Below are 72,089 nucleotides of genomic sequence, written 5' to 3'. Positions count from 1 at the left end.
TGGTTTTCAAACTATGTCCGTGCCGACTCTTAAAGAGAGAAGTACACATTGTGGAGATTACGCTCACCGGTCCACCCGTTGTAACGAGCAGCACGCTAGAAGTATGTCCCAAGCCAGTCATCGGTGTTTTCGAACACGCCGCCATAAAAATACGGAGGTGTTCGCTGCTGATGACAAAGGGTGTACGTGGGAAGCTTGCTCTCAGGTGTCGTAGCATGTTCTACGGTCGTCTGAGGCTGCGACGTCCTGGTAGCGGCAGGAAGGGGATCAAATTACGGTGGCTCTCTCCACGTAAGCGGTGGCTGAGGCGCTGATGTACCGGGATAAGCTCCATAGAGATAGGTTGGTTAATCAGGACTGGAATCGTACCCGGCCCAACCTCCACCATATTGTAACGTAACGTTACACAGAAGGCATTCTGGCACCGAGAAAAACCAGCAAAAAGTCAGGTCAGCACGAGACGTAGTGCAGTTTCACTTCGTCGTCTTTTGCCAATCGCCCCAATCATTCTCCGTCGACTTGTATGAATGACATGTGTAGTATCACGAAGGCTAATGAGAAAGGTGTGACAAAAAATCGGGCACTTGGTCACAAAGGAAAGAAAAAAAATGCGCACACCGGCGGCGTCTTTCTCCTCTAGAACAACACCCGTGAGAACAACACAAAGGGACTTGTGGATGGCTACACACAAGTACGCAGAAAAAATACACTTAAAGCCGGCGCGGAATTTCTGTACATCAGCCTTGAAAAGCGGGTTGTTCCAAAATATAAGCACAACATAATAAATACAGAATGGTATCACAATAGTATGATCGCGATCAAAACTACTCGCGACCAATGTGACAGAATTATTACAGGGAGCCTACTGTACATGACTAAAAGCAGTAGATGGCCTCAGAACTTTAGGTCACGAACAGGCGGCAGCGCTTTTTCGACCACAACGAGAACGTTTTAGCCATGACAATAACGCGGCATGTTAAAATATTGCTTAGAAACAGTCATTGTGCATATACAGTGAGGTAAACATAATTCACAGAGCGATTCTAAATCCGCAATAAACTGTTCTTGTCGTGCCAAATAAATGATCGGGTTATGGTACGGATGAGCGACTGATAAATGTTGTGTTTTAAACTGTACGTGTTGAGAGTTATATTTAGAAAATTGTTATCCAGAAAAACACGACCCAGAAACAAACAGTGGCTGCACGGCAAAAGTGCATCACATCTCATATTTTATGTTATCAAAATAATTATTATACTTTATTAGAGAGTTTTAACCAGCATTACATCATGGTCTGCCAAAGCCGCAGCGGGCTTGAAGGGCGGGCCGACAGGCAGTGGTAGCAAACTCTAATGTCTGACAACCACAGTATACGTTGAAATATATTTAGCAGACACATGCAAGAAAAAAACTGACAGCAATGTGCGAAAAAATAAAAACAAGCCACGTAATTTGAGCTGATATGAATTGTGAGGTAGGACTTCCAGTACATAGCAACCAAGGCAAAAAATACCGAATTGGTACTGTAGCATTATCTCAGAATGAAACAGTAAAAGGAACATGAATATTCACACAGCAGAGTACAGGACACCAAATCAAAGAGAATTACATTCTTCGTGCTTACTTCTATACGCCAGTAGTTGTGAATTTCTGCAGTTATGTATGATAGAGATGAAGTTTAAAACAAGGTCGGAAACTAAAGTATTAAAGGGTAATACGATGAAGGGTTTGTTTTAATTTAAACTTTGTTTTTACGCAAAAGGCAGTTGCTTGAATTCCTTGAGACAAGATGGTATGTAGAAACTGCGGGTGCGCTGACCGAGTCTGGTGGAGCTGCTAGGACCCCGGTAACGTATTTTAACCGAGGCAACGCGAAGAAACATATTCGCCTTTATTCTTTTGTGACTAGAAACGTCTGCGGATAACCGTTTCTATAGCAAGGGAGCGAAAATTTATGCACCTTCATCTTTTGAAAACGTCAGATCCGGCAGGTAATCATAAATCATAGCCAAAAATTTTCAAAATACTTAAAAGGATACAATTTATTCTATTTTCCCATCGAAACGCATAGTGACCAAACACCGTCATTCCATAACGTAGTATGCTATAACCCAGGGCATGTAAAATCATTTTACGAATGCTAAGCGGCATGTAATATCTAATATTGTACAAGGTTCCTGAAACTGCACGAAACCTTGAGCATAGATAAGCTAATTGGGAATTCCAGGCGAAGTCACTGTCAAAATAGACAATCAGGTATTTTACACAAGAAACATAAGAAACAGGAGAACAGCTACAAGAAGAGTCAGAATAAAGGTGAACCAGTAGCGGAAGGTTTAAGCTGCTTTTCTTCAAGGGATTGTGAAAACAGATAAGCTTCGTTTTGGAGACATTTACTTTACTTGCATATTTATCGAACTAGTTCATGACACTAATTGTTGCATCTTTCAAACGGGAGATTGCATCTGAAAAACGGGAATCTTGAGACAGAATAACTGTGTTGTCAACATACTTTTCTCAAAAGCACAGGTAGGAATAGCAGCGGCAAGGTCATTGACATATAGATTAAAGAGGATTGGGTTTAATTAGATTCCCTAGAGTACTCCGGCTTTAATTTAGGTTATATTAGTCATACTGCCCATAGGAGACGTACCGAGTTCTGTTCTATAAGAAGTTTCTGAGAAGTTTTAGAAAAGGTACGCGAAACCCTATCAAAGAGAGCTTAGTGAATAAAAGGCTGTGGCATACACTGAAGAAAGCTTTGCTAACATCAAGAAAGAGAACGCATACAACCTGGTTAGCGTCAAAAGCTGAATTTATAAGGTATGAAATATCCTCCCGGATAACCTGTGTGCTTTTGCCTGGTATAATGCCGTACTGCGCACTTGAAATAATGTTATTAGTATCGAGACACTTGAACATGACTACCAGCAGATATTTTCTAGTAATTGAGAGATATACGGCTAAACTTAAATTGGACAATAACTTTCGCGTTTGTTTTGTACACCTACTTTGAAGAGAGGAATTACAATGCCTTTTTTTCATTTCGGAAGTCATAACACCACTGATGTTAAAAGCATGCACCTAACAGTATCAAACTTTATGCGTAACTCGTCAACAGAAATTCCTTTTACGCCATGTGATTTAGTAGATTTTAAATAAAAAGGGACTGAATTGAGGTCATATTCTGAGAATAGTGAGAGATGCGCAAATTTGCATGGGCTGTTTCTTAAAGTGCAAAAATCGGGGTGCGGTTTAGCAGTGCCAAAGATGCGTGAAAAAAATGTGTTAAATTCATTTGAGACAGTTGCGCCATTTGCAAAAAAAAAAAAAAAACTGGGAAATAAATATTTGCTGATGGCCACCAAATTTTGGTACACCGCTTAATTCATTTGCGAGAGACCATGTCTTTTTCATGTCTGAACGTGCCTCATTCAGGTTGGCACGCATGTGATTGCGCTTTGCCAACCGAATAAGAGAAATGACTATTTCTATGTGTCTTAAACTTCAGCAGCAGCAGCAACAGCAGCATGCAGCGCAGCAGCAGCGTAGCAGCATCAGCAGCATGCAGCAGCAAATGCGTTCACGTTGCGCAAAAACGACTTGCTTAGGTTGTTCTTAGCTCACGAAACACCACAATTAATTCTACAGACAAAAGAAACGTTACCGGCAAAACGAGGTGACGTGTTCAAAAACGCGGGGAGGTGGGCGTACTCGGCGGCACATGACCGGCGCCGTATCAACGTTGATATGAAACCGGGACACTTTAGATGCAACCTGGTCGACGTGTGATAAGATACCTTTGAAGTAGAGTGGAAAAAAACGTCATTACGCCACCTGGCGGGTAGTCAGACCCTTACTTGCTCGGCAGCGAAACGGCTGGAGTGTCCGCGCTTTACGTATATCTGTTTCTGAAAGGTATATGTGGCAGTGAAAGAAACAGGCGAAGCTATGCAATTTCGGCGTGCTTCAAGAATTCATGATAAGAGATAAGGTAGTTTTTGCTACTAATAATTCGAAGATAAGGAGAAACCGCTGCGAGAAAAGGATCTAACCTTACAGAAGGTGGAACAAATGGGCAAAGCGGCCAAGATCGCAGCGTATGATGGAATGCTACTTGGTGAAATGACACCCTGCAAGTGCACTACGCTCACAAACTTGAGCATGACAGGAAAACGTTTCGATGTTGACAATGCAACAGGACTCATACGCAAACAGACTGCCCGAATAATGTGTATGTTATGCTAGCAAGAAGCCGAATCCTTTTATCATATGCTGCAAGCGCCGCCAGAGCTGACAGGTAGATGAAGTAAACGAACACAAAGCCGAGGACGGGTTCAACGTTTTAGATATCGGTGTGTGGAGCATCAGTGACGGGACCGGTGCCGACTGAACTGTCAGCGGAAACATACACGAACAGGACATTATGTTCACAGTGGACATGGATTTGCGACGCACTCGCGACTTTTGATGAAGCGAAGGAAACAAAGATTGCTGCGGAAGCTTCGTTGGCTGGGTTAGGCGCTGCATTACTGCAAATATATGGAGGTGAGGGCGCATAGTGACGTACGCATGAATGACCCTACCAGATTCCTAACCCCGGTGTACGCAAATTTAAAAGGAAAAGCTTCCGGTAGCGTTCGCATGCGAAACGTACAATCATTTGGTTTTTGTCCGCAAGGTACTGATCAAAACTAACCATAGGACCTTGCTCGCAATCTACGAAAACAACAATGCAGACATATCTGTACGATTGCAGTGTTTTTTTTTTATTAGGCTGCTACAATGTGATATACATTGCAGTTCATTAATGGCAAGGACTTGCAGCTGGCGGTCATATCGCGTGAACCGGTGCCAACCCCGGTGTCTAGTGAGTCATTGGAAGTGGACAGCGGCGCCCATGCCGTACAGATACTCTCCAGCATCATAAACATGCCAATGAAAGAGCGTCTGGAAAAGGAAAGCAGGACTACCTGTACTTAAACGACGTGAGACAGTTTGAAGAGGGGCTATCCTCGACGGTAAATTGAAGCATTTTGCCAGAAAGCTGTATTTAGTATGAATACTACTCAAGGGCAGTATTCATGGCATACCTAAAGCTATGAGAGCAGAAATTGTTTAACGAATTTTACGATGGGCACCTCGGCCTGAATAAATGCAAAGCCAGAGCGCGGAGTTAGGTATTCTGTCCTGGACCCCGGATAGGTTGTGGTACTATGTAGCAATTACTCTATTCCAGCTTGGTGGAGCCGCCTATGTCGTAGTGTAGGATGCCCACTTCAATTTCCCTGCAGTAGAGAAGCTAAGAGGCACAACAGCAAAAGAGTTCATAGCCACATAATTGGCTATTTTTTCACGGTATCGCATTCCGGCGCAAGTATGTACCAACAAATCGCACAATTTTCATTGTGAGTTTTGTTTAGTTGTGCAGAAGTACGACTTGCAGCACATACCATCGAGTTAAAAACTCCCAAGTTTAAACAGGCGGGCATATAAGGGAGCTCAATAGTTAAGCGCATCCTCAAGAAGACGAATGAGCCACGCGGTGACATTTGGTTGGGTTTCAACCTATCGTTCTTCTTCCTTAGAAGACGGCCGCTCTCCAGACGAACAGCTGCAAGGCCGACCCTCCGCACTTCCCTAACGGAATACAGCGACGATCCAGAAGTCCCAGTGGGAGAGCAGTGCCAGTCTTCGATGGGAAATTCAAAGAGGGCAGTTCAGTTCGTGTTCAAGGAGGCAATTGGTCACGGATAGCGACAGTAATCAAGAAAGCAGCACCGAGGTCGTACGTAATAGAGACAAAACCAGTGGCTCTTGGGCGAAACAGGCAACACTTGCTGCACATTCACGAAAGTGATGAAAGTATTCACAAAAAAAAGGACGGCGACAGCCTTGGAGAGCAGTCTCACAGTAGCCAAGACAAGGATAGGGACAGCATACAGAGACCGACGGAACATATGGTGCATCCGACGCCCGCAGCCCATGGGACAAGCCGGGACGTCGATATTACGCAAGAACAATCGCCAAGGCACAGAAAAACCATTGAAGAACCCGAAACAGCCACGCATGAAACAAATGTCACATCGTCAGGCTTACAAAAATCAACCAAGCAACGTGTGGACAGTTGAGTACTAAACTAACACTGCAGTTTTTGCAAAATATTCTAGTTTTATTTTTCTTTTGTCCGGAAGAGATATATCAAACAGCAGCTTACCTGCCCGAGAACGGCGGGCCTCATCTTTCCTTCCTTGGTTCCCTTTCACCTTTCAGTTCGTAGCCTTTAAGAGGCGATAAATAAACCGCCGTCAATGGCTGCTTTTCGCCGGCGCCGCACCTTGTTGCAATGCGTGCGTATTCCTTTTAGCCGCTCGTTTCATGCACAATAATAGACTGGAATAACCTGCCATAACACATCGGTACTCGAGAAGACTTCAAAATGCTTTGGAACAGAAGGCTTTGCAATCGCAAATTTAATATTACTTATGTTACATTCTGTGCTTTTGCTAATATTTGTTATCAACTGTATTCTGTGAGTTTTAATTGATAAAGCGTTACTGCTGTATTTTTGTTTTATACGTTTCTGTGCCCGTCTATATTAGTCTCACAAGAGGGCCTTAGAGTTATTTTAAATAAAATAATAAATAAGCAGGAAATCACAGCGATGCTTTGCCTATATTGACTCGGTGTATTCCTCGACTTCGCTGCCCACTTATCCAGAGCATATGCTTCCTCAACCCGAGGAAACCGAGCTCTGATGTTGGCCCTACCTAGCTCGCCGCGCTGTGTGATCCTCAGTGAGGTTTGTCGAGACCTTGCTCCGTGGCAATATCACACAATTTCTTCTTGTGTTTATATCCTGCTAATCATATTTTGTGCCATTTTATTATACTGTTTGTTGTCTATTACCTTCTTTTGTGTAATATATAAGCTCTTTTAAAATCTGCTGTCCTCAATTTAGTCGTTTCGTCGTATTCATTTCCTTTGTAAAGATACTGTGGTATCATATAGACAAGACTTTCAGTCAACAAATCGGTTACTACATACCTTTAATGAGGATGCCAAAAACGCTTGTTTTCTGCAGAATGTTTCGACTTATTCTCTAAATACTTACTTAACTAGGTGCCCCGATCAATCGCATAGCTGTTTTGACAGCGCTTGTACATATGGCGTAATAGTGCAGGTTCTCTGCTTGAACGTCATTTTATTACAGATACGTGGAACTAATGAAAACAGTCCTGGCACCAGGATACTTACACGTCCTTACAACCTTTAGGCACGAAAACTACAGCCACGCAGGTGAGTCGGTCCATCATTCGTGCCATGTAGGCCATGCTGGAAGAGAGTGAGCTTACATTACAGATGTCAGCCTTAGTCCCGATGCTTTCATGGGCGCAGTCTACAGAGGTGAGTACTAGCGAAGCCGGCCGTGCATGGTAATCTCAATGACGAACTGCGGCTAGCGGCTCGCATGCTCACGGCGGCAGAAAGTAACTCAGCGGTGGTAAAACAATGCTTGGCCATCATCTATACACTCCGATGATTGAAAGCCTACCTGCGTACACCTGTATCTTTGGAGGGACAAGGATCCTATTAGATGAAGACCACATGACCTTAAGCTGACATAGAAGTTTATGTAAAAAAAACACAACATGATATGCTACTAATGTGTTCAAATGAATTGTTTAGCGAGAGCTATTTTGCTAGATTTAGTTGTTTTGTGCCATTATGGCTAAGCTAAGGCATTTGTCCTGATAAAATTGGGTTGTGCAAAAATTTGAAATCTCTTGCCACCATCTATGTAGAATGGTTAAAATAAAACAGAAGCTTGGGCATGTTGGTAATTCATTGTGTAGAACAGCGCGAAAAACACGACAGGGACGAACGAAGACAACAAGACGAGCGCTGTCTTGTTGTCTTCGTTCGTCTTGTTGTCTTCGTTCGTCCCTGTCGTGTTTTTCGCGCTGTTCTACACAATGGTTAAAATAGCATGGTTAAAATCTCGTATGTCGAAACAATCACCCTCATAAACCTAGGTGAATTGTTAAGTATGCAGTACTATTATTGACGCATCTATGCATGTTTCAGGCAATTACATGTTTCAAGTTTCTGTCAAAGATGGGAGACAGCCATACACATCGGTAAAAGACACGCTGTTTTTACGCTACGCTCACAGAGCTACGTGAAGGCTGTGCTTCGGAGAAGGCTCAGATTCTGCAGCTTTCGCTCTAAAAGGGGAGAATGAGGCATCGCCCACGCGGCGTTTTGATCGTGACTCAAAGACTGTATCTCTGTACTTCCAAAGCCAAGCAAAAAAGGATTTATAGGCGTGCATGGCCATTTTACAGCATAGTCATTTACCAGAGGTTTACGACACAATGCTGATTTTTGCAGTGAGAGGCCAGACGTCTAGCTAAGAGACGAAATGTAATGAATTTGACAAAAAATAATCATATTTGCGACTAAAAAAACACCAGTGACCAGTGGCATGTTTGATCCCCGTATATTTATCTAGCCGAGTTACCTGAATCAGACTGAGTTTCAAGCTTTTAAAAGCGCATTTTCACTAGAGATGGTTTAAGTCTGACGCATTCGGGCTTGAGTGAAAAATAAACCATGCTGAATTTCCCCTGTAAGAAGCTGCGATATAGTGTTTATATGTAACATAGGCTGACAGCAGCAATGAGACTACTACAGGCCTGTAGCATCTGAATATTCAGAGCCTCAAATTGCTTTTATTGCTTCTCACAATTTAACTGACGCGTTTTTCACGCCAAAACATCCGGCACTGGCCAGGCAATCTTGCTGAATATGAAGCAGCCTTTTTAAGGTTTTAAATGAGCTCCTAACGATATGACTAAAATAAAAGCGGTTCCTTTAAAACCGGGAAGAAATACACAACTTTCTCCAGTATGTAAATTTATTCCCTAACAACTGCCTATTGGCCAATATCATTTTTGTGGTTTTTGTGAGTTTTATTACCAAACCGACAACCACAGGCGTTAAACTTGATTCCCCATTTGAGCTCGGCCTTTGAAAGTGTTGTTCTTTTCCAGGACCTCCGTACAACGTAAGTGACTCCGACGTCATGGAGCTATTTGGTAAGGCTCCTCTGGAGATTTATAAGCTGGGATGGTTGGTTGACGATTTTTTCCGGGTTTCTTAGCGCAGTAACCGTGTTTGTATATCGATAAGGCTTCCGTCGCTATTACTCATAGCCAGAATTCGGAATACAATTCTTCTCAGGGTTGCTAAAGGCAATTGCCATTTTCAAGTGTCACAGAAAAATACAAAAAAAACGAACGCTTTAGCCCTAGTTTTCTAGAAAGAATTTCATTGCCATAAAGGAAAATTTGTGCATCAATTTTGAACTCACATTTTCGCTAGCATTTAAAGTCACGGCCCTTTGGAGCAGTCGAGAGGTACATGGGTGCCTCAAGCTATTTTACCAAATTCTGGTAAATGGTCCCACAATGACGCTTTTCCAGGGAATCAAGAAGGCAATATTCCCTCGTACATGTCTAAGTTTGAGTTGCAGTATGATATCCGTGGTCGCCCGAACTGCATTCCGCTTCGCATTCTAGAACTTGCGAAAATTAGCTTGTTAGTTTAGCAGGGGTGCACCTCAAATCTAACCTATGTGCACTCATTCGATTTCAGTGTCTCGTAAGCAGCTGCAACTACTTTGAGTACATGGTTCTTGTAAAAGCCTTACCGGTTGTTAGCAGTTCGTGCAGCCACACTTACGATTAGTTCGCTGTCTTGGTATAGGTAAGTTATCACAGTGTTATCAGCAGTGTGATGTGAAGACAAGCATTATCAAGTACGCTTAGACTGTCAACACGTCACAAAGGACACAGCTCGTCGTGGTGATCGCAACATGTATTACCGATGCTAAGCGCTGCAGCAAGAACACTGACAAACAAGCAGGAAATCTTTACTGATTGTGAGTTTGCATAACTGTGTAGAATGCCGAATTATTCAAATTGAACACAACTTGTATACCATTTGTAGCTTTTGCAAAGTGTTTTGGCGAGCTTGTTTTTACGTCCCTTACCGGTTACTGGGAGCTGTTCGTGCAAAATACGCAGGATGAGGGGAGGAGACCGACGCAGTAGAAATTCCATTCAAGTGCAAAAAAAGGAAGAAAGCAATCATGGGACCTTAGCTTCATCAAAATAAAATTGGGAAAGAAGACAACAATGTAGTACACCTCACAGATAACAGATTGAAAAATTACACCCTTTTAAGGTACCAGATGTGTAGTGAGCTCGGCCAAGCTGTACCCGGCGCTACATTTCCAATTTGAAGCATTTATTGTTATCAAAAAGAGGTCGCCCACTTGTTTTCGTCCTTTTGTACTACTTGAATGGAAAAGACCTGTCGGTAGATGTAGTGTAAAGGCTTGGATCTTCTTTTAACCTAATCCTGCAAAACTAAGCATCCCTTCCGTCCTTGTTGATACCAAATAAAGTACTTTCTGGTAAAATATAATTTGTTTCTATGGTATCTGAATGAGCTTTGAACTTCCTAAACTATCAGTGTCACAGAATTAAATTCTAAAAAAGGCCTTAATAATAGCATTTCCTTATATTGCAGATGATAATGCCACTATGACCAAAGTGTCCGAATTGGTGAATGACGTCAACCGTTGCCGGCATCGCAACACTGCATGAAGTCACATGGTGCATACAAGGATAGCCAAACAGTATCCCAGCGCTAATAAAACGATAGCATCCTTTCGTTCCACATGACACCATACTCTACACTTGATTGTATTGGCCATTAGTCGGACGCTTCGAAAGTTGAGATGTAGTTCACCTCTGGCCAGATGTGCCTCAGGGTCAGCTGGATTTCTGCGTAATAGATAACTTCACCGTGTTCATGACTGAGTTTCACGTATAGCAAAATCGGTTAACTTTAAATGCGTTCTCTTTCTGTACTGCTACAGTCCGTGACTGGCACATGTGTATTTGGTGTTTCTGAGCCTAGGTAGGATTGTTGTCAGAGTGAGTTTCACGTTTCGCGTTTTGCATGTTGACGTGAATGTTGTGTACGAGCATCTCTATGGCCTGAATCATGTGTTCTCCGATGCTGTGAATGATGCAGTGAATGATGATGGGGGTGATGTGCCGTGGTGGGGCTGCTATGCATTTCCTTATATCATCAGTCTTGACGCCAGTTTGAAACCTAATGTAAAGGTGCCTATTCTCCAGCAGGGAATTTTACTTGTACAGACTGTTACCGATAAGCGGTGCGTATGCCAGTAAAAGAAGAGGAGGCTTACCTTGATCTGTCGTCACCTTAACGATAGGAAGAACATGGTAACACATTATGAAAGAGCACTGAACAGGGGTAGATGGGAAGCCTCGGCTCGCAAGCCGAGCCAACGTTTCAACAAGTGGACTTGTTGCCCAGACGAAGACAAGTCCACTTGTCGAAATGTTAGCTCGGCTTGCAAACGAGCTCTCCCCCTTCTAACCCTTCCCTTATTCAGTGCTCTATCAGATAGCGTCATTCCTCACTTAAAGGATTGGCGCTACGACCTCGAAGACAAAAAATGTGCAAGAGCTTTTCAGGAAAAATACAACTATTAGGCATACTCAGGAACACTCTTGCGCTACGGATGAGCCCTGCATCTTTCTCGCAGAATGACATCACAGCGGGAAAAGTTGATTTGTTGATGTTCTCTGCTATCGCGTCAAATGTAAATTTTCAACTTCTTGGGGGTTCATGTTTGTACTCTTTCTGTCGTAGAAAAATCAGATATTTGCGTTTTCGTTCCGAGCACGTGTAATCAGGAAACAACAATGTATATTTAAGCAGGAGCTGCACTACAGCAGCCAACTCGAGTCTCCAGCGTTAGTGCCGGTTTGCCCTTGAGCACCTTGAAGGCCAAGCCCTAGAGTGAAGTCAAGTAGGCCATACATGCTACTATGGTAGATCACATGATATGTAAGAGGTCTACCGAAAGGTCAAAGGTCAAGTTAAAGGTCTATGGTCGTCTAGTCGGATTGCGGCGCCTGGGATTCTGGTCGGAACAATAGGCGCGTCTACGTAACAATTTGGTGGATCATGTCCTGGAGCAGTATATAAATGAGTAGGAAAAACTGCCGGGACAGAACCACGAGCATGGAGCTGGCAGGCGGTATTTGGCAGCTCACGCCGGGACAGAACCACGAGCATGGAGCTGGCAGGCGGTATTTGGCAGCTCACATGGCCGAGCACTAACTGGGCTTTGGGTTGTCACACATTACGTCTGGCAGGAGCTTCCACCTCGGACCTATATTCTTTCCCATTGAAAAGTGATATCAGAAACAGTCTGCCAGGACCCTTGCATTCACAATACTCCTATGCCACGCAGGCAAGTCCACACGGCTTGGTTATAGCAGAGCTTTACAGTGGGCTGGCAGCCTACGCTATAACGTCATATCCTTAAATGCGGAGCTTAAATCTCCCTCATAATTTTGAAGCGGAAGATTGACGAAAACACAAATTAAACTACTGCTTGACCCTGTGTCACAACTTCGACCACAGGCGTTGCCAAACAAAAGAAGCTTCCGCTTCCATCCAGGTTTAACCACAGGTAAAACACAGCTAATTTTTACATTGAATAGAAACGCTGGGTCCCACAGTAGGATGTGCTACTCAGAAACCTTAAATAAGACTGATGTAGGAGAACAATAAAGAATATATAAGATTTGTTCGTGAATATGCCTTGACAAGTAACTCAGGCAGTGAACTGCAAAGTATGAGAAAGATCTTAGACGCAGGAGAAAGACCAGTCAAAAATCTTTCCCGCAGAAAACAAATGATCGTCAACAAGTTTGGAATGTAATCATGTACGTTAGCTGCGATTCGCTATAAACAAATATAGGTAGCGTGGCAGGGCAGTGGAAATGAATAACCTGTTATGTTTAGAATTTCGTTACTCTGCGAATGTAAAGACAGTTCAAGAAGCAGGCTGCTGTACCCTCGGCTATGCAAAATTCAAACCTTCATATCAATGGTGCACACAATGTCTTTGTATATGGACCCTAACTTGCCATAATCATTGCAAAAGGCCCTAGTTCACAACCGACGTAGACGAATAAACTCTTGGCTTGTGCACATAGAATTTATGTTTTCACCATTCTACCTCCTTTCTATTCTGAAAACAAATTCGGCAGACCATGGGGCATGGATAATCACAAGCATTCTTTCCATATACGATCTTTTTCAAAGTAAGTAGTCACAATGGCTTTCTGGTAAGCATAGTACTGGCGCGCTCGTTGCATACGTTCCAGCGATAATTATCTCGCAGGTGATGCTAAATCTGCCGCACCTTTCTCGGATTTAGGTATTATGCTTCCAGGAGCCATTTTGAAGTGCCTACTAGCAGACCTATTAGCTGCATTTTTTGGCAAAGGCTGTGCATCACTGGGATCAAATTGAATCGGAGTGTGTTTCATGTTTTATCATATGCATGCCACGTCGCTAGATACCAAAGAATACCAAAACAGAACTTTGAGCTATTTGGTGAAGGTTCATAATAAGCAGCGCAAATATAAACACAAGACAGAGAAGGAAAGACCACAAGCGCTGTGGTGTTTTCTTCTCGTCTCTGTCTTGTGTGTAAATTTGAGCTTGTTTTGATTATATACCAAAGATTAGGCTGCAATTTATCCTCGCTCTTTATTTCCGGTTTCCTCGACATACCATCCATATACCTCCTCCTTTTCATACAACGGTGATACTTCGATCATTGATATGTTCGGTCATGCTGTAAACCTCGCATGAAGCCCATCTTTTAGCTGCCACGTCGCAAAAGAGCCCTAAACGTGCTACAGTGGCTACCCTGGTAAAGTTTCTTGCTTCCTGATTAGTGGGCCTGTGTGTAGCGTCATGCAAAGAAACATGGCCGAGTGCATAAAATACTCACGGCCTCCTGTGTTATTTTGGAAAATATTGTAGGGGGGAGTGCTCTTGAGTCGCACGCGTCACCAATAGACGACGCTCTGCAAGCGCTTATCTCCCTCATGTCGTGCTGCAAAAGCCTTGTCCCCTATGTCCACATTATGGACTGGCTGAGAGCACTTTGCCTGCCTCGAGGTAAGTGACTAATTTTGTGAAATCCTAACCACATCATTGACGAGATTGCGAGAAGGTGGAAGAACAGGCACCTTCAACTTCACTGGCAATGCCCGTATTGTGTCACTGGAGCTAATCAGTCGTACCGTCATGGCCGTGACAAAAATTCTAGGGGCGCACTCAAGTGGACTTACGTGCTGTAAAGCGCAAGCCTTGCTATTCTATTTGCGGCCTCCATCCCCACTTCATTTCGACCCCATTTAAGGCTACGCCTCTTCGACGTATATACGCGGCGTGCTTGCCTCTTTTAGTGCTTTGTGACTGTAGCTGTCGCCGCTTTTTCTTTTGACTGCTTGAGCATGGCGCAGCTCAATTTCTTTCTAGCGAATCGAACATCCCGACGCTGGCACCTGCGGAGAGCGATCTCTGCATTTTTTGAAGCTGCTTCAAGTCATATCCCTAACTCACCTCTATTTGGTGTTTTACCTATGACATTATGGTTATATAGGAACAACTGTGCCTTAGTTTACTTGATTATCGCTGGATCCGTCTGTCTCCAGATTTGAGGACTAGTGTCGAAATTTAAGGACATCTGTCCGTATTAATAACGTCACATAAGGCATGAAATCGTATGCATTCCGTAGCTTCCGTTCATGGGATCCTGTCACGACGCCGATTAGGCAGGAGAGGCTTTCGAAAGCCGTAATATTGAAGTGCTTAATAGCGCTTCGAAAGAGGCAAAACGAAAAAACTTCTGCCTGGTCTTAGGAAAATCGCTAAGCGTAGCAAACAACAAGCAGATTGAAGTTTCAGGACTCGCTCTGCACGTGGTAAACAACTGAATATTATTCTCTGCTGACGGCGTCCATTGCTTTGCTGACAGCGCCATCCACTCCTGACAACAATGAACTCTCATCGAAGGAACATGTGCAACAGCCGAGCTTGACAAGTGTCCACTACCATCCTACGAACATTGGGAACTTCCTTGACGTGTGTACAGCCTACAAAAGGATGGAACTTTCAGTGTCAACTTGGGGCATGTAACCGGCGCAGTAATGCCGTTGCGTTAAACAAAATTTCTTCTCATTGTGCAGGTTGGTGATTGTTTAAACAACTCCAGTCAACTTGATGTGCATGTTTTGCTCATTCCGCCCCAGATTGTTTGCTAGCGCCGAGCCGCGACGTGAATCTCATTCTGAGCAGTGACGCTTCGTTCTATTGCATAGTTATGCTTTATATTTTTTATTCTTACTATTGTGTGGGGACATTGAGTTGAATCTCGGACTCGATATTCAGGGCACATTAGACATACTTTTAGAGGAATAAAATAAAATTAAATCGAAGCTTGATTCTATTGAAACAAGACAGGAGGAAGGTATGACCACCATAAATGCCTAAGAAATCGAACTGAGAGCTTAGCGCTAACTATACAATAGTTTAACGGCATAAACTCGACCGTACAGAATGCACGAAGCAATGCGAAGAATGTTTTTGACAAAGTCGTGGTTAAAAACTTTCTTAAACTGGTCGACAACTTAGATAACAGAAGTCGACATTGCAATTTGCTATTCTATGGAGTATCGGATACTGAGACTCATGAATCTCCTGCAACGTGAGAAGATCATGTCATGATTATAGTGTGAGATCTTGATTAGGTACCATGCACATCGAAAGGGCACACAGACTAGGGAAGTACCAAGAAAGAAAAAACGACCCATTATCGCCAAATTTGCTCTTTTCAAAGAAAAGCAAAACGTGCTGGCTAACGCAAAAATGCTCATAGGCTATACGTCGGAAAAGAAAAGTCCTCTGGAATTTTTCGAATCCGCATAAGAGCGAGAATATCCGCGTGAAGATAAAACACGATGCACTGCACCTAAATGATACTAAATACTTGTACGACTAAGGATTAGGCCAAGTTGTTCAGTGTGCATGACACAAGGGGGGATCAGTATCTAACATATCCTTTTTGATTGTCAACTGCCAAAGCATCAGAAATAAAGCCGACAATTTGGTAAACCTATTCCGCATGACAGAGCCCTCCATGGTTCTGGGTACAGAATCATGGCTGGATCCTGATATCGATGATAACGAAGTTTTTCCAGATGTATACACGTGCTACAGAAAAGACAGGAATCGACTTGGAGGGGGCGTTTTTATATTAGTTCATCACAGTGTATCTTGCTGCCGTCTTGATATCCCAGTTGGCCCATGCGAAGCTGCAGAATTAAATTGCGAAATGGGAAATGTCTCTCTGCTTGTTCCTTCTATAGATCACCAGGTAGCTTGGTCGACATATTGACGCAATTATATAAAAGAATAGAAACCACGTGAACTGAATTTTTTGTCATAGGAGGAGATTTCAACTTGCCAGAACTTTGTTTTAATCAATCAGGTGCGTGCAGTGTCGTCTCCGGTGATGGGAAACAATTTTCATGCATTATGCGCGATTTTTCATTTACCCAAATGTTAACGCAGGCAACAAGGCTAACCATATACTAGATTTAGTGCTGACAAATCGGCTAGCATGGTTTATATCCACTTTGGTAGTGCCAGGAATCAGTGATTACGAAGCAGTTGTGTGCCAAATGCAGAGGTCGTACGAAAAGGTGCAATTGAGACCGGGAAAAAAGACTTATTATTACGTGAGAGCTAATACTACAGAAATAAATTTAGCGCTAGCAGCTTATTTTCCGCTTTACGAGATGTCAGAAACAAGCAGGGTTAATGGACTATGGCTCCTATTCAAAACAAAATGTTTGAATGGCAGGATAAGTTTGTGCCATCATGGGTGCAGTTACTGAGGCGCTGCAATAATAAGGCGTAGTTTTATGAAAATCTAAGACGTCTTCATAACAAACGGTAAAAAGCGTCTAAACATTTCAACAGACATCCAAATTTTTTGACAAAGGCAAATATAGAGGCTGCTAACTATGACATTCACATGGCCATTGAGCATACTAAAAACAACTTCCCCTTGACTCCTTTTTGTCAAGGTTCAAAACGACCCCAAAGGAATTTTAGCGATACGTTAAACGTAACGGTAAAGATAACGTAGGCATTCCAACTCTTGCGCATAATGGCCACCTGATCGATGAAAGTCTCGAAAAAGCAAACATTCTTAACAATTCTTTGTTTCGGTATTTTTGCCCAGCATACCTCGCAAAATTCCTTCCCAACCAGTTCAGCTTACTCATATTGCAGACATAGCAATAGATGAAACGGGAATTAGCGAACTTCTTCAGCTCTTAGACATGTACAAAGCCGGAGGCTCTGATGGTCTGTCCATTGATCTCTTAAATATATGTGCCCAATCTTCATCTCCATTTTTAACTTTCTTATTCAGAAAATCTTTACTTACCAGTTCCCTTCTGAGCCATTGGAAGCTTGCCTGCGTAGTCCCCATTCATAAGACTGCGCCTCGGGAATTCGTCCCGCATTACCGTCCTATTTCTTTAATACACAATGCCTGTCAATTTATGGAGCACATTTTATAGTTGCTGCGAACTGCTAAATGCTTCGTCAGCGCCACGTGTGCCCGCCTCCGCTCTGCTCGTCATCACCAAGCGTCACGGCAGCCTCTGCTTGCAGCTTTCCTTTCGTTCTTCTTTTTCTTTGGCTTGGTATAAAAACCCAAGCCACACAATAAACCCAGTTCTTTCTGGCCCAGCCATCAGTCTCGTTGGGCTCTAACGGGTTCGCCGCCGCCGACCCGTTGGCAGGCGAACGCCGGCCGCTGGCGTTTGCAACAGTGGCGACGAGGATTCCCATAACACAAGGGTCTGTCGACAGTATCCAGGCCTCGGACCTTCCTACAGCCATGGGCCACCACCTGCCTGAGTTCGACGACGTGAAAGATAAGTGGCAATCGTACCTCGTCAAAGCTGAAGCCTATTTCGAAGCTAACCAAGTAACTGACGATGCCAAGAAAAGAGCCTTGCTAGTCGCCGCGCTTGGGTCAAAAACCATTGATATTCTTTGCGGACAAGTCGCCCCACAGAAGCCAAACTCTTTGAGCTATCAGTCAGTAGTAGACGAGTTAAGCAAGTACTACGACCCTACGCCGAACGAGATTTCCGAAAGCTTCAAGTTCTTTCACCGGCAACAGCAAGAAGGGGAGTCAGTACAAGATTTTATTGTCGAATTACGACGAATTGCTCAGAACTGCAACTTTGCAACAATGCTCGACAGGATGTTGAGAGACCGCATCGTAGGTGGCGTCCGTTCGAAGAACTTGCAAAAACAATTGCTAGCAAAAAAAAGATCTTACCTTAGCTGAAGCGACAGCACTTGCGATAGCATCCGAGCATGCAGAGCTTGATTCGCAGAAGATAAGCCACCAAGAAGCCTCCTCTGACTTGCTAGCATTAAAGATGCCGCGGCGTTGGCGCGCGAAGCGGAACGCGAGTGACAAGCAGTGCGAGCGTTGTGGAAACAGCGGTCATGATAATGCCGCCTGCTCGATGCGTCACCGACGCTGTTACAGTTGTGGCACACAAGGCCACTTGGCTTGAATGTGCCGAAAGGAAAGAAACCGTTCGGTGAACGTCACAGCGCATACAGAGAGCGATAGCGAAACTAGTGCAGCCCAGCTATCGTCAGTGACTACAAACGAACTGTTCGTGCCACCAATTAGAAAAATTTTCAGCTGGAATGGCATCAAGCTGTTAATGGATGTAGATACCGGATCGCCAGTGTTGTCATTCCTAGGACAACCTACGAAGCACACAGTAATCAATGGCCAGAGTTGCAGAAACCGACGATTAAATTGTCTTGCTATCTGGGGAGACTGCCGGTACTCGGAGTGTTGCCTATGCGGGTGCGCTATAAGACTGCAGCTGTCGATTGCAACCTCATCGTCTTAGATTGCGAAGGACCCCTACTTTGTGGCCGGGATTTGCTGCAGAAACTCGAAACCAAAGAAGCAGCTGTGCTACATGTTATGCGTTCGCCACAGGACCGCAGCTTGACCCCTGCTGTACAGACTGCCGTTCTGGAAGACTACGCAGACTTATTCACGGAGGCCCTGGGAAGCAAGACAGGTCCACCAGTGCACCTGCAGGTCAAGCCACAAGCACAGCCGATGTTCTGCAAGGCAAGAAAAGTACCTTACGCTCTACGCGATAAAGTTTCAGAGGAATTGGACAGGCTTGTGGCAGCTGGCATAATATCACCGGTCACTCACGCAGAATGGGCCACACCTATTGTACCAGTTCTCAAGAAAGATGGGCGAGTGCGCATATGTGGAGATTTTAAGGTTACGCTTAACTTAGTGTGTGAAATGGACCAGTACCCGCTGCCAGTTATAGATGATATTTTTGCTCAGTTGGGAGGAGGGCAGCGATTCAGCGTATTGGACTTGAGGGATGCCTACAATCAGATTGAGCTAGACGAAGAATCCCGCCAGTTGGCCGTAATCAACACCCACAAAGGGTTGTTTTGTTTCAATCGCTTGCCTTTTGGAATTGCTTCTGCACCGGCCATATTCCAGAGGCGTATCGAAACTGTTCTGCAAGGCTTGCCCGGGGCACAAGCATACCTCGATGACGTTCTGATTGCGGAAAGCCACGATGGCGAAAGCAATCACCTCAGGGCGGTTCTTCAGCGCTTTCGTGAGCATCGCATCAAGCTGCGTGCTGACAAGTGTCGATTTCACGAGACGTCTGTCACTTATCTCGGTCACCGTATTGATGCGGACGGACTGCATCCGACTGAAAAAAGCTGTTGATGCCATCAAATCAGCCCCCTCCCCCCAAAATGTGAGCGAGCTGCGCTCGTTTCTGGGCATGGTAACGTTCTACAACAAGTTTTTGCCTGACATGGCTACGTTGCTAGCCCCCCTGTACCGGTTGCTCGAAAAGGGTGTTAAGTGGGTGTGGAGTTCTAAGGAAGAAGATGCATTTTCCTTAGCGAAGGAGGCGCTGTCCACGGCCCCGGTGCTCACGCACTTCGACCCGAAACAAGAGCTATTTTTAGAATGCGATGCATCACCCTATGGTGTTGGGGCCACGCTTTCCATCGCATAGATGGCGAACGTCGTCCGATCGGATTTCGCTCGCGCTCGTTAAACGCCGCTGAAAGGAATTATTCTCACATTGAGCGGGAGGCCCTGGCTTTAGTTTTCGGTGTGCAGCATTTTCGAGACTATCTACTCGGGCGGGAGTTCACGCTCATTACAGACCATAAGCCCTTGTTGGGTCTCCTAAAGCATGACAGGCAAACGTCCGTCATGGCAGCTGCTCGAATACAGAGATGGGCCATTCTGCTTGGCGCATACAAGTATAAGTTACAGTACAAGCCTGGTAAGCACATGTTCGTCGCGGATGCCTTAAGCCGCCTACCGCTACCATCTCAGCAGGTTCCCGAGGATTCGGAGGACGAGGCAGAGTACGTGTTGACCTTCGATGCCTGGGACCAGCCTGCCGTGCCCCTAAAGGAGTTGCAAGTGCTCACGCAAGCAGACGCAGTGCTCTCGAAGGTCTGTAGGTGTGTCTTGGAGGGTTGGCCGAGGCACTTGGTTATGGAAGGGAGGGAGATGGCGGAATACTCGAAAAGGTGACACGAGCTGTCCGTTAGTCAGAACCTGCTCTACTGGGGCCACCGTGTTGTGACTCCGGTAGCAGCCAGAGGAAGATTTTTGAAGTTATTACACGCAGCACACCAAGGGGCTTCTTCCACGAAGACCGTTGCGCGGTCTACTTTCTGGTGGCCCAGTCTCGACACAGATATTAAACGGGTGGCTGCTGGGTGTCAAACCTGCGTTCAAGCGCTTCCAATGCCGCCTACCCACGCACCTGTTAGCTGGCCAGAGACGCAGGAAAGATGGTCGCGGTTGCACATTGATTTTGCGGGACCTATTCAAAACAAGATAATCCTGGTCATCGTAGACTCGCATAGCAAGTGGATTGAGGCCATACCCCTATCCAACGCCACTTCCTGCACCACAGTCAAGGCCCTCCGGACAATTTTCAGTCAGTTTGGTCTACCCCGCACAGTTGTCTCTGACAATGGGACGCCTTTTATCGGTTGGGAATTTGCCCAATTTATGGAGCGGAACGGCGTGACACACATTCGAACACCGCCGTATCACCCACAAAGCAATGGTTTGGCTGAACGCGCTGTACGAACCATTAAAGATGGACTTAAAAGATGCTCAGAAGGGGATATAACGAAGGCCCTGGCAAGAATATTGTGCAGCTATAGAAGCACGCCGCTACCCTCAGGGCGCTCGCCATCCGAAATGTTGCTCGGGTACAGATTGCGCACGAGACTAGATATGTGCTTCCCGCCCAGGTGCAAGACAGTCGACCAGGCCCAGTCACGGGAAGACGCCGGCTGGAGCTTTGCCCCAGGAGATCCGGTATACATCCGCAACTATAGCAGCGGCGAGAAATGGACGCCGGGCAAGGTCAAGGAAACCACGGGCTCGCGTGTCGTGAAAGTGGAGACAGACAACGGGGTTGTTCACCGTCACATGGACCAGCTCCGCAGAAGAAGCACCGATGCACCCATTGCTGCTTCAACTCCCCCTGCTTGCCCTGGAGTACCTGCGGATTACTCAGACGTGGAGCTGGAGAGAACGGAGGCTCCCACAGCCAGCGACATCGAGGGTCCGGTGCTGCGGCGGTCAACACGTGTCAGGAGGCCCTTAGTAAGATATGGATTCCAAGAAAAGGGGGATGCTGCGAACTGCTAAATGCTTCGTCAGCGCCACGTTTGCCCGCCTCCGCTCTGCTCGTCATCACCAAGCGTCACGACAGCCTCTGCTTGCAGCTTTCCTTTCGTTCTTCTTTTTCTTTGGCTTGGTATAAAAACCCAAGCCACACAATAAACCCAGTTCTTTCTGCCCCAGCCATCAGTCTCGTTGGGCTCTAACGGGTTCGCCGCCGCCGACCCGTTGGTAGGCGAACGCCGGCCGCTGGCGTTTGCAACAATAGTAAAACATCATGAATCATCTCAGTCCCGTAAACAGCTCAAGCATTGCACCGTTGCAGCGTTATTGATTGTGTCTGTATTGATTTCAAAAAGACTTTTGACGCCGTAGATCATGGTTTGTTAGTCCACATGCTGCGTTGCTTATATATTAATGAGAAGGTTAAGTGCATAAAGAAGTATTTAAGCTTAATGTCTCAGTCATCATCATCATCATCACCCGCCTGACTATACCCACTGCAGGGCGAAAGCCTCTCCCTTATTTTTCCAATTAACCCGGTTCTGTGCTTGCTGCATCCACTTGACCCCTGCCAACTTAACCTCATCAGCCCACCTAACTTTCTGCCGCCCCCTGCTACGCTTTCCTTCCCTTGGAATTCAATTTGTTATCCTAACCGACCATCGGTTATTCTCTCTTCGCACTACATGTCCAACAGCAAACGGAAGAATCGGAAATGGACATGGAAAAGTCCTAACGGGGAGACTTAAAACGAAATTGCCTTCTTACTGTGTTCATCCCCCACCATTATGCAAAATGTAGAGGTAATCGGAAAAGTGCGATTCAGTGACTATAGGAGGGTGAGATCCCATATTAGTCTAAACCTGAAGAAGGAACGCACCTGATTACTACGAAAGCAGTCCATCAACGAACTAGCGGTGAAGGGGAGGGCAGAAGAGTTCAAGATCTCGCTACACAATAGATACTCAGCTCTAACCGAGGATGCAGACATTACCCTGGAAGCAATATACAATAATTTCTGAGATATCATTACTGAGTGCGCTGTAGTAGTAGGCTATAGGATAGTTAGCGAGGATACCGGTAAGCTTTCTAAGGAAGCGAAATGTTTGATTAAGAAATGCAAGAGTATGAAAGCTTCCAAACCAACAGACCAGATAAAATTGGCAGAGATATCAAAGCTCCTCAAAAGCGCAAAGTTGCCGATATAAGGAAGTATAACATGGAGGAATTAAGCATGCTGTAAAGAATCGGGAAATCCTAAAAGCAGTCAAGAATAAATTGCGCATAAGCAAAAATTAGAAGTATGCGTTAAAGGACAAGGTTGTTGATGCCATCACGAATAAGGGCAAGATAGTCAAAGTAGCCGGGGAGTTCAATACTGATCTCTAGCGTAGCCAAGGATGTGAGGACCGTAAAGAGATTGGCGGTTCGGAAAAACGGTCAGGCGTTCCAGCAGTGACGAAGGACGAGATCAAGAAAGCAATAGAAACTATGAAAAGAGGGAAAGCAGCTGCAGAGGATCAGATAACTATAAATTTTTTGAAGGACGGGGGGTTGTGCTAGAAAAACGGGCCACCCTGTATACACAGCGCCTGGTGTCATCGACGGTACCGGAACAATAGAAGAGCGCAAACATTATCCTGATTCATAGCAAAGGGGACGTTAAATACCTTAAAAATTACAAACCAGTCAGCTTACTGTTCGTTACGTGAAAGGTATTTACTAAGGTAATCGCTAGTAGAATCAGGATAACCTTAGACTGCAATCAAGCAAAGGATCAAGCATAGTTTTGGAAACGGTACTCTACCATCGATCATATATCTATACCATCAGCCAAGTGATAGAAAAATGCTCGGAAAATAACCAGCCCTTATACATAGCATTCATTGATTACGAAAAAGCATTTGACTAAGTAGAAACCTCAGCGGTGATGCAGTAATTGCGAAATCCGGGGTTAGACGAGCCGTACGTGGAAGTGCTGGAAGATATATATATAGCGGCTGCACAGCAACCATAGTTCTGCATAAATAAAGAAACAACTTTCCCATATAGAAAGGTGTTAGGCAAGGAGACACGATCTCCACAGTAATATTCACACCTTGCTTAGAGGAAGTATTCAGAGACTTGAAATGGGAGCAGTTGGGGATAAGGGTAGATGGAGAATACCTCAGTAATCTGCGATTTGCTGATGACATTGCCTTGCTAAGTAACTCAGCAGATGAACTGCAAATGATGATTGATTACCTAGACAGGAAACGCAGAAAGGCAGGCTTGAAAATCAATATGCAGAAGTCTAAGGTAATGTTCAACAGCCTCGGGAAGGAACAGCAGTTTACATTAGGTAGCGAAGGAGGTTTACATTAGGTTTACATTAGGTAGCTAGGCAAGTAGTAGGCGAATATGTCTATTTAGGACAGGTACTAACCGCTGATCCGGACCATGAAAAGGAAATAACAAGAAGAATATGATTGGGATGGAGCACATTTGGCAAGCACTCTCAGATTATGACTAGCAGCTCACCGGTATCGCTCAAGAGGAAAGTATACAACAGTTGCTTCTCACCTGTACTCACCTACGGGGCTGAAACGTTGAGGCTAACCAAGAGGGTTCTACTTAAGTTGAGGACAACGCAGAGGGCTATGGAACGAAAAATGGTAGGGGTAACATTGAGAGATAGGAATAGTGCAGAGTGGGTCAGAGAAATAATTCAAGTTACCGACATTCTAGTGGAAATCAAGGAGAAGAAATGGGCGTGGGCAGGGCATGTAGTGCGAAGGTCTCAGTACGTAACCATAAATGAAGCCAATTCTAATGTAACTTCTGCAACGTCTGGCGCCCCATAAGGGTCAGTTCTGGGATCTCTGCTTTTTCTTGTGTTTATTACTGATATATCGGTGAATGATACTTCCTGCATGCGAATGTTTGCCGACGACTGTGTGGTCTATAGAGAAGCAAAAAATAACTCGCATGCTTTACAGGAAGATCTGGTTAGAGTGCATCAGTGATGCGAACAGTGGCACATGAAGTTAAACGACTTTTACAAGAAAGAAAAACGTACTTATGTTTACAATGTGAAGGTGCACTTATTGCAAACTGTTATAGAATATAATAGCTTAAGCTTGTATATCACTCCAGCTCTGTGTTGGCATCGGCATGTTCATGATGTTTCTGCTAACGCTTGCAAAATGTTGGGTTTTCTACGTCGTAACGCAAGAATGTTCCCTCAAGATTCTAGAGATATACTTTTAAAACTTACATTAGGTCCGTGCTCGAATATGCATGTACTGTATGGAATCCGCCGACAAATGTTGATGATGTCAAATTGTAGAGAGTTCACAACTTGGCTGCCCGCTAGGTTTTAGGAAATTATAGTAAACTAACTAGCATCACCAGCGTAAAACAGAAATTACAATGGAAAACAGTTGAACTGAGAAGAAGAAAACTGAGGCTAAAATTATTTAGCAATATATATCACCAAACGGCTGCTATTTTCAGGGACAAGTACATTTTCTGTCCACACTCTAAATAAGAGAAAATTGATCACGGTTATAAAGTGCGTGAACTTTAAATCGTCGTTTTTTCCACACACTGCTCGAGAATGGAACGCCCTATCTTGATCCTGCGTTCATTAATCTGACAAAGCCTTTGCATCGTCTTTGTAACTGTTTTTTCTTATGCTTTGTAGAACTATACCCCCACTCTGATGCTGTGGGTAAAAGAATAAATAAATAGTGATATCTAGCGCGGTGACACTTCCAGTTGCTGTCGCGGAAAGGTAGGCTATAGTGTAAAAGAGCCTTACTCATCATCTGAAGAATCTTATAGGTGTGACAAGTACCGGAGTCTGGGAACGATTTCTTATTGCAGTGACAGCTGCAATAAACAGATGTGGCTAGTTATCATGCACACTGCTCACACATTCATCACGTGCATGTTTAACGCAATAGTGTTAACCCTTTGCTAGAAATTCCGGCGTGGGTGTTGTGTGCGATAAATCACGAACATGGCGCTGGCAGGTGGCAAGGAGGGCCCTTTCCTTCATTGGTTTACGCGACGTAAGGATACGACATGATGTCAAAGTTGTAAGAAGCTGCCAATTCGAGCTGCTTGTTCGCGGTTTGAAAATGTAAAAATGCGTTGCAGGCACTTATGTCTCTCTTGAGTGCGGTAACGCAAAAACACCTTATGGTGATTCACCGCATCCATCAAAAAAGACACCACTGAACACAATCAGACAGACGCTTTTATAACGAGGATATCACCTCTCCTTAACCTATGAACTAGAGCAGACTAGGGACTAGTGCATAACCATTCCAGTGGTGACGCAAGCAACGGCCAGCGCGGCACAACTCCGGTGTACAGCGTTGGGACTAGTGGCCTAGTGAGTAGGCGCGTTCAAAGCGTATCGTACCACTCACAGATCAAAGTCAGCACCGAGAACAAGCGAAGACGCTGGTGCAGAGCACAGCTGGCCAGGTGTCCACAGGTCACGCAGCCGAAGGAGCGAGCGGGGCGGCGGCGAACCGAAGTCGTCACGTCCTTGGAGCTCATTGAGACGATGAACAGCGAGATGGCGGACCGACGCCGTCACATCGGTGCACACAACGCCAAGGCAACACTCGCGGCGTAAAGCTAACGCACACGTAATGCTAACGCTAATACGCGCACCCTACCATGTGCAAACCACGTCGTCTTCAACGCACACAGCTGTATGACGCACATTGCCTCCAGGGTGGAGACCATGGCCGATGACGCCATATTGAAGCACGCGGGATCCGCTGCGCTATCATAGCGCTAGCATGCGTAACGGCGCCGTTCTTGATTTCGGTTCTTCAGAATGCTTTGAGGTGAATTTTCTTTTTCATCAGTATCGTATTGCAAGTAGTTTCACTCCTAATAGCAATTTTAACATCCAATCGTCAAAGTAGTAATTGTACTACTTAATTTTACGGCCTCGAGTGGCCACGCTTGTGCGTCTGTGGGGCTGAAAAACCTGTTAGTATTTAACCGATCGTGTCGGCGGCATGTTCTGCTGCACTGTGCGGGTGGAAGAAATTGTCTTATGGTTTTTCACATGGACTTTTGTTTATTTTTAATCCGTCGCTTTGTTGACGGTCGCGCATGAGCCGCTCGCGCCATGCGGTTGGATTCTCTTACGTCGCGCGGGCTGTTTCTCTTTTTTGTGCACGCAGAAACTTATGTCGGTCTGCTTTCTAATCTTCCGTAGAAAAAATGCGAGTTGTTCGGCCGTATATTGTTTACAAGGAGCAATTGCATGTTTACAGGCAGATGCTGGTATATACTAATCATGCGCGAACTTCAGTATAGAGACGTTGCCACAGCGCCTTTTTTTTTTCTTGGCGCCCACGAAAACTAACCTCTCTGTTGTTGATATCATAAATGATTACGCAAGTTTTCAATCGTTTTGTTTTTCTCATGGGCTGCCATTCGCTGGAAGTCCATGCATTCACTCGCATGCAAAGTTCGCTTGCACCATGGACATGCGCACCACCGGTTGCTCGACTGAGATTCCTCTGTTATATTTTATTCTAGGCGTTCTTAAATGATTAATAAATTGTTACTGTTTGTTACGTGAAAGGTATTTACTAAGGTTATCGCTAGTAGAATCAGGATAACCTTAGACTGCAATCACGTAATCAGGTGCGTTCCTTCTTCAGGTTTAGACTAATATGGGACCTCACCCTCCTATAGTCAGTGAATCGCACTTTTCCGATTACCTCTACATTTTGCATAATGGTGGGAGATGAACACAGTAAGAAGGCAAGGTGAATTTGGGTCATTAATACACTACAGATTTTGTTTTCTGAAAATTTGAAATTAGAAATTAGAGCAATTGTCTTTAAGGAAATCATTCATTGCAAAAAAAAAACGATACCATAAAGGGTTTACTTGAAAACCTGTATTATTATGGTTGTACCTGAATTACCCTTTCTGCCGACTCGATTGGGCGCTGGGCAGTCAGGCTGTGTTAAAAATAAAAGCGGAGACACCTAAAGGCTGACACGTTCTAGCGCATATGAACGAGGACGAGAGAAATGTAGACAACACGAGCGCTATCTCTCTCGTCCTCGTTCATATGCGCTAGAACGTGTCTGCAATGCACCAACTCGCCCAACAATCTGTGCTCTTGACCTAAAGGCTGAGCCTTATTGCTGCTGCAGACAAGTATATGTAAAAAGGCTTATCAACCTTCCCCTTGCAGGCAGTAAAGATAGAAAAACTGCAGACGATGCGAAAAGCGCAGCTTGTTGATCCAGTTGATGCTTCGTAGGTTAAAAAAACAAACAAGCGAAACGACGCGTTCGTAACGAAAAAAGTACACCGGATATACGCTGGAAACACCACTGAAATTTTAATTTGTGTTTTTAGCGCCGTTGCTGTACTTCTCATATGAACGCGTCGTTCCCGCTGGGCTTTTTTTCACGTATAATGCAAATTACTTTTTAATGCTGAGTGCAGTCGAACATGGAAAAAAATGCAAACTATAATAAAAATTACCGAGCCAGAAGAACGTATATATTGTGCATATACAGTCGGTTGTAACCCTTGTAGAAAGCAATGCGTGAAAAGAGATCCAAGCCACGAATTATGTGAAAAACTTAAAGCAACAATTTTAATGTACAGTGTGAAGTTGCATTCGCAACAAAAATGAAAGAAAAGTATGTCAGCTACGAAACTGCTACGAATACGTGTAGAGTGTAGTATAACAGTTAAAACAAAGCACTCTACCGCAAGTTGACGTCAGCCAAAGTCTAGCTTCCATAATTGTCAGAATCATCAGGCTCGCTTAGCGAGCCTTTGCAGCAACAGTTTTGGAGGAGTTGCTGTCTTCCTCTGAGGCAGGTGCACATTTGGCAGGGCGTCTCAAAAGGTGTTCACTCGGCTTCTGTTGAGCTGAATGAATAATAAAAAAAATATTGTTACTGTTGCGAATCGCTGGAAATTGAGCAAATAATACGCCTCAGAACAAGTATTACATCTAGTCAAAACGCACGGTAAAAGCTCTAAATTTTACACGCAGCGTCCATAATGTCAATTTCTCTGGAACTCGTCCTCATCAGAGTGGTTCTAAAGAAATATAAAACGGCAAAAGTTATTACTGAAGCTAATTTCTAATGATACAAAGAAATACTTTGAAGAAAATTATCCAAAATGCTGAAAAGAACGTTTTCATAAAAATGTTGGTGCACAATACCAAGCCTCGCATGTTTATAAGCAATGCGCATACTACGACAGATACCGATCCAGAGAACTGAGCAGAAATTAGAGTAACGTGTCGACGGCTAGTTTACATGTCGACATCGGGCTTAGGCATTTAACTCCGCAACATAAATAGCAAGCACGCTCGGGAATGAACACGGCATGTACCATGTTGCCAACATGTACCCACCAACATAAAATTGGCTACATCGCTCGCGATTACAACGGCGCAATCTATACTAACCTAAAGAAATAAGTTATAGCCTTGACTTGAGAGCCGCGAGACATCGCTACCGAAGAGCATCTTCACTCGACTCTACAACAGCTAGGATACTACGTGCGCAGAAAAACAATGTTCAAAACGAAATATTGATCAAAACTCCTGCAACTTACTTCGGCGCTCTATAATTTCACAGCTGGTTTCTGTCAATCTCACTTCTATCTTCCCTTTCAGCGCCAGGGGAAATCAAAACAACATAGTCCTTTACGGGTTCATCCAGCGCACATCAGCATACACAAAAGCTCGTAATGCTTGCTCGGTGGACTAAGGAAGCTCGTAACTCACGCGGTCTAACACTCTCAAACAAGTATAACCACCAGCGAGTCATCCACAGCCTCGAAGAACGCAAGCTTAGCTGCTTACGCCACGCAACTGCGACCGCTCCGAGCGCCTGCCGTGATTCAACATGGCGCCGCAGGGAGAAAGAGGCGGCGTGGGGCCGGTCAAAAGATCGCACCACCCTGAACGGTGGCGCTGACATCGAGGCACCCTACACCTGCCGCTGAAGCTAGCCGCGCCAACACCACACCTTTTCTGCGTCTCTTTGCCCGCATTTGCCACTTTTTCACTAGCAATTGTCACTCTTTTTCTCCGTTTATTTTTGGCTGCTTTCCAAATTTTGTTTCTTCCTTCTACCCCATATTTTGCACCTTTTCGACGTTCCTGACAATTTTTCCGTCAGCACAGTATATTGATGTCCTTGGGTATTTTCACGTATATTTGACTTTTTGGCTCTAATTAATTAATTACTCCACATAAACGCATTTTCGCACGTAGACAATTTTTCACCCTCTACCTTATACAAGTATTTTTTTTTTCTCATCAATAAATCATTTGTCAACAATGACGATGTACCCACCTCCACGCATGCACAAATATTGTTCCCACTATTGAGCCTATAAAGGCTTTCACCTTAAAGAAATAAACTTGAAGAAAACATCTCGAGCTAGTTGGTTCATCACAGAGCAAAACAGCGCAAACTTCACAATGGACAGAGAAGGGCAGACGAGACACAGGCGCTGCGAAAGGCGAAGGACTCTCTCTTTCGCCTTAATAAGAATCAACCTTCCTGGGCTCTTGATGGCCACGGCATACACGCACCCCTGGGCTACGCAGCAGGTTCATACGGCGTGCTTAAAGAGTGGCTTCGTTCTTCTCATGGATGCCTACTCAATAGCATTTCACACTAAACGTGCAGCAAAAGCTCCTTTTCGTTTCTATTTTTGTTTTGTTAGCTTACACTGAGCAAGGGGAAGCATAAGGATACTGTCTGTAGAAAATATGCTTGCATTGTCAAATAAACCATGCTGGCCAATTTCGTCGTGTAGTCACTTCAGGTCTTGTGCGTCCTGGCGTCTAAGATGTGTGTTTTTTTCATGCTAAGATGAAAAATTCCTGTCTCTTCTAGCTTCGAAGCGTGATATTACTTTAAACAGCACAACTGGGGCGAACATAAAAATAAGTCCCTGTAACGGTACGAGATTGTGAATGGGCGGGTAGGTTTGGAGTTTGGATGTATGTAAACCATTATTTCGCATTAAATAATTCCCCTCCCTCCGCGGCACAATTTTCATTGAGAGTAGTAGCATGAGAAAACTTGTCTAAGGGCTGTAGCTGAATGAAAACTAAACAATCGAGAATTCACCACTCACCATTTTTGCGTCGAAAAAAGCAACGTAATGATTTTAGTAGTCTCTTGGTATAACCGTAGTGATTTTGTGTAATGCAGAATATTTATTATGGCCGATTTTGACATAGGATCTGAAACAAGAAATATTGCAAATCACATTCGTTTCCGACATATATATTGTTATTAACACTATATCATGGGAAAAAGAAGAGCCACTTATATAGCTGATATTACTTAAGAAGACACTCAAGTTTACAAAAAAGGGGAAGGCTTAAAGTCGTACTACGTTGCCGTTTGGACCGTTAATTTTTTCTCTCGTAAAGGACCTGTGGAAAGTTCGAGTTTTGTACATTACGCACTCAAAGAGAGTAGGTAGCAAACCTAATAAATTGCTACAAGACTAATACCACACGGGAAAATTTAATGTGCTGGTTGTTAAGAAGGATACTCCATCTGAAGTAATGCCCTTGTCCAAGAAAACACACCAGGCCGCACGAAATGCCGTCTTCTGCATAGATATGACGTAAGCACCTGATAAGGTACCTGGGGGCTCCACTGTTGCACAATCCGTGCGATAAACACGAAGCCTCCTGTCGTCTGAACCGCTCAAGAAGAAGACAGGGGAGCACGCTTAGCTATCAGTCCCTCACCTTGCTCTCAGAGTGATATCAATGTCTGGGTCGAGGCTCCCTGCCAGTTCTTTCAAAAGCTGCCGACGCCATGGGGGTCACTGTCACGTTGACGCTTCTGTTTGCTATGACGGGTGAGTTTTCTCTTCAAATTCGCATTAGAAGTACTGAAGATTTAGTAATGAAATTTTAGTACTGAAATAACCTTGTACGTCCTTATAGTATAATGTATAATACTGAACGCCTAAATAGCGATAAAGAATCGTTCGTTATCACCAAAAGGTATTTTCTCGATATAATTTCAATAATTACGTCATGCACTTACTTAGTTGGGCTGTTTTGTGTCAAAGCCATTACCAGGACAAAACTTTGTTTACAACACTGGTTTGCTGCTTAGAATCTATGTTTGTAGTCCCATTATTTTATATATAGTGTGGTGCAGCTACTGCAGTGGGAATAATAAAATCTTATAGAAATCTTTCTGATAAAAAAAACCTACAAAATTTACGTGAGCAAGAAGATTTCAAGTGAACTTGTTTGCCTGACTAGTTAAAAGGTATGGTGCTGAGTCGTTCGAGGCCAATCAAAATATCTGTGCTAGAAATAATATTTCTCCAGGAACTTCAGATGTTGCTCATTCATAAGAATGTAGGATGGTCATGCCTCTGGTAAGAGCTGCCTGCTCCGACGCGTAATTTTTTACTGAAAGTTTTACTTAAAGAGCAAATAGCGAAAATATACAGGAAGTGATAGATAAATATGTATCCGTAGGACAGGTATAGTAACTACAAATCCGAAACAAAGCACTAAAGAAAAATAACTGGAAGTATAAGAACAGGATGGAGCGCATTTGGCAAGTACTCGCAGGTTATGACTGCAGCAGATTTTCTGTGGCAGTGCGAAATTATCACGTCAAGTGTGGCGGACCTTGTGGACTTCATTGTGGGTTTCTTACGTGGAAGCTAAAAAAGTATTTCCAATGTTGTGCCCATGATGACGGAACTTGAATCTGAGAGCTATGCAGATACGGACGAGAAACTGGCAAATGTATATATGGACCGAGTGTCCTTCGTATGGCGCCACCGTCGCCTCGGCGGAACAGCGCCAACAGCAGGATAACGCAAGCCAGCGGAATGCCCAGGTAGCGGAGCGGCGCTGCCGGCTCCATTCGGTGAGGCGTACTCGAGCATGTCTCTACCCGTTGTTCTGCTCCTGTGTGGCTTTCGAAGCTTAAGTAATCACACGGAGGTTTTTCGGTCAGCAAATCTTGAAAAACAGAAGGGCCGTCCTCAGCAAGGAGCGCATGTTTTCGGAACAGCCCGGTGCATGGTATTTCGCTCACATACTCGGAAATGCGCGCGATTTCTATCTGATTTAGGAACGCGTTTTGCGACGACTGCGGTGACATGACCTGCGCCTGTACCGCACAGCAACTTTCTTTTTTTTCGAAACCCACCAGAAGATCGAACATCACCGGGCAGTGAAGCGATGACGCCGTAGCAGTGATAGTTGCAATGCCCTGGAGCCAAATGATGAACATTAAAAAAAACGCAGTAGGCTCAGACGATTCGGAGGAGACCGATAGCCGATAATTTTCCAGCTTTAGCCTTGCAACGAGAGCTGGAAAAACAAGAAAAAAGGAGGCAAGAGTAACATTATGTTTTTGGTAGGAAAAGCAAACCAACAATTGTGGGGGTTCTTACTAAGCCGTCGAGCCTCTTCTGAGGTCTAGGCCGCAAACACAGAGCTCCCGCGATCACACACCACGGGCAGCCGTTCTCACGGCAGCAAAGTGGTAATGCGAAGTACGACACAACACAGAACAGGACTTTGCCCGGAACCAGATGTTTATTGGGTTTTCCCAAAAGGAACGCTGGTGAAGGTCTTGCTGGAGACCCTATCCTTTTGGATGGGGCCTGACACTTCGAAGGGCAAGATGGCGACAACAAAGAAGTATAGCGGGGAGGTATTTACCTTGCGTCCTTCCGTTGTCGCGGCTCGCTGTCGACTCTCCTCGGCGGTAGCCGGTTCCCGCCGATATCGGCGCATCTTGCCCTTTGTCCTTTTTCGGCCAATGAGCGTCGCGTCTGCGACGCCTAGCGGTGCGCTCCTGCTCCCGGCGAGGGAAGAGGGAAACGCGGCGCTATCAAGCAACCCGTTTGGGTTACTCAACCCCGGAAGAGAAGGAATACTTTTGTCCCCTTCATCCTCCGCGGCGCGCAGTGCTCCGGAGGGATGCGCGGTTCTCCGCGATCGCTACACAATTTTCCGTGTCTCCATGCGCAGTTATGCTACCACGGCTTTTGCACTGAGCCCGGCCTTAAGGCTACCCAAATTATTGCTCATATGAAAGCAGTAAAGGATCATCTTTACATATACAACAATACTCTGATTGAACGCTTCAGAGCTGCTACTGATAATTGACTCTAGAATTACTAAATATGATTACGTTTCTCTCGGCATGCTGCGGAGTTTTGAAAAGTTAATTTTCTTGCTCTGAGTGACAGTATTTTTCGGATACGTACTATATAGATGCGGTCCTAGGAATAGTTTGCTTTTGCTCATCAAGGCCATCTCCAAGCCCAGGAGATTCGTCACGTTTACGGCACCGGTCTAAAGCCCTTGAAGGCCGTAGTTAAGTACTGCAAGAACCGTAAACTACAATCGAATAACAGAGAGAGCATACTGTGTTGTCGAATAGGTGGCCAAAAACTAAGGGGGCATACTAAGGCGTCATTCTCACAGCCGGTTTTTCTCTCCTCCGTCGCCTCCGTCGCGCAGGCGCTGACCCGAGAGGGGAGTTAATGGTGCCAATACTCCCCGAAATCGGGTGGCCGGCGCCGTGGGAATGCTCCAAGGCGCCGCCGGTCCGGCGAGCGGCGGACTCCGCCCCACGAAAGACGGACCAGTGGGCACGCTCGCTTCTCTCACGTGACTCTACGTCACGGCTTGTGTGTCGCGACCGAGCGAGCGCTGGCGGAGCGGCCGCGCGGCCATCGCAGGCTCTTAAGGTGGTGGTGGTGGTAGTGGTTGATTTATTATTTTTTAAAAATAATCAAAAAGAAGGAAAAGAGTATTGCCGGCCGCGGCAACTGCTATCTAACAAACTGAAGCACTTGAGCTGCGGCCGGCGGGAAGGAAAAGGGGATAGGGAGAGGATAGCAAGGGGAAGTAGAGAGGGGAGTGATAGGAAGAAAGGACAGGGGAGCTTTTTACATTATTTACAAAGTAAAGACGCTCAACGAGTTCGCATCGCTCGCGCGCAAGTGTCCGAGCACTGTCCACAAATGTATGCGCGCGAGCGGCCTCTGCAATTGTTTATAAAATATATACACATATATATGTAATATCATTGATGTATATACATAGTCGCGCGCACGTAGCGTCCTGTCGCAGACAGATCGCGCGCGCGACACAATGCACCAGCTGCCGGGGTGGGGCGCCCGGCAGCATACGTCCAAGGTAGCATACACGGAGCGTTCAGGTCACGCACGCACTACCTGGCGAAGAGCAAGCGAGGCTTCAAGCCCGCCCGCTCGATGAACGCACAGAGGCTCACCATTGCCCTGTCACGGGTGCGCGCACTGCCTCGCGGCCACAGGAGCGTCTCGATGCTGTCCGGGATGATTCCGAGCGCCCTATAAACCGCGAGCATCTCGCGACGTGGCTCTGCGGATGCGGTACAGCGAAGCAGCATGTGCTCCAATGTCTCCACTGCACCGCAATCACTACACACGTCGCTCGACGATAGTCCGTGGCGCACCCGTCTTACCCCGGCCACACGCAGCCGACGCGCACTCGGATGAGCATTGCACGCTGTAGGCGTGACAATGAGCGCGCGCCGACAGCAGGGATGCGCTCTCCTCACGCGATGCGTGGGTCCGGGTGTTGCTGACGGAGGTGGTCATAGATTACCGCGCGCACGTCCTCCAAAGCGAGAAGTTCGTCGCTGGGAGGGAGTTGATGTGCGGCGGTGGCGAGTTCATCGGCTTGCTCGTAGCCGTGTATGCCGCAGTGGCCGGGCACCCACTGCGCGCGAATGCTGCACTTTTGCTCTGCGAGGTGTTCGAGGCGCTCGCGTATCGCGCACAGCAGCGGTGTGCCACGGCCGGGAGTCTGCAGGCGGCTGAGGGCGGCGCGGGAGTCACACAGCAGTGCACACCTGGGAGGTGGCGGAGCCATGGTGAGCAATAGGTCAAGGCCCAGGCGAAGGCCCAGTAGTTCCGCCGTGGTCGAAGAGCCCAGGTGTGTCACTCTTTGCTGGCGGTGCAACTGCAGGGCAGGGATGGTGGCCGCTGCGGCGAGCGAGCAGCTTTCTCTCGCCACGGAGCCGTCAGTGAAAACAAGCAGATGGTCGCTTAGTTGCTCGTGTATGACGGCTCTGGCTAGCTGTTGCACCGCACAGGGTGGTGTGATGCGTTTTCCCGCGATGCCGATGATCTCGCACTGTACCTCCGTCGTGAGGGGCCAGGGGGAGCAGAGGCCGTAGGGGGGCGTGGCACGCGTCAGCTGGTCATACTCCTGCAGCGCCGCACCCATTCTAGAGCGTGGGAAATTCCGAAGGCGCTGCAGGAGTTCGCCGCCGTCTGGTGCGCGGTGAAGGCGGTCTATGTGGTGCAGCGCTCGCTGTGTGGCCTGTAGCTGCAGTGGCCACGCGCCTGCCTCAGCGAGTGTCGCTTCGCATTGAGAGTTACTCGGCAGGCCAAGGCAGGTTCGCAGCGCTTTGCGATGCTGCACCTCCAGTGCTCTCCACGATGGTTTGCGCACCGTCACGAGTGGCAGTGCGTAGAGAATCGCCCCCACGGCTGCTGCGTTGTAGAGGCGCAGCGCAGCCTTCTGGGAAATCCCCTGACCCCGGGCGGTGAGCTTGTGCACGGCGGCGGTGGTCCTCTTCATCTGCTGGCATGCCCTAGTCGCCGCGGGACGGAAGGAAAGGCGCTGGTCGATATCTAGGCCCAGGTACCGCACGGAGCTTTTCCACAGCAGCGGCATCCCAGCCAACGTTAGCGGTGAAAGGCGGGCGCCCCTGCGAGCGCCGCAGGCCATGGCCGCGGACTTGCCCGGGCAGAGCGCCAGACCGAGATCCCGCAACCGGGCGTCTATCGCGCACAGGGCCCCCTGAAGGCACTCTCTGACGCGGGGAGCCTCGCCCGGCGGCCCCAGGCACCACAGTGCGATGTCGTCCGCGTACATGGAGATGTACACACGGTGCCGGTTGACTGCGGGCAGACAGCCCGGCACCGCCGACATCGCCACATTGAATAGAAACGGCGACAACACCGATCCTTGCGGAACGCCTAGATCCACCGGACGGGGTCGCGAGAGAGCCCCTCCTACACGCACGCGAATAGTGCGCGCGTTGAGGAAGCCCTGCACATAGCGCAACAAGCGCCCGTTCACGCCTGCCTCTTCCAGCCTCGCGAGGATCACCGCACGGCGGACGTTGTCAAACGCACTCGACACGTCGAGCAGCAACAGCAGTGCGACCTGCCGCGCCGCTACGGCGTGCTCGAGCGCAGAAACCACGTCTGCGATTGAGTCCGCCGTGCAGCGCATCCCTCGAAAGCCTGTCTGACACTCATCGAACAAGTCCGCTTCCGCGGCCCGCGTGTGTAACCGCTGAAGCGCCATATGCTCCAACACCTTACAGGCCGCCGACGTCAGCGCCACAGGGCGATATCCGCTGAGCTCCGTGGGTGAGCGACCTGGCTTCGGTAGCGGGCAGACGACCACTGTGCGCCACTCCTCCGGTAGCTCCCCGCGTTCCCACACCAGGTTCAGTTGCCGCAGAAGGACTTGACGTTGCTCCGCGTCCAGGTTGCGCAGCATCTGGTAGGTCACCCCGTCGGGCCCGGGCGCTGAGCGGCGGGTGCAGCGGCGCAGGGCGTCATTCAGTTCCACCGCTGTGAAGAGCGCGTTGCACGGGCCGTCGTCCGGGGTGGAGGAAAGGACATTGGCATCGGGGCTCGGGCTCGGTGTAGTCGCTGCGATGGCAGCGGTGCTCGCGGAGCGTTGCGGCGCAAACCGGTCAGCGAACCGCTCAGCTAGTTGTTGGGTTGTTTGGCCGCTTGAGATGGCGAGAGCGGCGAGGGGCTGAGGGTTCGCCTGAGGTGTAGTGATGCGCCGCAGGGTGGTGAAGAGCCGCCGGGAGCTGCGATCCTTCTCCATCGTATTGCACAGAGAAGCCCACTGCCGGCGGTAGAGCTTGTTAGCGTGCCGCCTTGCTGCCGCGTCCAGCCGATTGTAAACCGTCCAGTCTTCCGGTCTGTCCGTCCGTAGCGCCCTGCGTTCTGCGATGTCTTTCTTGTCACGCAGATCGAGCAGCTTTTTGTCGGGTGTTGGCTGACCAGCTCGCACTTCTGCGTGACGCGTGGCTGCGAGAGCGCTCCGGACGAGACTGGTGAAGAAATCGGCACCGGATGCAGCGGCGGCGTCTACCTCGCGGCGAAAGTGGCCCCAATCTACTATTGCGTAGGTACGCATGGGGCGCGCTTCTTTAGCAGTGGGCTCTATGGTGATGGAGAAGTGGTCCGAGCCCCAGAGAGATGGTGCACGATGCCAGGTCGCCTCGATGCCGCTGGACGCGAACGCTATGTCGATGCAGGAGCCGGGCGAACCGCGTCGTCGGAAGGTGGGCTGGCCAGTGTTGAGGGCGGTGAGTCCCAGCTGTGTTGCCGTGTTGTGCAAGTCGTCGCCGCGCCGATCATTGCGCGCACTTCCCCACGCACAATGATGAGCATTGAAGTCCCCAACGATTAGTTGGCGTGGGGCACAACACGTTGACACTGCACGGAAACACAACACGTTCCAGGCTACAGCTGGGCGCACGTAAACACTTGCCACTGATGTGTCAACACCTCCGACGCGCACTGTCACTGCCACGCACTCCTGGGCGTTGCTCGTCGCCGCCGCCGTGTCGACGAGAGCGTGCTGAACGTCGCGCCGCACGTACATAGAGGCCCGAGATTTCCCAGGTCGGTGGTTCGGGTCGCCGCAGGGGATTGCCGTACATGACACCTCCTCACAATTTGTTGGTGAATGGTAGCCAACGTATCCGGGCAGCCGAATTTGGGGCTCCCCTTTCCAGAGGCGGACGTACGTCTCCTGTAGCGCGATTACCTCTGGTTGCTCTGATGTTATGCGCGAGCGGAGCTCGGGATATCGCGCCGCGAGGGAACGCACGTTCCACTGCAGGACTGAGGGAATGCGAGGGGCTGCCCGGCGACTAGCCATGGTGTTGGCTGTTTAGTGTAGGAGGGCCTGTCGCTTCCTCGCAGATGCGGCGACCCTCAGAGCCCTCCGGTAGCAACACGCTGAGTGCGCGCAGCGCGGCCTGTAGGCGTGCAATTAGGGCATCACGCGCATCCGGAGGGCCGCCAACGGAGGTGGTGGAAACGGGCCTTGTGTGGGTAAGGGGCTGCTGCTGTTGCTGATGCTGTTGCTGCTGCTGCGGCTGTCGGGACTGTCGCCTCTGGGACTGCTGCTGCTGCTGGGACTGCTGCTGGGGCCGCCGTCGCTGCTGCTGCTGCAGCTGCTGCTGCTGGAGCTGCCGCGGTTGTGGCTGTTTGCTGAGGCTCGCAACATGCGCGTAGCTGCGCTTGCTTCCTTGTTGCAGGGCTGGCGAGACCGTTTCTTCCAGAACAACAGCGCGCACGGCCCGCCGCGAGAGAGGCACTTCTGACGTAGCCAATATAGTAGCGACATGCCTCTCTCGCTGCCAGTGAGGACAGACTGGGTCTGTGGCCGCATGCCGGCCGCCGCAGTTTGAGCAGCGTGGTTTCCTACTAGTGCACGCGTCGATGTCGTGTGGTCCACCGCAGCGGGTACAGCGCGCGGCAGCTCTGCAGGCCTCGGTGGCATGTCCCAGGCTGGAGCAGCGGCAACACTGCAGTGGCCGCGGGCGGCAGGGCCGGACGGGGAGACGCCGCCTGTATATCGATACATGTGACGGCGGCGTCGGCGCCGCAAACCGGAGAAGCAGCGTGCTTCCCGAAAGCGACGCCGACGTCACAGCCACTGTCGACTCCAAAGCGGCAAGCAGCTGATCTGCCGAGCGACGCGCGTCAACGCCGAATACGAGTCCGGTGGACTGATTGCGAGGGGCTGGTTCCTTAGCGCGCACTGCCAGGCCACGGATCACAGTTGTTCGTACGCCCGCTTGACAGTGAAGAGAGCCACCCCCCCATCGCACCCGCGTGCTCACAGGAGGCCACCGGCCTGATCCCCTGGAGCCAGGTCTCAACCCGAGCCCAACGGAGACGCAGGGCTGCTCTCCAGAAAGCTGCTGCTGCTGTGCCATCTTACGAGGGGCCGCACTGGACAGTTCTGTTCCGGCCGGAGGACCGCGGCGCTGCCATCACAAAGGAGCAGGGATGGGAGATTGCTGAGGAGCTGAGCCCACGCCCGGGCGTGCTGGCGGTTCGCGTTAACACACGCCGGAACGTGGTAGCGGTGGACGTTGGGTGTGAGATCACCTTTGGCTCGCTCTTAAGGCCCCCGTACGGTCGTTTTTAGAGGCGCTGCGCTCGTCCGCCTTCCGCCAGCTGGCGGGCGCGTTCGGCACGGGTGGCGCATAGGGTGCTATAGGGTCACTTTTGGTCATCTTTTGGGTGGCGGATTTCTCCAGCGCTCTGATTGGCGCGCCCGGCGCGCGCTGCTTCGAACGTCGAAACGCTGCATATGACGGCTGCGGCGCTGGTTTGGGGAAACTTTTTCCTCTTCACGGTGGCTCTCGATCGTCGGCTATCAAATTAATTTGCACCCTAGCTGTAGAGTTATTGAGCCCCCGCATATACAGCACAAACAGTATGAACTGACCATTAGTAGAGCGATTAAGTCGCCGGCGATGCAATCGTCCAGCAACAGCGTAGACGCATGCATGCCCCAGCGGCGCCTGCTTTCGCCGTCTACTTGGTGTGTTTATGTTAGTATGAGGAGAACACGGCACTAATTTTTTAAGTACCCCCGAATGAATACATTGAAAGGTAAACTGTATATATTCATATCTCCCCTGCTTGTGTTCGCGCTTTCACTTCGGTATAGCACTCACGGCAAAGATGCAGGAGCTGGTCACTTAATGTTTTCATCCGAAATTACAGCCTAAACACATTTTACAACACGTCTGTTTTACTGTGAGAAAATAGACTGCTAAGCATAAACAAACATGCACATCATTTGTAACATGTACAGAAGCCCTGTTTTCCGTGCGGTTCTCCCCGGTGGTAGCAATCTCTTAGTGGCGTACATTTCGCCACGTAATCCTCATTTCTGGCTGCAACGTACAGCTGTGGTGTTGCATCTGAGATGCATTTGCACGCAGAAAATGTGTCGAGGTTCATGACAGTAACAAATTTTAAAAGTGCATGGAATCATTTGTTATGGCATCCATGCCATAGCAAATGATTCAAACAGTGCATGCTCAAATTATCTATAAATTTCAATGTGTTTACTTCTTCAAAGACATTTAAAATAGCTGCTCAACTAGTTTATTTGTATTCAGTTAGGTTTTCAGCACTATTCATATTTGATTCAGCAGCAAGACTATGCTATTCATAATCAGTTTGGTTGGCAAAACTACAATTCGCATGCCCCCCAGTACGTAATACTAGTGTGCTGCCTATATTAATAAGTGCATTCATGTCAACTGCAGCATACACTTCCTTTTCTTGACCTATGCCATTTGGTCTTCCTAGGCTTCATGTGTGTGCACTGCTTTTGTCATTTCAGACACAGAAAGTAGCAAATGAAATCTGGCGATTGAGTGTTAACATGCAACACAGCTCAAGCTACTCAGCTGCGGCATGTGCTGAAAACAATTGTTACCAATTGAGACAGCCTCTACCAGTCAAATTTCAAGTGAAATATTTGTACAGTTAGTGCTGAGCACAAATAAACAAGAATTATGGCACAATTGTGCTGCTGCTGAGGAAGAGTCCATAAAGTTTTTGAAACATTGCATGATATGAAATGACTATTCTAAGTACAAATATGTATAATTGGATATTTTGTGTGGAATGAGTGTTTTATTCTTCTGTTGTAGTTTTATTTCACTGTTTCTCATACTTAAAAACAATTGAGCTAAGAGTAAGCACTGAAAAGTCGCGTGACTGCACGACAGAGTAATAGTGCATGGCCGGAGCGGTCAGTTGGGATCAAGAAATACTTAGCGCCCACTGCCTTGCATCAGCTAAGGGTCCCCACTTGTAGAGAAAAACTGTCTAGGGGCTAATTGTAAAACAGTGGCCAAGTGTAATGGCATGTCACTTAGTTGCCAGGACAGCATGCAGACTTGATGGAATTTTGACTTGTCTGTGAACATGAAATAATATACTTCTATGACTAGTGTACTTACCTACCAGAGTCCTTTTCTTTGTTTACATAACTATCCTGCAAGCCCATACATCAAGTTCATTGTGGAGTGAATACACAGATCCTCAATAGAATTCAAAGAACGGAAACCAATTGTAGTGGCATGTAAACACAGTGCAGTTCTCCAAAAGAGTCACGACAAAACTGCAGCTTGTGATATGGAATAAAATGTCTCCTCTGAGAATTCAATACTCTTCTGAGAAAGAAAACTGTGCTTGGAACTCTGAACTGTCAAATAAAAGAAAAATGGAAGAAATCGAGTGTGTGTGGATGTTAGGAGTCCTTGCCACGGGAGGCTAAATGCATTGCAAACCCAGATGTTTTATACTTGGTGGCTCGTGTAACAAGTAACGAATGCTAAGACAGACAGGCAAGGAAAGCAGCACTGAACTGCAAGATGTTTACTAGGTCAATATTATAATTGCATATAGTGAGAAAGCTGCTGGATAATCTTGTCAATCCAAGAAAAATGCTTTTATTGACTGTTTGCAATCACCTGGCCTGTTTGAGACTGATTAAAAAATTGCTGGCTATGCCCACCATCGAACCGTTTGAAATTATGGCTGCATTTTGTATACTTATTTCCTTAATCAACTGAAACTGGCAGTGTTTATTTTTCTCAATGCTACCTATGCTTAAAAACCCATCTAATGTAGCTTTGTGTTTTGGATTGCTCATCTCACTGAATTTTGTGTATTTAGAGGCACATATGGAGGCTTCTGGGTCATTTTACAATATCACCAAGCAGCAGGTGTACCGTAAAAAACACATTTCATGCTTTGGTCAACCGCTGCAGGATCCTTCGTCAGGGAGTCTGTCTCTACAAAAGCATTGAATGTAAATGTATGGACCAGTGAGGCTTTACATACCTACCAGAGAATGCATGCATATGTAATAGTCATTCGCAACTCATCTATATGTGCCATTTAGTAACTCAAACAGCAGCTGCCTTGCAATGGAAACATGCCACTAGGATGCTACATGTGCTGACCATTTTATGCTTGTAGTACTTGCTGTAATGCTAGTTGGTTCATACTAACCATTTGAGCGGCGCAAGGACATGATCACAGGAAAAGAAGATGGAAAGAAAGAGCGCCTTTCAATCCCTCTCCTTTTCCTGTGATCGTGTTCTTGCGCCGTTTTATTGATCAAGTTATGCTGGGTTACTATTTCTTGAATGCGTAACGGCGCCCTCGCTTCACTGCCACTGGAAGGTTCCAGTCTGTGCCTGGTTCAATAGCCCTTAGTTTAGATCGCCCCACCAGATTCTGCTCGCCTGAAGAGCTCATGGTGCATGATACGTCATCCTATGCCGTGTTAGATGCGTGTAGGTTTCTATATGCATTCCTGATTTTATTTTTTTTTTGTCTGTGTGTCAATGTTACTTTTTAGATGTTTCCAGGATCATGCACAAATTCCTGTGAAGCTTTGTGGATGCGTTCCTACATGCGCTGTAGTGTGTTCATTTCCTTCTCTGCCATTGTCATTTCTTTTCGTTCACTCTCCAGGCCTTTGGGCTGAGTCGAATAACGTTGGCCAGCACTACTGCTTCTTGTGCGCCTTGTTTTTGTGCTTTTCGTTTCCACTTTGCTCCCCTTAAAGCTGGAGAGAAACTAGTCCATGCAGTTTCACACTTGGGAGATCCTGTCTGCTTTAATGCGTAGTCCCCAAGTAGACGAGAAGGGGGGGGGGGGGGGGGGTACTGTTGTAATGCAGCAGTGATACACAGTGGTATGCACAACATATAATAGTGATGATCGCACCTTGTAGACTAGCAGACAATGCTGTTTTGCCTTTGAGCAGTGTGGATGACTATATTGCTGGGTTCTTTTCTATCACAAATTGGTTGGTTGGTTGGTTTGTGGGGTTTAACGTCTCAAAGCAACTCGGGCTATGAGAGACGCCGTAGTGGAGGACTTCGGAAATTTTGACCACCTGGGGTTCTTTAACGTGCGCTGACATCGCACAGAACACAGGCGCCTTGCTTTTCGCCTCCATCGAAAAGCTGCCGCCGAGGCCGGGATTCGCTTTCGGTCAGTCCGAGATTGCTAATTAGGTACATGCTGACGCAACTGCATGAATTTTCACTTGACAACCATATCTGCGGAGTACTTTGATGCACTCCAGTGATTTCAGGTGTGTGTAACATGGCTTTTTTGAGATTTCAAGCTGTTTGTGTTGCCTGATAGTAATGCTGCACTGCTCTGGTTGAAGCTAGGAAATTCAACAAAGCAAAAGATATTTTATCCAGATTTCTGCATGCTATACCATGAACAAAAAAATGAATGTTGCCTGTCTGTAGCAGCAAACTTAAGCTGTTATATGCATATCCCCAGTTGTAGCATCTGGCATCAGTTACCAGTATAGTGGTCTTTGAAGCCAGAAAATAAATGTTTATCCTCCCCATTCTGGTTCTCCTCAACATTTGGTTCTTGCCAAGTAATTTCCATTTTCTTGCTACACTAAGCAGCAGCATTTAACATTCTCAAGAAGCATTACTTTATGCAGCTCAAGGCAATGCAAGGTAATGTGGTTGTGCGACGGGATTCTATCCAAATTATCATGCTGTAGAGGGTTGACACTATCGAACCTTCACGGTTTAGTCTCAAAGAAACTTGTTTGAAAATTCATCTTGCTCAGTTGCAACTCGTTATTCGATTCGTCTTCCCCTCACTGTGATCAAAGGCCTTGCCCTGGTAAAAGTGTGGAAGTACCTGTATATTGTTGTATCATTGCAACTGGAAGAATGTTTAGCCAAGTTGAAAATTCCTTTCAGATTGTACTTTTTTTTATTCATTCTGCACCATAATATTGCCTAATTCATTACAGTCTTATAATGGGCCTTACCATCTTTCTTAGCCATTCATTTGGTGGCATCTTGCTCTGTTGAGCTAAGGATAGAATGACAGAAGTTGATTACACGGCATGTGCTCTATTGGGACATGAATCTCTCTTGTTTTTGGCTCAGCACCAAACCCCCGGTACCCATCATAGATATGTGCCCTTTTCAGAGAGACAAGAAAATTAACAGATTTGTCGGCACACCATCATGATAGCCAGCACCCACAACATAACGATTAATCAGAACAAGGCGTGGCACAGACAATACAGGCTTGCTATAATCTAGCTATAATTGCAAGAATTATACTTCATGAAGAATCAAGCCACTGAGTGGTGCCGATGCTTCTGTAGTCACATCAAAAAGCAGACCGTGGAGATCATTTCATTAATACAAAATAGTTTCCAGAAAGGTCACATCGCACCCAAGGCTGCTTTCAGGCACAGTACACACGAGCCACAATTAATATTTATGATGGACACGTTGCAGGGAAAAAGCTGTTCATACATGGTCACTACAGGGGGAAGAACAAATGCGACTACCTGCACAGATTGAACTTTATTTCAACATTCAGAATGCAAGATCTGTGTAGTGAGCTTTTCAAACGAATCAAATACGTGTAGGCAATTTCAACCACGAAATAATTAAGAAGTAAAAATTAAAAAAAAAAATGAATCAATGAGAGCGGGAAATCTGCAGTAAATAATAGGTGCATGTTATTGCCATTACGAAAAGCATTTTTTTTTGGCTGTTCTTAAGACAATGAGGGAAATGTATATTGCAAAACAATGCCGCTGGTCAGCTGTTCACAGGATTTCACGTGACGTCTGAGGTGCTTACATGCGCAAACTGCCTTTTTTGAGAGTACAAAAGCTTATGAGATGCTATTTTCTGCATATACCTTTGGTTTTTCATTGTAATGCACTTGAAAGAACTGTGGTAGCAGCCAATTTCTTAGCAAACTCAGTCTGAAATTACCTGCTCCTTCTTATACCTCTGCGACGCGAACACTTGTGATCCTCATTGAGGTTCTCAGGAAGCATTGAAGCATCCGGTGCTGCACGGCCGTTTTGAATGACCACTGAGAAGCTTCCTTCGTGTGTTAGGTGACATCGAGGGTGGTGACGCCCGCTCTCGGATGTGCTTCAAAACTCAAGAGCACTCAGAAACAGCTTCGATCCAAGCAGGCTCGGGCACGATTGCCGAGTTGAATGCAGATCGAGTTGAATGAGGATCGAAAGTGTTTGTGTGACCGTGTTACATACCTTCTACTCATTGAATTCTGCTACGAATATCCCTAAAATCTTTGCTCCTTGAGTCATACTTGAGAGTACCAGCATTCATCACTCTCATGAAGTGTTACTGCATGCAGCTTAAGGCATGTAAGATGTAAACATTTGCCTTGTGCCATGTATTTGCACCCCAAGGCTCACACTATGCTCTGTGAGCCGCATGATAAAGCTGAATCCATGGAGCCTTATACACTTTCGTGCAGGTGGTTTTCTACTGAGATCTTGCTTGTAGGTACTCTCACTCTTTATTATTATGGCTCACAGTGAGAGTTTTTTTCTTTTATTATGAGAATATCATGACTACTGTCCTGCACAATGTGCAGAAAACTTGGTGCCGGCTTCCCGACGCTTCTCCGTGCAGCCAAAATCGTTTCGCGCACGTAAAACACAGTTTTCAGAAAGGGCACTTCACACCCACGGCAGTTCTGAAGCACAGCACATACACGAAACACGATTGATATCAGTGATTGCTCGCGATCGCTGCACGCAGACGAACGAATGCGACTAGCACAGCTCAAAATTCATATCAACATTCGGAAAACAAAGCGTGCGTAGTGAGCTCTTCGCTCGTAACAGATATACTTGCAGGCGATTTCACCAACTTGGCAAAACAGCAGTCGTTCCGAACGTATTACTTTCGCTACACTCGCACTAATTGTCGCTGCTATGAAACTGTATACGCGCACAGGGAATTAATTCACTGCGGGGAGCTGCTTCTTGATGCTGTCCTTGAAAATCCTGCAGCAGTCACAAACGGCTCCAAATAAACACGTCGAGGCAGTGCAACTGTGTAACATCTTCCGTAGGTTTGTCGGCCACTCGTCAACTCGGTGCAGGTCAACTCAACTGGGGGAACTGTCACTCGATGCTTGTGCACATGGCAAGGCAAATTTCCAAGTCGCTTTGAATAATCGTAATAAACGAGCAATAGCGACATGAAGTCCATCTTTCATCGACAGGCACCGTCCGCCTAGGCCTTGCTTCGCCTACGCTCGGTCGGCGGCCATCTTTGAAAAAGTAGGAGGAGCTTGCGATGCGCCTCCAGAACGCATGCGACAAAAGTTGAAGTTGACGAACTCTGTGCGGCAGCCGGGCGGAGGACGCATGCCTCCGTCCGCCCCATTGTTAGGACCTGGCGGATGCGTCCTCGAGCGGACGGGCGCAGCGCCCAAATAGTGACCGTACAGCGGCCTTTATGCAGACGGCGGTGCGCGAGCACTCACAGAGAGAGAGAGAGAGAGAGAGAAAAGCGGGGGTTGCCCTCCTATTTGGTGCCCCGCGAAGCGCGCGCTGGCAAGAGACAACAGATGCCGTTTCTTTTTTCTTTTTTTTTTTTTCATTTTTCAATGTACCAGCTGTTGCAGCTAAACATGAACTCCTGCAAAACTTAGCGATATTTCAGTTGTATGTTTGAATGGGTGTATCAAAAGAAATTTTGCAAGTTCTGGCGACCCATTCCTTTATTGATGACAGAGTTATTGTATATGTTCCTATAGATGTCTTCGATTTCGCTGACTGCCATGAATAATATTATAGATGTGCGCATTTATGCTGAGCTTGGATACTGGCTTGAGATATATCCGTACCCATTTGTTGTTCCGTAGTACGTGCGGTGTTTGTACTGAGGCTGATATAAGAAGGCGTTCCAACTCTTAACTCCTGCGAGAAGTCGCGACACTAAAAGCGGAATATAAGAGACGGGTATTTTTTTTTTTTATCTGAGATGCAGATGTAACACTATTTTCAAGTAGTAGTTATGGAATTTCACTCCCTTTCATTTTGGAGCTACGCAAACGGCACCTCGTTGCAAATAGTTAATCTGGTCGTTTTTCTCGCCAACCTAAGTCGATCCAAACGCAGAACAGGTTCTTGACAAATTGAATTCATGTAAAGCATGTGTCACACAAGTTGAGCTAAGAGCCATTATATAGACACAACCAGAACCAAAAACTAGTACGGGGTGGCAAACAAGGTTCGAGGCAGTAAAGATTTGGATGGACGGAAAACTGCTGGCTAGGCAGGCGAAGAAGTCAAAACGACTGCCGCACAGGTGAAGAAGGGAAAGGAAGAGGTAATGGGCGAGGTGAGGAAAGGAGCAGAGGAAAAAAACTGAACAAAGAAAAGAGAGAGAGAAAAAAATGCAAACTGCGGTTAAATAGCGCGGCAAGAAAACTTCGTCAAGGGGAGGAGGTCTAAGAAAGCAAGTAAAGAAAAAAGCATATTAATGGGGAAAAGAAATGTAAGAAAAGGTCGCAATCTTCCCGCAAGACTGAGAACCCTTAAAAAAAAAAAAAAAACAGCTGTGACGAAACTGCATTTGAAGAGGAAGCCACCGCTTTTAAAGCCGCATTGCTTGCACTTGCAGGGGATAGCGAAATATTAAGCGCTACCTTAATATCACGAAGGGTGGTATCGACAGGAACGTTTCATTGCTGGTGAACAATGCTTATATTGATAGCAGTCTTGAGTTGCGTGGAGTTTCGTACAGCTACTGAAGCACCAAAGCACAAGAGGCTAACAAAAATGCCGATTTTATTTAATTTTGCAATATGCAGGACGTCACAGCTAACCTCGACTTCCGCCAGATTTGCGTGAAATATTATTTTAGTCTGCGCCATTCTAACTTGATTTTTTAATGCTTTAATCAAAACCATCTTGCCATGTTGTCGCGAACAATTCTTTTATTGATAGAATAGTTCATTACGTTTTCTGTGGTTGTGCTGATTGCGAAGAATAATTTTATTGGAGTGAGCATAACTTTCTGCGGTTTAATACATGCTTGCTATAATTATACTCATTTGTATTGGCGCAGTACGTGTGGTGTTTGTACCGTTACAAAAGCTGAGATGAAAACGCTTTCTAGCTCCAAACTGCTGCTAGAGCATGTGAGACAGCACGCTTCTTTTTTTTTTCCCCGTACAGACGCGGAGTACACGACTTCCACCGTTGCAGAGAGGGCAGCCGCCCTCTGTTTTTTTTTCTTTCAGGAAAAAACAAAAAGCGCTCTGACGTAGAGTCACGTGGGAGCGGCGAAGCCCCGCCCGAACAGGTTTGACGGCCTCCGGCGGCCCCTTATGTTTGAACATCGCGCCCCTCCATCCGTCGTGCGGTGTCCCACGCCGGTGCCGCCGCGACGGAGAGGAGCACCGGCTGTGAGAATGAGGCCTAAGAAGGCATTCTATTGCTAAAATGCTGATCATGATGGGCCGTTCACTAAGTGCTTTGCTTTCTCTGTGTGCCACGTAAACTAAGTGAACTACGGCTTTCTGTAGTGCCGTTAAATTTTTTCACATTGTTAGTCATATGAGCAATTTCTCCGAGGTAATAAGGCCTTGTCTTAACTACGTCTTAATCTGGAATGCTCACGTTCCCCATGAGGTCTGTGAGAAATGCCATGCTTAGGCGGGCGAGAAAATGGGCGAGCTAAGAAATTACATAAAACGGTGTCAAATGCGCGCAAAGCCAATGACAAATAAAGAAAAGATAAATATTTGCTGCTCAGGAAGATATATCCGCCGAAACTGCTAAAATTCGAAACAACAATTTGCGTGCATTTGGAAAAAAAAAAAGGCTGAGTTATATGCTCGTTTCCTTTAACTAAAGTTTCATATGTCTTTTCACATTTTTTTTCTTTTCACTGGTACCAGCCTCTGTAACGATGGGGTATTGAATGAGTTCTATATTGTGTGCTTTCATTGTGTGAGAAGGGCATGCCACACACAAGAATGAACAAATTCGAAGAGTCTCAGTTCAGACTAAGTTCGCAGTACCCTGGCACTGAAGGACGAAGACAGGACAGATGACAAGAAGTTCGTGAGAATAGCAATCGTTCATGTCTTCTATCTGCTATTTCTATAAATAGATGAAAATAAAATCATTATAGTGCTGCCTTCGGAAGCAGGTGTGCAAACATGATTTATTCCCATCATTGAAGAGCGTAGCGCGGCTAGATCAACGATGGTCTATGCTTCTTCCTTTTCTGGTTTACACACGGAACAATGCTTGTATAATAAGTTATAACTGTCGAATTCCCTTTCCAAGTGCCGATAAAATGACTACAGATACTATAGAGCGCGGCTGCCGCTCCGAGTCTCTTGTGCTATCACTCCTGTGGAACAGAAAGCACAACTTTTGATTGCAGTGCTTACGGCTGCATTTAAAAAACGTTTAAAAAAAATTCCGCACATTTCACGGCCACACAGTAACCAAATCCGTAGTCACAAGCCTCTGTCTTTGAACCAACCGCGCCCAGGTCACTCCCCGCTTATGCCTGTGTGGGCACCGATTGAAAATAATCAAATTTGAAGCGTCCAACAAGTTTGCGTTGCTGCCAGTGCAGCCGTCAACACGACAGGTTGCCCAGACTTCGTTTCACCGGGCATATTCACGCACATTGTCACCTAAACCTGAGGAGTACCGAAGTAATCGCACTCAAACCAATGACAGACTACCCAGAAATGCGGCGCAACGTACACAAACACGTGAATAGCAACATAACACAGGCGCACACTACCAACTGTATTACTAAACTGAACACGCACTTTCTCTTCAACACTCAGCCACAACTACCCAGGAGTCAGAGATACGTGTGCTGTATACCTTTGTTCGTAGAGTTAACGAGGCTAGGTCTTCAAGGTATGTATCATTTTTCGCTATGCCGGAACGGTAGTGTGCTCTAAGAATGGAATTTTGCAAGGCGGTAACAGGTTTTATGTTTAGTTGATCAAAGATTGGTTTTGTATGGGTGTGAAGTGATGATTCGTATTGCTTTTTTCTGTAAACTAGAAAGAGTGTTAATGACAACCTGCGTGGTAGTGCCCCAAATCAGAAAACAGTAGCTCAAAGTGGAAAATAACAATAAATTATATAGTAACAGTTTAATATTTGGTGAAAAATAAGTACTCGACAGCACGTTATAACCATACGCTACAATCATAGAAGGTTGTTAATTGACTTTTTGTGTTGATTTTTTAATAAGCCCGAAAATAATCTCGCTTTATAGCTTTGCATTTTGTTGTTTCGAAAGTAAAGGACACGCGCACGCGGCGTCGCCCTGGCTCTTCATGCCACAATTTCTCAAGTCATCTTTCTCTTTCTTTCCTTTTTCTCCACTTATTTGCGCGTGCACGGTAGCCTATACTGAGCATCGTCTATGTAACTTCTCCACTATTCCGTTCTTCTGTTTCTAAGTCACTCTTTCTCCAGACATCTTTCTCGTTCCGCAGGAGCCTTTCGCGCGCAAGCACTTCAACATTTCACCAATTATTAACCCCAGCGATTGCCTGGCACATAGTCGGTTGTGTGTGTGTGTGTGTGTGTGTGTGTGTGTGTGTGTGTGTGTGTGTGTGTGTGTGTGTGTGTGTGTGTGTGTGTGTGTGTGTGTGTGTGTGTGTGTGTGTGTGTGTGTGTGTGTGTGTGTGTGTGTGTGTGTGTGTGTGTGTGTGTGTGTGTGTGTGTGTGTGTGTGTGTGTGTGTGTGTGTGTGTGTGTGTGTTACACACACACACATACACGCACGCACGGGCGCACGCGCTACACACACGCACGCACGCACACCGCCCCCCCCCCCCCCACACACACACATACTGCTGAAGCTACTTTCAAATCTGTCGATTCATTCTGTTTACGACGAGGTCCTAAGTATTTTAGTTCCTGCATTGAAATGCCGCTGATAACAGAACATGACAAATTATCGGCGGTTGTGGGGAGAAGTTCACTTTCCGCTCCCATTCAGCGCCAAGCTGCTCTTCTTGCTCTTCAACTGCAACACTACTCGCGTCTCGTTAAATCGCTCAGTCTCTCCGTGCGTACTGCTTCCGAATCTCGCGACCTCAAATATGTCACTGAGACCGCAACACCGCAACATATTTCGTTCGCCCCCCCCCCTGCAAACCGAGGCGTCCGAATCGCGGAATGCACCGCAGCAGCTCGGCTCCTGAAGCATCGCCGTTTTTCGTAATTAGCTCCAGTATACGGTAGCAGAAGACAGCGCTTTTTCAATAATTCTTTTTTCCGAATGTGCAACCCGATTGCATGCTTCCGTAATTCTAGCACTGTCCTACCGCACACGTCACTCATACGTCACAATTTGAACAAAATGGTGAATTTTCTAGAATAGAGCCCATGCTGTTAACATCTACCCCTTACCAGTTTTCGCAGAGTTTGACAGCAGATGCGCACCAGCGGCTGATCGAGGGCCATGCAGCGCCCGCATCCCCATGTGGGCCTACAACGCCACAAGGGGACGCTGCCAGCGATTCACGTATGGCGGCTGCGACGGCAACCAGAATAAATACCACACCAAGAGCGTTTGCGAGCTCATCTGCCTGCTCTATAAAGGTATCATTGCTGTCCTTCTTAACGGCCCCAAACGAGGCAATGTGAATTCTGGTGTTGCATTAAAACACGCTGTTATCTAGATTATAAAAAGAACAACGAAATGAGTTCGGATATCAATATCTAAGCTAATCAGGCTTAGCTGCGCTAACACGCTTTGGTCTTCTTTTTCCTTGTTTATCGAATTTTATATTCGTTTATCTTTGATCTGGGGGTTCCTTTTGGAAGTTATTGCTTGTCTGCGCATTGCTCCTGAATCATGTTGCAGCTCAAGCATTTAGCGTTTTTTATTTCCTCCGTTAATATCTCACGCATACTGGTAGCATACAGTAGTCAGTTACTACATAATGTGAAAGAACACTTAACCTTGATGCAAAGCCTGATTTCAGCCAAGGGAACAGGATGTACTTGTATGACCTGGTAGGAACGCATTTGACTCTAGATGAAGGATCGTGGAGACTACGAATCTTGAATCCTTCCCCATCTCAAAGGAAGTGCTCCCGTAGACAGTTTCTGGCAACTCAAGAAAGTCTTGCGGCATGATGGCTACACGCAACGCTCTAACTACCGCGAGAAAATGCCCCTTGGTAATTACCTAGTATCAATGGCTTCCCAAAGGCAAGAAAGGCCTTTACTACTGTCGCATTGAGCACTATAACGCAGATATCGCTAACCAGGCTTACAACTGGTGAGGGGTTGAATCTCATTTCATGTACTTTGCGCCTTCTTGCAAGAGTTACAAATTGGAAGTTGTGTTTCATGTCATAATATCCTTGTTTACTTGCTGCGGCCATTTTATAAGTTGATATCCCTATAGCTTAAATAGCATGTTGCAATCGTCTCCTGATGAAGTCTGTAGTGCTTATAAGTCTGTAGTAAGCTTATAAATAAATCTAAGCGACCTCTGTACCACCGATGGAAACATGAATCGTCGAGAACTCTATGTCCATGTCTAATACGCTTTCGTCGGCATTTTCTTGCTCACTTGCAGTTATATAGGGTGCAGTCGAAATAGAACTCAAGCGCCAGTTTGTTTGCTACTTTACGTTTCGATTGGCGTCGTGCGTAGGCCTTTCTTTTTGTTTCTAGCGTAGCGGACTTGTTTTGAAATAACAGGACGATGGTTGTCAGACATCGACCATCAACGCTTTAGTAGAATGCACATGCATACATGTTAACTTTCAAAAATCCGGGTACACACTTAAGCCTGCTTATGTACAGCATTGCAAGGACATTTACACGTCGACATTTTTATTTGTGTAAATATTTTATGTGCATTCTATCTATTCTACATGCTATTATTTGTATTTGTTAATTTACTGTGCCTTATGTGGTAAGTATTTTGTTTATTTTGTTGCCATAACGCTTTCTAGCGTCCATATCTTAGAGAGAGACAATTATGGACACATTCGCAGCCATTCGGCGTAGAGTAGTGCTTATAGCGCTCTCGCTGAGAGACTAAAGGGTGTTTATTCAATTTCTGGAATGGATAAGCTTTTCTCTTTGTCATTCCGGCGTCCTTACGCCGCAAAACGATTGTGAACACATTGGCAGGAAGTCGGCGCATTGTATTGTTTAGCGCGCTCGGCTTGGACAAAAATGTAAGACCAGCGGCCTTCCGCTTAAAAATAAGAATTGTGGAGACGATCGCAAGAGGTCGGCTTAGAGTGTACCGGTTAGCACGCATTATCTGAACATGGTAGGTAGGATTGCGGTTCGATTCCTGGCGTGGACAGGATTTAATTTTCTTATGTGTAAGTTCTTCCGGATAGGCCCAAAATAAAAGCTTTGCGGCCGCATTGCCGACTACTATGATGACTATCTTCATGAGACAAAACGTGCTTTCGCATTGAACGTGAGCTTTGGTGACATCGGTAAGTGCGCAAGAGCTGCTAAAGTCTTGGACATTCCTCAATGTCTACTATACAGCTGGATTACTTAATAAGTGTTAGTTTGGAAATTAGGAACTAACTTTGTGGATAAAGAACCAAACCAAAGCAGCCGAATTAGGGTGCCACTAACACATTAAAAATGACGTGTACCGACTAGAAAGGCCGGTGTAAATAGATGGCACAGTTTCATAACTAGCACCTTATATTGCTGAAACAAACCAACTAGTTAGTATAATGAAGCTATCAGTAGTGACGTGCCTATTGAGTCCTCTTTGTGTCTATGTGCTGCTTGGTGCTCACTATAGCGGGTAGCAGTGGGAAGCGAAGCGTGCCTACTACAGCTCAGACGTGAGGCTAAAACTGCTAGTTTCTTACTTCTGCCTTAATTTTTACCATTCTTTGGAGCATACCTTCTATACCAAGCAGCGCTATAACACCTTATGTCATTCAAGTTATTCAGCTTCGAATTGACGAAATGCTTTCCGTTCCCGTGTTATGAAAAAAATCTAGTTTGTAACCTGAGCAAGCCGTATTTCATTGCGTCATTGAGCCTCGTCATCACCAGCGGGGCTATGCCCAATGCGGTGCGAAGGCTTCTTCCACGCATCCAATTAATCCGGTCATGTGCTACTAGTTGCCTCCATTAGATCGCTGCTTAATTTCTTCCGGCCACAAGTCTTTCTGCTGCCTCTACTATGCAATCCTTTCTTTCCAATTCAGCTTGGTACCCCTAGCTACCATCGATTATCCTCTCTTCGCACTACACGTCTAGCTGACACAATTCTTCTTGATTTTCACTAAAGGGTCAATAATGCGAGTTATTTCTCTTACTCAATGTGCGCGCTTCCTACCGCTTTGTGTTACTCATAGCAGTGTGTTTTCTATAGCTATATGCGTGGTCCGTAACTTAAGGGGAACTCATTTCGATAGCTGGCACGTTTCAACGCAATAGGTGAGTATCGATAAGATGCAACTGTTACATTCTTTGTTCATGAGCGATACCGGTAAGCTGCTAGCCATAATGTGCGTCTTCCAAATGCTGTCTATCTCAATGTTATTCCTCTTATTATCTTCCTTCTGTTGTCCGGATGTGCGGTGTCTACCTGTCTTAAGTAAACATACTCGCCTACCCCTTCCAGTGCTTAGCAGCCTATTGCAAACTGCTTTTGCGTTCAGAGCCTTTTAATGATTACTTTAGTCTCCCTATAATGTTGGGCTTACCTGTCTACTTTTCCTGCCTATGTCTTCAATCTTTCCTTAGCAAGACGTTGTCAGCAGGAAGTCGCAAAGTACTGAATAATTTCAATAAACCCTTATCCCAGACCAAGTCTATAACTTCCTCTAAACAAGCTGCCCCGCCGGGGTGGCGCAGTGGTTACGGCGCTCGACTACTGTTCCCAAGGACGCGGGATCTAATCCTGGCGTCCGGGATCTAATCGATGGAGCCGGAACGTAAGGCGTCCGTGTGCTGTGCGATGTCAGTGCACGATAAAGAACCCCAGGTGGTCGAAATTTCCGGAGTCCTCCACTACGGCGTCTCTCAGCCTCAGTCGCTTTGGGACGTTAAACCCCACAAACCAAACCAATCTAAACAAGCTGTAAATTGAATTGAAGAGGCTTTGTATCCTTGCCTAATATCTGTCCTAATTGAAACTATATTAACTTCTATAAGGAAAGTTCTGGTTTCTCTGAGGCCACTATACATGGTGTACAAGCTAACTTTAGTCAAGCGCTAAAATATAAAACCTCTGAGGTTTTATATATAAAACCACTTTCACACAGCTACCTGGCACACCAGAGGCAAGTTTTGCATTGAAATGAACTAAGTAGAAAATAAGATCATTTTTAATTTACTAACTATAAATGTATACAACAAATGTAATTTGCAAATTAGCAGAATACCATCAAAAACCGCTTTGCATTATTTGCGATAAACGAAGCTTCACCTGTATCTTTTCGGCGATCTCCAAAGCTACCCGCGAAATACAAAACCTATCACGTAATGCACATTCGTGCGCCAGGATTGTGGTACTCTCAACCGTGCTTTGAGTGAACTAAATTAGCTGCGACAGTGAGTCGACGGCCCAGTTCCAGTGGCAGGCTGATACGTTCGTGACGGTTGCAGCGAACGCGGTCAGCCGTCACCACCGAATGAGCGCGCTGCATCTTGCACTGTCACATGCGCAGGCTGGCGCCGCAGGTAAAGACGACAACGGAGACGTATCGGCCTGCTGCTGTAGCGGGGCCATAGATCCACGGCCTTAACTGATTTCATTCACTCAAACCACGGTTGAGAGCAGCACAATGCTTGTGTGCGAATGCGCTAGTCACTTTTTTTAATTTCACGGGGTGTTTTGGGAGCTCGGAAGCGATACAAGCGAACCTTTGTTTATCGCTAATAAATGAAATGGAGGTTTCTGAAGGGGCTCTCCAGCATTGCAAATCGCATTTTTGCCCAAAGTCAGTATTTATTCAATTAAAAAAGGTACCCTAATTTCTAAGAATTAATTTGAAAACTAAAATTCCCTCCAGCGCATCAGACGGCCGGAAGCTGTACGCAGGTGGCTTCCAAGGCTTACCTGAAATATTTTATTTCTTAACCCTTGGCCGATGTAGCTTGGCCCTGTATATATCTTCGAGTACTTTCATATATGAGTCGTATACACCATGATTTTGCAATGCCTACAAGACTGATGATGTTTCGACTAAATCAAGAACTTTCTAGTAATCACCAGAAGGGACGTTTAGGAGCTGGTTACATTCCGAGAATTTTTTCCGTCGCCTACGTGATAATATGGAGATTACAAATGAAAGAGTAGCCCTTAAAATTTTGACTGGTCCTTTCGTCAGTTGAAGTCTACGATGCTCTGAATCTATTAGCGGTTGCGTTAGTAAATACTTTGTACATAGCTTTGTACAAATACTCTGTAGCTGATTGATCTGCAATTTTTGATGTCCTATCTTCGTCTCCTTCTCTATGAATTCAGATAATCTTGGCGTTCTGCAATGACTTCGGCCCCCCCGATGTCATCAGTCATTGCGTATACAGTGCGGCTAGTTGTCCTAGCACGATATCCTGACTCACCTTGAAACCGGATCCTCCCCAATTGCTTTCCTCCTTCTTAACCTCGTCGTTCGTTACTGGTGGAGCGCCTGATGACTGTTGACAACAACCAATCTCATTACTGTCATCATTACGTTGGCTACTGTAGAAGGTGGCGCAAAACTTATCGTCTACTTTAATGATCGGTCCACATAATTACCGACTTTAACTTACATGTCCCATAACGAAGACATCTGATTTTCGACTAAGGATAATTTCCTATTAACAGTGTAAAGCTTGCCACGTTCATTAGAGTATACCAGATTTTCTCCATATTATACTTCTTTATGTCAGACACTTCACTCCTTTAAATACCTTTCATACCTCTATTTGTATCATCTATTTAATTGCAGCGTTCATAATTGGGCTTTTCCGTATATAATACTTCGCTTGCTTAGGCAGCTCTATCCTACCGCCTACTTCTACCGCAGAAATCTGGGCGAGTTGGTGAACGTTCATAAGGTAGAACCACCACTCAGTGATGATATCTCTGGAGTTATTGCTAATATTTCATACACTAAGGTAGGTCGTCTTCCTCGGCTAAAGCTGAATATGTACTCTGTAGAGAGATCTTTAGTTCACCTACCTTCCCTTTCATCGCGGATTCTTTAATGGTGTTTTCCTTTCCTAATCTGTCCCGTAGCCTGTTCAAATTTAGACTACTTCGAGATATGCCCTTCCTGTGGTCTGTGTATTGCACCTTTCCGATTGCATTTGCATCCTTCACAGTGCCAAAGGTAGACCAGAGTATGAGTTCAACTTCATTTTTATTGTCTCTGTTCAAGATTTGTCTGTCCATTTCTGGCTTTTTTATTTGCTGAAGAAGGAATGCAAAATAATAGGTTATTGTTTCCTGTCAAATAAACTAATAACTCCATTTCTACTATTACTAGAGCCAATGCCATAGTACCGCAGTGGCTGGTCTTCAGCCTCCTTTTTTTTTTTTTGGCTGCCTTGGCATTGAAGTAGAGGTCAAACATATCAAGCGCCAAAGACTCAAAGCTATCTTGTTTACCTATTATTGCAGGGGTTAATTTTTTAGGTCGCTAAGTTTAAATTCTCTTACTTTGCATTGTTTATTGCTCCATTTTCACAACGTACACTTCCATAGAAAACCTCCGTGGTCTTGAATGCATCTTGCTTTTGAATTACCCATGCTTTTGGACAACGAGGGAATTTTTCGCTCCTAAAAAAGCGGCCAAGCAGGCAACAGGAGTAACATCGATGTGTCCTTTTAAACCGCCAAACTTCTGCAAGAGGTGCCCAGAAATGGCGCCTTGAATTCATGTTGGCTGTCATTCCTATTTATTCTAGTCACCCCATTTAACTCATCACTGCCTCCAATAACACTCCAGCTCTGAAGAGCTTAAAGACATCTGCAAGGAGCGCGTTTTTGGTCACGACCGGAACGAGAATAATTTATTTTTTTAAGGATGAGGGGGGAGTCCACAGCGGTTGTAAAAAAATAATTTTCCTGTGACGTATAAAATCATCCTTGATATTTGTTCTATGACTAACAAACCCAAATTGTCTTTGCAGATTCAGAAAACCCGGGAAAGCCCCAGGAGTTGCGAATGGGCGCCCTAGAAGTACTCTCCCAACCGCAGGCTCCTTCCCTAATGTGGTCTGGTAGGCAGCTTACCTCCCTCATTGACATGTGTGGGTCCTTTGAGCTGCTCTTAGAATTGATTTTCAGTATAACTTCTTTAATACGCAAGGTGCTTTAAGTGCGGAAATGCTAGGGTTCAAAACCTATTTTTCAGGCGTGCTACGTAAGTAAAGCCGGTCACCAGGCCAGGGAAAAACTTGTAATAATTACGTCATGTCTGGTCACCAGACGAGGGCATTTTGGAGAGAACTGCTTATATTCCGCACGCTAGACGAACGATCAGACACCTTTAAGATTGTATTCAGGTGTGATTTTTTTTTTTTGTAGAAGTTCAATTTTTGGAATACGCTTAATGTTTTATAAACATTTATTTATTCTTTCGTGCAAAGTGGTGCCATGCTCGCTTCGTAAACGTTATTCAAGACACTAAATCCGGACATAACACCGCGCCGGAGATGAAGTGGCGACGAATACTCGGTGCGCTTGATGTTATCGAAGAAACTGTGGAGCTGGGCTGTAATCATATAGCACAGTGACTCCTACTTCCTTCTGTGGCACAAGTGTCTAAAGGCTGCACGTCCTTTCAAACTGATGTTCTTTAAAAAAAAAGTATGTTGAGATTCTGACGACAAATTCCCAATTTTGTGTTTATTCCAGTTCTCACAAATCCGGCCTGCCTTTTGCCCCCCGTGCGCGGGATGTGTTCCGGCTTCATTCCGAGATTCTACTATGATCCGAGCAGAAGAATGTGCCAAGCATTTGCCTACGGTGGCTGTGGAGGAAACGCCAACAACTTCGCAAGCCTAAGCCAGTGCTATCAAGACTGCAGCCCTAGGCAGAACATTCTGCCTCACTCCTGATTCAAGCGCTTCCGAGGAGAACGTTTTGGCTCTGTGCATTGAAGTTGTTCATTCTAACTGTCCACCAAACGAAGCATTGTAAGAGAAGAACATCGCATACTTCGTTAACGAACTGAATGAACTGACAGATTCGTAGTGAACAGCGGACGCTTGCGAACACGCGTCGGCTTCATGTGGTATTGCAACAACAATTAAATGCGAATTTTGAAGATATCAATAAACGTGCGTTTCAGCGTATCACTTTCATATCATATTACGGAAAAGAAACCTTGTAGAAAGTAAAAGATGGTTCATTACTCTCCCTCTGTGAAAACAAAACTCCTGCGGTAAATATTTTTTGTCGCTTCGAGAGAGTCAATTTGGTTACTACTTTTTAGGGCTGGTATAATGAGAACAAATATGCTTACTTTGGCTTTTTTATTTATTGTCGCAGACTTGCGCCAATGCGAGACTACACCCTTTTTCAGGTAGTTTTTTAGTCAGGACAGCAGCTTGAGCATGTTGGTTATTCATTCTTGATGGAACAGCGCAAAACATTGGGACAAGAGACAGCGCTTGTCTCTTGTCCCAATGTTTTGCGCTGTTCCATCAAGAAGCTTTTTAGTGTTATCACAAGCAAAAAAAAAAAAAAAAGCATTCAACTACTTTAAAGTTTTAGGTTCTTTAAAGTAAAGTACTTTAACGATTTAAAGTCCGGCAAAGCGCCAACTGGGGCTACATATTCCAGCGTTTGAGGCGAGATCATTCATCTGCACATCTTGCGATTTCTCGACACGGGTCAAGTCCAAAAGGCACTCATTTGCCGAAATGGCGATGACGGCAAAGAGACCAAAAGTGCCCCGAAAGAGCAAGAAAATTTGGGCGGCATATGTCTTCTCGGTTTCTACTGCAGCCTCGTGGGCTATTGCGTCAGTGCGTAGCGGTAATTTTTTTTTTTCCTTTTTAGTGCGTTAGGGACAACTGCAGTAAGAATGGATCCGAAACCGGATAACTGTGCATCTGGAGTACACACTCGTTGCGAAATGCGAAAGCCTGAGCATTGGTGGTGCACATGGTGCGTCACGTTTGCTCTCAATATGATTATGAACTAAGTGTACCATCATTATCATTGCTAATAGCATCATTGTGATTCCCACTAATTAGAGCGTTTTGTAATCGCTACTATCGTATTTAATGTAGAAAAGTAGGATTATGATGTCTCATCATCATCAGCAGCAGCAGCATTATCCTGACTATACCCACTGCAGGGCGAAGGCCTCTCCCATATTTCTCCAATTAACCCGGTTCTGTGCTAGCTGCATCCACTTGACCCCTGCGAACTTCTTAACCTCATCCGCCAACCTAATTTTCTGTCGTCCCCTGCTCCACTTTCCTTCCCTTGGAATCCAATTTGTTGCCCTAAGCGACCATCGGTTATCCTCTCTTCGCATTATATGTCTTGCCCATGCCCATTTCTTCTTCTTGATTTCCTCTAGAATGTCCACTATATTATTGATTTCCACTAGAATGACGTGTATCTCACGACAATACATCACGTATTTTTGCACTGTAGGGAAGGGGTTTAATTCTCTGACGTGCTACAAAATACTCTTAAAAGGAGTCACCGCTCAGCTCGTATGGAATCAGATTTTTGCCTACAGTGCAGATAGTTATGCTTGTTGGCCTGCGTTGTGTATGGCGCTCGCGAATGGCCATCTGTCACTGTGATATTCAGGCCCGGTCGGCACGCAGGTACTTTTATGAAAATATTCACAGGTTTATGAGGAGTATGCAAACTAAATTTCAGCGCAGAATTCAAGCCCTCCAGGCAAAACGTTGGCGATTATTCTGTGAAACGCTTGATCCCCGCAAGCCTTTATCACGCATCTGGAATGTCGTTCGTGGTGTCCGAACATCCCCTAAACAGCTCTACCCATTCAAATCTCCCGCACTTCAATTACCAAAGACTTGGTGAGGTCGAGGTAGCTGAAGATTTCTGCTCTAGGGTAGCAGGCCAATCGACTCCAATGGCAACGCTACATTTCAACGATGTTCCAGCTTCACGGGATTCACGAATGGACCTTCCCTTCTCCATAGAGGAGCTTGACGCTGCGCTGGCTTCTTGCAGACTGTCATCATCGCCGGGTCCCGACTGTGTGACATACACTCCGCTTGGAAATCTTGGACGAGAAGCTAGGCACGCCCTTTTGAAATATTACAACAAATCATGGAGTGAGGGTACAGTTCCTGACGAGTGGAAGTGCAGTTGTTTAGTTCCGCTTCTGAAACCTGACAAATCGCCTCTGGACTTGACATCATACCGTCCAATTGCACTGCTAGTTGCGTTGGTAAAGTAGTGGAAAGAATGCTGCTTACACGTATTGAATGGTACCTGGAACGCTATCAGGTATATCCAGATATAATGTCCGGGTTTTGACGTGGAAGGTCTTCAATTGACAACTTTGTGGGCCTGGTATCATCTGTCCAACGCCAAAAACGGTTGAAGCGCTTACCCGTGGCGTTGTTCCTGGATATAAAGAGCGCATATGACAACGTCACTCAACAGGCCATTTTGGATGCTCTGGAAGCTGCCGAGCTCGGCGGTCGTGTTTTTTGCTGGATACGCAGTTATTTATCCAACAGATCTCACTTTATGTAGACTGAGAATGGCCCACCATCTTCTCATTTCACTTCCTGTGGATTCCCACAGGGTGGAGTGCTAAGCCCAACACTGTTAAATCTTACTCTTGTCAGGCTTGTTGACTTAATACCCCAATCGACGCAACTTTTAATATATGCAGACGACATCTTTATCTGGGAAACAGGAGTTACGCCCCCACAGGTTAGAGGGAGGCTTCAAAAGGCGGCAAGTATAGTTGCGTCCTACCTCCACCTTAAGGTCTGCAGATATCAACTGAAAAGTGCTCGCTAATTGCATTTACACGCAAGAACATGTCACCTTAAACCGTACGCATGGATGGTAAAGCAATACCCTGCGAAAGCAGCAATCGCTTTCTGGGAGTGATCATCGACAGAAATCTTTTGTGGACTCCCCACATTTCATTCATGAAAAAGAGACTGACAGCAATAACTCACGTACTTGCCTTTATTGGGGGAAAGTCATGGGGAGCGTCCGTGCCGGCGATGCTGCAGCTGTACCATGCATTATTTACGGTATTTCTTCGGTACAGCTTACCTGCACTTGGAAATGTCAGGAAAACCAACTTTGGAATTCTACAGAGCGTTCAAGCTCAAGTTCTGCGAACCTGCCTGAGATTGCCGAAATGTGCCTCTACGGCTGGTACCATTTTGATTGCTCAGGAGCATCCCATATCTACCTTCCTAACAGTTGACGCCCTGAGGTAACATTTCCGATACATCACCCGGGTTCCCTGTCATCATTTGGCCAGTCTTCCTATTACCAGGCCGCGTACATCGTTTACAGAGACCATTTATGCGCATCGTGCTATTCTGCCGTCCCAGTTTACACCCGCATCTAGACCGTCCTCTCCACTGTGGAGCCTGCATCAACCACACGTGTTTCTTTCAATACCCGGCATCAGGAAGAATGTCGAGCTATCGCCGACAGAACTAAAACTAATCACTCTTGAATACTTCCATGAGTTCCATGCAAATCGTATGCACGTCTACACCGACGGTTCAGTGAATTTTATTTATTATTTATTTAAAATGTCCTAGGGCCATACGGCATTACAGAGGGGAGTGCTTATGCAGTGTAATAAAAAGCAAAGCATAACAATATGAGCATAGGTTTACAAAATGTTGCTGGTTATACGTTTTTAGCTGAGGCATTCTTGAAATAAACAGTGGTCATTGGTTAGTGCCAGTGATGCGGGAAGGTGATTTCACTCGTCGGGTGTACGGGGTAAAAAGGCATGAAAGTAGGTTTTTGTTCTGTAGAACGGTACTCCAACTTTGTGAGCGTGATCCATCCGGGTCGAAATGTACTGTGGGGGTGAAATAAGTTCTTCGCGCAGGAGTAAATGGTGAAACATTTTATGAAAAAGGCGAAGACGAAGTGCTTTGCGGCGAGACGCGAGAGATGACCGACCGAGGCTGGCTTTCATGCTGGATACGCTTGCTGTTGTGTTATAGTTACAGAGGATAAACCGTACAGAAATGTTTTGGATCATTTCCAGTGAGTGCGTTAAGTTTTTCTGGTAAGGATACCATATTGATGCTGCATACTCTAGTTTAGTTAATACGAGTGTCTTTTAAAGTAGAAGTTTAAGAGAAGAAGATGCTTTGCGAAAGTTACGACGAAGATATCCAAGTGTTTTGTTGGTGTTGTTAATAACATGGGTAACATGAACAGCCCAGGTGAGGTTGCTAGTAATGTGAACACCGAAGTATTTATACGAGCATACTGAGTCTATAAGCATACCGTTAAGGTGATAGGAGGGCAGATCAGTAGTCACTCTACACACACGCATGAATTTGCACTTGTTAACATTGAGGTCCATTAGCCGAGATTTACACCAGGTTGAGAATAAATCAAGGTAAGATTGAAGAGTTAGTACGTCGCTTTCGCATTTTATTTACCTAAATATTACGCAGTCGTCGGCGAATAGGCGAATGTTAGATAAAATGTGGGAAGTTGTTGTGTTGGGTTTTTGTGGCGCATAAGCAACTAAGGCTATCATGCGCCACGAGCAAGGTGAAAGTTTTATTTTGCAAGAAATGGGAAAATGAGTGTGTTAAAAACTAATTTGTTTAAGAAGTCCCTTTTTAAAAACTTGGGTTGTGTTAGATTCAACGGCGCTTAAGCTGCCAACACCATGATGTGCTTAGCACAAGGTTTCAGTTTCTCCTAGTGAAGTTTGTTTCATTTTTTCCACAGTTTGTGTAAAACATTTGCTTCCCTTATGAAACTGAAAACACAAGATAAATCAACAAGTCCATCATCTTCTAAAATCAGTTTAGGGTGAAAAGGAATGTATTCTTTCTAAAATTTTGCAAAAAATGTTTTTCTTATCCTTTCAAGACTTGCGCATGTGAGTAAAATGTGGTTAATAGTTAGTTCCTCTCCAAATTTTTCGCATCGTGGTTTCTCTTCTTTTTTCAACAAAAATTTGTGTGTCAGGTGCGTGTGTCCAATGCGGAGACGGCATAGGATTACTTCTATAAAACTCTCCTGATGCCGGCACGAGATCCATTCTCCAAAAATGGGCTTTACTAAGTGTAGTTTATGGAACCATGGAAGAATGCCATGCCCGAACCATGGAAGAATGCAAACATCCTCATTTATAAGAAAGGGGACCCGAAAGACCTTAAAAATTACAGACCAATCGGCTTACTGTCTGTTAGGTATAAAGTATTTACTAAGGTAATCGCTAATAGAATCAGGACAATGTTAGACTGCAATCAAGCAAAGGATCAAGCAGGTTTTGGAAAACGGTACTCTACTATCGATCATATATATACCATCAACCAGGTGATAGAAAAATGCTCGGAATATAGCCAACCCTTATATATAGCATTCATTGATTACGAAAAAGCATTTGACTCAATTTAAACATCGGCGGTGATGCAGGCTGATAAGGGTAGATGGAGAATACCTCAGTAATCGGCGATTTGCTGATGACATTGCCTTGCTATTCAACTCGGGTGATGAACTGCAAATAATAATAGATGACCTAGAGAAGAAAAGTAGAAAGATAGGCTTGAAAATCAATATGCAGAAGACTGAGGTTATGTTCAGCAGCCTCGGGAAGGAGCAGCAGTTTACCTTAGGTAACGAAGTACTGGAAGTAGTAGGCGAATATGTCTACCTAGGACAAACAGTGACCGCAGATCCGTACCATGAAAAGGGAATAACAAGAAGAATAAGATTGGGATGGAGCGCATTTGGCAAGCACTCGAAGATTATGACTAGCAGCTTACCGGTATCGCTCAAGAGGAAAGTATACAACAGTTGCATCTTACCTATACTCACCTATGGGGCTGAAACATGGAGGATAACCAAGAGAGTTCTACTTAAGTTGAGTACAACCCAGATGGCTATGGAACGAAAAATGGTAGGGGTAACGTTAAGAGATAGGAAGCGTGCAGAGTGGGTCACAGAAATAACTCAAGTTACCGACATTCTAGTGAAAATTAAGAAGAAGAAATGGGTATGGGCATGACAAGTAGTGCGAAAGGAGGATAACCGATGGTCGCTTAGGGTAAAAAACTTGATTCCAAGGGATGGAAAGCGTAGCAGGGGCCGGCAGAAAGTTAGGTGGGTGTATGAGGTTAAGAACTTCGCAGGGGTCAAGTGGATGCAGCTAGCACAGAACCGGGTTAAGTGGAGAGACATTGGAGAGGCCTTCGCCCTGCAGTGGGTATAGTCAGGTTGATGATGATGATGAAGATGATCAGGAAGGATCATTTATTGACTTGAATCTTACAAGTCCACATCAGTGGCTTCGGGATAAGTCTTTCCCGGCACGCAAAATGCCCTTTTTTCACAACAATTGAGTTCGCAAATAAATTCTAAATGAAACTGATGTCGTAAAAAGAGGATTGCGAAGCTTAATAAAGAAATAGAAGACCACGCACAAAACCTATCCGAGCGAAACTAGGGAGGCAGATGCAGTCAAATGGAAAATGAAATGGATATGGCTAATATACGGATATAATGCGACACCTGCTAGACCCAGGAAATTGTATACAGGTTTACTGTACAGGATATGGGATACAGGATTGTGGGCTATTTCAGAAAATTCCTGTACTGCCCTGGAAAGTCCGGAATGAAACCGCGCGGAGCTCTCATACCGGAATGGCCTGTATGGTTGATGGCCCTCGTTTCCAGAAAGAAACGCGTCGCCAGGGTGGAAAAAGCATGCAACAATATAAAATAAAACGACTACATTTAAAATAAAAAATAAAATTAAAAAAAGAAATTAACTACCGAACATGGAATCGAACCTCGGTCCTTGTGGTCTTCAGACGGGCACCTTATCCACTACTCTACAGCGGATTTTTTTTTTCAGTAACAAAAAACCTTTATTTACACATATATGTACAAGGCTGCAACTCAACCTATAGCCGAGTGCATTGATTGCTTCTCGTGTTAACGTCGGCCATGGAAACGTGAGGGGAGATTGAGCACAATAGAGAATTACGTCGAGAGGTCTGGAAATAAAGGGCAGAAAAAATGTAACATATAAGCCTAAAATTCGCCATTGTAGGTCAAACCCCCCCCCCCCCCCCCCAAAAAAAAAAAAACACTTGGGCAACGCTGCGTGAAGCATCAGCGGCACCCAAACCGTTCGTACTGGCGTGTCTTGAAGACCATCACAGCGCGGCAGCCTCGCTGTAGTTCCTCCTGCAGGCTTTCGTCGGTGCCAGAGGACTCTAGTGCACTCACTGTCCACTCTGTTTTCTCCAATAGGTGCCGCCACGCTGGTTTCGGCCAACGCACACACTCCACCACATCCACGCGCGCACGCCAGGGGGCATGCAACGCAAGCACTATCACAATGTCTCGAAGCTCTGGACGATCACAAGACGCGTCGAGACACAAGAGCCCTGGCCATGTGACTTCCAAATCAGTGGCGAAAAATCCCCGTACTTCGTCCCAGAAGATGTGCGCCGTGTTGCATTCCATAAAGACATGTTGAGCGGTCTCCCGTCGACCACACAGGAGACAGTTTGCGTCCCATGGTAGGAAGAAACCCCGCTCTTCCTGACGAGCTTTCACGGGCAGAACTCCCGTGTGGAAACGGAAGAAGAAATCCTTGGAGCCTGTTGAAACGGGCAGCCTCCTGAGTCGCTTGAGGACATCAGTCTTGCCCACCCCTATGGGTGGTTGTCGATATACTGGAGGTTGCAGAAATTGTGCCAGCAAGTCCCAGTAAAGCTTTCTCGGCTTTACTGCGAGCAGGTACTCCCACGAAAAAAGCCCTTGCAGCAGCGCCAGGGACTGCGCTACCTCTTTGTAGAAGGCTGTGGCTCTCATGCCGTGACCTATTGTCTTAGTTGTGGCCAACCAAGGGGCCAAGTGCGCCGAGCCTAGATACTGCGTGGCCGCGCGAAGAAAATTATCCTTTTGGCCTCGAAAGAAAATGAGCCTTTGGACTACAAGTTTAAGTTCTATGTTCACTAAGCCCAGTCCGCCTCGCTCCATGCTCCAGAAGAGATTGCTTCGGCGCATGGGCTCTGCCGTAGAGCGCCAGACGAAGACTGCCCATGATCTGTGTAGCCTGCCCACGGAGCCCCTGTCGATTGTGGTCACTCTGGCTGAGTATAGTACCGCCGGGTAAACCACCGCGTTGCATACGTAGGCTCTCGTGAACATGGCTATGTGTCTCGGCCGCCATGGGTCTAGCTTCCTTTCAGCGGCAACTAGTTTGGGTTGCCACCTGTTCATGATCGCTTTGCTAATATCTAGATTAACGCCTAGATATTCATCAATTTTTCCCGTCCATTCTACTCCAAAGAGTTGGCGGGGCTTCCCTCTCCAGTCTCCCAACCAGGCGCCCTGCGATTTTTTTAAATTTAGTTCGGCTCCAGAAAATCGACAGAAGGAATCCACTACTCTACAGCGGATTATGGTTAGAGTGGTTGTTATTTAGTATATGTAGCTACTTTTGCTCTTTCGTACTTTTATATTTTCCTTGGCAGTAGAATTTCTGGCCGTAATTCACCGATCGCCCTTTAAACACGCTGAATATCTTTGCAGGCTATCACGAAGATTCACAAATGTGCCGTATCTTTATAATGCGTCGCTTTATTGAAAGCAAACCTCAAGATATCATAATTTACTAGTGCTGATGAGTTTTGCATCGTCTACGAACGCTTGTAAGTTTTCCTACATACAGATATATAGCTTCACGTGCTACCAGCGGAGCGTCGATGTCGATGAATACACTTCCGACTTAGCGGTTTCAATATGTAAACATTCGAGAACGCGTCGCCCGGTGTGCGGCTATATGCGCATCTTTCGATGGTCAGCGATGTTTGTTTATTTTTTCTCGAACAACTTTTGGTCATCGCTAGCGAAGCGATACGTTCGTGCTTCTACTTTCGTGTTATAGGCGGCAGATCTTCAGTCGCAGATATGAAGATGCACCGCAAGATCGTACGAGCTGCAGCGACTGGTGTACGCGCAAAAGCGACGCGACGCGCGTATATGCTTGCTAGCGCACACTTCGACGGCTTCGCATTTTCGAGGTATTTGGGAAACGAAGCGTGCCCTTTATATACAGAACAGTTGTATAATATGTTTTGTATCATGCTTATTTAGTGCGCTGGCGTGTCCGGCATGGTCATTCTGGTTGAGCTTCGTCGATCGGCCCGGCTTCTGTTCAGAAGCGGAATACTCTGCCCGGTATCAGTTCCAGAAATGACGCGTTCGTCCGGTTTCTGGTTAATTGATACAGGCTGAACACTACATAACACCACTACATTTGAAAAAAAAAAGAAAAAAAGGAAAAGAAACAAAAAGAAAATAGAAAAGGAAAAAAAATTACATGTGATTCGAACTTTGGTCTTTTCGGCCAGCAAACACGCACTTTAACCACTACACCACGGCAGCACACGCTACCGTGGTTATATAACTGCTTATGTAGTCGACATTGCTATTTTGTAGTTTGTGTATTTTTGTAGGGTGTGGATTTTGTGGTCGTAATTGAACTATCGCCCTTTAAACACGCTGCATCTTTTTCCTGGCTATCACGAAGGGTTATCCGTGTCCCGCATCTCTACAATGTATCGCTTTCTTGCAGACAAACCTCCGAATGTCACAATTTACAAGTGCTGATGTGTTTTGTCATCGTCTTCGACCGCATGCAATTTTTGCTACATATAGATATATGCGGTGCACCAACACTTGTAATACTGCTTGTTTTAGCTTCACCTGCTACCAGCGGAGCCGCGACGTCAATGAATTTACTTCTGACCAAGTGTTTTGCATGCGTAAACACTCGAGGAAGCGACTCCCGATGTCCGGCTGACCTGTGCATATTTCGATGGCCAGCGATGTTTTATTTATTCTCGAGCGTATTTTATCCGCGCTAACGAAACGCTATGTTCTTGCTTGCACTTTCGCGTTGAAGATGCCAGATCTTCAGTCGCAGGTTATGAAGATGTACCGCAAGATCGTACAAGCTGCAGCGACGGTTGCACACGCAAAAACAAAACGCGATGCATGTATGTACTTGCTAGCGCACACATCCACGGCTTCATATCTTCTAGGTATATACGAAACAACGCGTACTCCACATATACAGAAACGTTTTAACGTATATTATGTATGGTTTCATGCTTATTTAGTGTGAAGGCATGTTCCGACGTGGTCAGCCTGGCTGACCTTCACGATCCGCCCGAGTTGTACTGAGAAGCGGAAATACTCTGTCCCGTATCAGTTTCATTCATATCGGATTTGTCCGATTTCTGTTAAATCGGACATGACCTGTCCTGTATGCGAGCTCAATACAGGACTGGTCCGCCCTGTATCATATTCATACCGGACTGGGATGTCATGTATAAAATGCATACTGGAAAATGTCTGCCCTGTATTAACTCGATACCGGACTGGATCGTCCGGATTGTCCGATAAAAACCCGTTTAAGGTTCACACAGGACTGGTCAGCCCTGTTTCATATCCATACCGGACTAGGATGTCATATATAAGATGCATACTGGAAATGGTCTGCCCTGCATTAACTCTATGCCAGACTGGACCGTCCGATTTGAGATTCATACCGGACATGACCTGTCTGATATAAACCCGTTTAAGCTTCATACAGTACTGGTCACACCGGTATCAAACTTATACGGGATAATACAGGACCGGTTCAAACCCGTTTGTCGCGATACGGGATTTTTCCCTAGGGAAATTTCCATCAAGTTGATAAAAACTAGGCACTGTCATGGAGGCAACGATGATGACCTTCTTAAAGAACCTAAAGACAAATATATCCGAGAAGTAAAGAAGAAAAATTAGAAAACTACAAAGAACACCCAAACCAGCAACTAGATGGCCCCATAACGGTAGCTGAATGGGTGGCAGAAATCCGTAGACAAGAGACGAAAATCAGCTCCAAGGCCAGATGAGCTGACCAAAACGATGCTAAGGAATTTGGATAACGACTTGATAGTGGAGCTAATTTCATACAGAGATGCTGGGAAACAGGAGAAACCCCAGAGAAATGGAAATTTGCTGACATAGGGCTAATGCCTAGACCCGGAACACCTGCGACGGTAGATAATTTGAGACCAATATCACTCACATCATGTGTGGGAAAACTAATCCAACATTGTGATTCCCAAAAGACTGAACAGATATATGAAGGAGAATGAGCTATGGCACCGGAAGGTCGTAGAGTTAAGGCAACATCTTAGTACGCAAGATAGTATGCTCAGGCTTCACAATGATATAGTAAAATCAAGATCGAAATATGGTAAAGTTATCTTAGGGTTGGACCTGGAGAAGGTATTTGACAGTGTAAAACGTGATGCTATTCTACAGGGCCTCGCGGATCTAAACGTAGGGGAAGGATTTATGAATACCTATATAAGAAACTTTCTATCAAACAGAAAAGCAGAATAAGATACGAAGGGATAGAATCTCAGATATTTGAACTGGGGAGCAGGAGAACACCACACGGAGCAATGCTATCGCCCACACTTTTCAACATAGCCATGCGTGGACTTCCGGAAAAGCTAAAAAAATAGAAGGCATAAAATAAAGCCTATATGCAGATTACAAAACCATTTGGACAAACAAAGGTAGCTATGCTGAAATCGAACACAAATTGGAAGTTGCGGCGAACAACACTGTACAATACGCAAAACAGAGGGGCATGAAATGTTCTTTAGCTAAATCGCAGTTGCTTGTATAAAATAGGAAACACCTAAGGCAAGAACAAATGGACGTAAGTATAGAAGGGGACGGAAAAGCGGGCCCGAAAGTCGAACAATTGTGCGTGCTAGGAATGGTTCTTTTAACAAACTGATACAATAGAGAAACAACAAAGAAGCTCGAAGGACAGGTCATAAAAAAGAGCCATCCTTATAAGGAGAATAGCCAATAAGAAAGAATGCCTTAAGGAAAGTAACCTAGTAAGGCTCATACAAGCTTTCGTAATGCGCAGGCTCGGGTATGCCATTCCATACTTATACCTGAAGAAGGCCGCAAAAAATAGGATCGATAGCATGATCAGAAAATATATAAAGACAGTGCTACACATCTAAGCAAGTACCTCCACTGACAGGCTAATAATGCTGGCAATACATAACAAATTAGATGAAATAATTGAGGCAACACTAGCTAAGCAACAAAGGCTAGATTAAAATTAAGAGT

At 45.8% G+C, this 72,089-nt stretch overlaps 2 protein-coding genes across 3 annotated transcripts; one reads left to right on the top strand and one right to left on the bottom strand.

Moving 5' to 3' along the window:
* The first annotated feature begins 31,499 nt into the window (after positions 1 to 31,499).
* LOC146177774 (kunitz-type serine protease inhibitor 6-like) lies at positions 31,500 to 60,135 on the top strand. Of its 2 annotated transcripts, XM_084580580.1 has the most exons (4): positions 31,500 to 31,636; positions 52,151 to 52,339; positions 58,871 to 58,960; positions 59,598 to 60,126. In XM_084580580.1, exons 1-4 carry the CDS (start codon positions 31,594 to 31,596, stop codon positions 59,798 to 59,800), a joined length of 525 nt encoding a protein of 174 aa, XP_084436706.1. In that variant the 5' UTR covers positions 31,500 to 31,593; the 3' UTR covers positions 59,801 to 60,126. The 2 variants fall into 2 exon arrangements, with proteins under 2 accessions (XP_084436706.1, XP_084436707.1); XM_084580581.1 differs by lacking the exon at positions 58,871 to 58,960 and having other exon boundaries at positions 59,598 to 60,135.
* A 6,767-nt stretch (positions 60,136 to 66,902) lies between these two features.
* On the bottom strand, positions 66,903 to 67,976 carry LOC146177773 (uncharacterized). Its single transcript, XM_084581636.1, has 2 exons — positions 67,208 to 67,976; positions 66,903 to 66,916 (listed from the first exon to the last, which is right to left on the bottom strand). Exons 1-2 carry the CDS (start codon positions 67,935 to 67,937, stop codon positions 66,903 to 66,905), a joined length of 744 nt encoding a protein of 247 aa, XP_084437762.1. The 5' UTR covers positions 67,938 to 67,976.
* Between the last annotated feature and the right edge of the window lie 4,113 nt (positions 67,977 to 72,089).

The sequence above is a fragment of the Amblyomma maculatum genome, chromosome 10 (assembly GCF_055883805.1).
Source record: "Amblyomma maculatum isolate TAMU_Amacu chromosome 10, ASM5588380v1, whole genome shotgun sequence".
Classification (NCBI taxonomy): domain Eukaryota; kingdom Metazoa; phylum Arthropoda; class Arachnida; order Ixodida; family Ixodidae; genus Amblyomma; species Amblyomma maculatum.
This window is presented reverse-complemented; position numbering and strand designations above follow the sequence as displayed.

Excerpts from the sequence above, each read along its gene's own strand:
- LOC146177773 (XM_084581636.1), bottom strand. The coding sequence starts at position 67,937 with ATGCGCCGAAGCAATCTCTTCTGGAGCATGGAGCGAGGCGGACTGGGC.
- LOC146177774 (XM_084580580.1), top strand. The coding sequence starts at position 31,594 with ATGGGGGTCACTGTCACGTTGACGCTTCTGTTTGCTATGACGG. Across the intron at positions 52,340-58,870 it reads CATCTGCCTGCTCTATAAAG|ATTCAGAAAACCCGGGAAAG; the intron begins GTATCATTGCTG and ends TTGTCTTTGCAG. Across the intron at positions 58,961-59,597 it reads TCCTTCCCTAATGTGGTCTG|TTCTCACAAATCCGGCCTGC; the intron begins GTAGGCAGCTTA and ends TGTTTATTCCAG.